This window comes from Carassius auratus, chromosome 22 (genome assembly GCF_003368295.1).
Source record: "Carassius auratus strain Wakin chromosome 22, ASM336829v1, whole genome shotgun sequence".
NCBI lineage: Eukaryota > Metazoa > Chordata > Actinopteri > Cypriniformes > Cyprinidae > Carassius > Carassius auratus.
In genome coordinates this window covers 28,417,499-28,489,587 of record NC_039264.1, presented here as the reverse complement: position 1 = coordinate 28,489,587, position 72,089 = coordinate 28,417,499, and the positions used below count along the sequence as shown (strand labels likewise).

The window sequence follows — 72,089 nt, the reverse complement described above, 5'->3', positions numbered from 1 at the left end:
ATCAGACTGGATCTCTGACCTTCATGAACATCACAACCACAGATGCTGGAGTTTATGAACTAAGGATCAGCAGTAAAAACAGTGGCGAGGTTGACACAACCTTCCATTTTGGCGTCCATGGTGAGTCATTATGTTTAAAAACCAGTCTTCATTTGTTTAGTCATTCATATTCATGTTTTCATATGGTTAATCAGGGCCTGTATTAATAAAAAATCTTAGTGCTAAGAGTTGCTCCTAGTAACAAAATTCTTAGAAATGTGTGTGGATCCTCTAAGAATGAAAGAAAACACGCTACACATTAGATCATACAGGGATCATGTTTGTGACAGATCTAACCAGAAACACCTCAACATCTCTGACACCACACAAAAATGTCATCGCACCAGAAATGGAAGTAAATCACAGCATTAACAACATTAACATATTTGGCAACTGGAAAAATACAACTTTGCAGCAGTGATGATTTGGGTCTGTCACCTTCTTTAAACAAAGTGATCACACACAAAATTGAGTCACTTTCAGAACCTTATTGTGTCACTGTTCATTTTCTATAAAATATGAGAAGTATGACAGCATATAAAAAAAAAGAATAATAAAAAAAAGAATATGTACATTTATAATATGTGTGTGAGTGAGAGAGAGTATGGTAAAACAGGAAAAATTACCCCAGTAATTTCAGTGAAGTGAAAACTTCTAATAGACCCTACTCTTAAAAGTGCTCTTTTATTATCTTCTTGGACAATCAGCCAATCACAGTCTTCAAAAGACCGTGTCATAGCCAGGAACAGGCTCGGCCCCGCCTCCTCACTAAGATAAAAGTCTTTTGTCTTTCCTCGCTCAGAGTTGCTCTCAGATCACTTTTGAATCACTTTTAAGCTAAGAAATGTTTAAATCAGGAGCTCTCTGAGAGGATTCTTAGAATATTTAAGAATACAGGCCCATGAATCCAAACTATAGGAGATTTGATGTAAAATGTGTTTAATAGCACAAAATGTGGATAAATGTTAATTTTCAGAAAGAAAGTCCTGAAAGCATGTTTTATCCCTGTTATGTTCCTATGTTATGTTCCTTCACCCCTGTAAAAAAAAAAAAAAAAAAAAAATTCCTTAAAGCAGCTTTTGGTTTGTTTCAGATGTTTCTGCCCTTAAACTAGATGAAATGAAAGAGGGAGGAAATGTCACTTTATATACTGATGTAATAAAAAACCCAAAAGATCTGATGACGTGGCATTTTAATGACATTCTCATCGCTGGAGATCAGAGTGAGATCTGTACAGATGTTGAGTGTAAAGAGAGATTCAGAGACAGACTGAAGCTGAACAATCAGACTGGATCTCTGACCATCATGAACACCACAAACACTGACTCTGGAGAATATCAACTACAGATCAACAGCAGCAGAGTCAGCATCAGCAGGAACTTCACTTTTCCTGTTGCTAGTGAGTATCCTTTATTTATTTTTTTAGTGCCTTTTCCCTTGAGCAATTTTTAAAAAAAAAATCTAAAATTGTCCTACCAAATGGTTTCATTGTTGATCATCTGTCATCTTCAAAATTTTACAATTTTGAAATCCATTGTTAATTATAAGGAAAAAAAAAACATTTTTGTTTATAGGTAAATCTTCCTGTGAAAGCCACATATTTAGCTGATGTTGTTTTGAAATCCATTTGGTTCTAATTAGGACAACTTATTACTGAAAGCACAATTTTCAGTTGATCTCTGATAATAATGACTGTCTGTCTTTGGCTGTTCGAAATCCAGGTCCAACTTCAACTGCTGGAGAAGGAACAAATGCCACTGGTGATGGCGGAGTTGTTATTGGTGCTGTTGTTGGTGTTATTCTTCTCATAGCTGCAGTAACAGGTGTGGTTTACTATCACCGCAAGAGAAGTAAAAAAACAAAACAAAAAGGCAAGTATTTCATACAGCTAATCTTACAGAATGTAAATATGAGATGTTTTGTTACAAAAATAATCAATACAAATTTGAAGTGTCTTTTTATTTCAAATTACTGAAGTAAGATTTTGTTTTATTGTTTAAGCAGACACCACAGTGAAGGACAATCGTGATGAGGTAAGGTACTAAGCACAACCAAAAAAAAAACTGATTTTACAACAGCTCTCATCTGTGAGATTATTCCATAATGTTTATCTGTTTAAGTTTTGTGTGTGAAAATATGTACTTGCATTCAGAATAATTGATATACATTCATAACATAATAATTAACTTACTTAAGAGAGAACCACACTTGTGTGGTTTAACATCAAAAATGAAGAACACAGATCTTTAAATTGAGCAAACATCAGATGTATGAAGAAATTTTTTTTGTGTTTGTGGACCTGGATCATCAATCCTGATCATTAGTTTCACCTTCTGTGGTTCTGTTTGCTTTCTTTCAGGAGAATGGTGAAGCAGAAAATCTTCTTCTAACTAAGGAAAAATCTAATGGGTCAGCTACTGATCAGACGGTGGCTAATGGGTCAGCTACTGATCAGACTGTGGCTAATGGGTTAGCTACTGATCAGACGGTGGCTAATGGGTTAGCTACTGATCAGACTGTGGCTAATGGGTTAGCTACTGATCAGACGGTGGCTAATGGGTCAGCTACTGATCAGACTGTGGCTAATGGGTCAGCTACTGATCAGACTGTGGCTAATGGGTCAGCTACTGATCAGACTGTGGCTAATGGGTCAGCTACTGATCAGACTGTGGCTAATGGGTCAGCTACTGATCAGACTGTGGCTAATGAGTCAGCTACTGATCAGACTGTGGCTAATGAGTCAGCTACTGATCAGACTGTGGCTAATGGGTCAGCTACTGATCAGACTGTGGCTAATGAGTCAGCTACTGATCAGACTGTGGCTAATGGGTCAGCTACTGATCAGACTGTGGCTAATGAGTCAGCTACTGATCAGACGGTGGCTAATGGGTCAGCTACTGATCAGACGGTGGCTAATGGGTCAGCTACTGATCAGACGGTGGCTAATGGGTCAGCTACTGATCAGACTGTGGCTAATGGGTCAGCTACTGATCAGACGGTGGCTAATGGGTCAGCTACTGATCAGACGGTGGCTAATGGGTCAGCTACTGATCAGACTGTGGCTAATGAGTCAGCTACTGATCAGACTGTGGTTATTGAGATATCACAGTAATCAGTAGTCTGCATCAACACCAGCAGCATGAAGTTTCTAGTCCAAACCATTTTTAAGCACAATATCCTTTTTCTTTGAAGTGAAGTCATAGAAATGACATTGTGAATGATTTTTTATTTTTATTTGTCCCATTCAGTACAGTAGAAGTTTAACAAACTGTGATGACGATCTTCTGACAACACAGGAAAAAAAAGGTTCACATGAATTCTGAAATTATCTGTGATGGGTCACTCGAGCTGTCACAAGAATAATTTTTGCCTTGAGAAAAAAAAACTTTTTGTTTCTGAATCCGACTGAGAAGATAGTCCATCTTTTGATCCTCTAGATCAGATCATTTCAGTTCTACACTACTCTGATCTGTCTTTTAGCAAGAACAAGCTCTTTTGGATTGTTTAACATGTTTACATGAAGGTTTCGCCATCCATTTGAGCCATCGATCCAGTTGCTAACAGATTGTTTGGGTGGATGTAAATGTTATCCTTGTTATCCTCAACTCTCAGGAACTAAACGTGTCAGAAGTGCACTGAAAGACACAGTGGACAGATCCAGCTACAAAATGCCAAATGTGTTTTTTATAATATAGTTTTTTTTTATAACATAGTTTTATAGTATATTTTGTGACTGTTACTTATCATCTGAATTGTATTTTAATCACAGTTCACAAATGTGTGTTCAGTGATAGAACTTCTACATTTGGTATTTATTTGTTGCTTTCGGATGCTTGTTTCTACCGCTGAATGTCTTAATTGTTGAAATGTGCAAAAGGGAATGTTGTTCTTTTTATTTTGTCGAAAAAACATTTTGCTGCCAAGTTCTTGCATTTCAGCTGAGGAGGGAGATGGAGAGCTGTGGGGCGAGTAAGGTGAATGGTCCCTTCTTCATAATATCTGTTTTCTTACATTTCTTGTGTTTTATTCTTTTTATGCATGTTGGGCTGTGCTGTATTTTAGTGTCATTTCATGTCACTTAACTGTGTTTTCCTGTTGTGTTTGTATTGCAGAATGTCATCACTGTGTGATGGAAATAATCACCTGGACTTTAAGAAAAGTATGTTTGACTCCAGTTTAATTTTTTTCTTTTCTAAACAGTTGAAGAGTGTTAATTGTGCTAATCTTTCTTTTTTTTTCCCCTCAGGTTAATCAACACTATCTTTATCCTTGCATCAGCCAAGGAAAGGGTGCCTTTTACTTAGTGGAAATTAACTTGAAGGAGTTCATGACGGATGGCAATAAAAACATATCTGACTAACTAATAACTGCTGAAATCTTTTAGAGTTTATCGAAATAACTGAGCTTAACTTAACTGAAACATTTGTATCTAAGTGCACACATGTATGTATTAATGAAGGCCTAATGTATTTTGTAACCATTCTCATATATATATATACATTTATAATTTCTGTCAATAGTCAAAGTAAATATTAGAGGTATTTAAATAATATTTTACAAACAAAACACTGCAAAAAAAAATGTGTCTGTCTACATAACACGCTACAGGCTCCAGCTTATTGCTGCAGTCTTGCCTTCTGTATACGTTGTCTGCCTCTTGCCTGTGTGGACAATGTCTTTAAATAAAGCCTTGCTGATGGATCTGCACGTCTCTCGTCTCGTTAGCTCCATTGTCTTACCAATGCCTGTGCATTTCTTTTTGGAATGTCAGATCAGTGTAAGTGATCTCTTTTTTCATACCTGTACAGTGTGTGTATTGAGTATGAAAAAAAGTAACACGTTTTTAGTTTTTTGTGGTCATTAAAGAGTTGTTAAAAATTTTACTTAGGGTCTATAGACGATTAACACTGTCCATCCTGCGGACGAACAAATCATTTTATTGTACTATTAATGTTATAATGCTACAAGTAATGCCTGAAGATGAATATGATTAACAATAACCTGTTATGACCTATTATGTTCATCTCACTTTAAGCTGATTTGCTACAGCACCAGGGGGACGATGATGCACTTTGTGCTACTTTTGCTAATAACAGAATAAATTGTGGGTGATACTATAGAGTGCACTTGATATTCCTATATATTTTGTAAAAATTTAAAACCGGAACAGTAAATGACAGGTACATGACAGAAGGGTGTGATTGATATTTAATGAGCGTTAGGTAAATTTCCATGTGATAAGATAAAGAAAGAACATTTTACTTGAGATTCTGGATGATATGCTGCTATTGGTTAAACACTCATTTAATTCAAATAACATTTTAGACATTACAGTAACAGCAAAATATTTGATACAGACAAGAGTGACATTGTGAAATATATGAATGTGAATAAAAGGGGTAAGTTATTTTACAGTATGAGCTCTAACAGCAAAGTGTATATATATATACACAGCATACCTTAACCTTTATTCCTTAAATCAGTGGAGATGATAGCTGATTAACAAATGTTTAGAAGCACCTGCCTAAAACAGGCATTTCCTGAAAAGTTATATCTCCATTCTGATTGGTTGATTGGAATGTTGTTCCAGGATCAACATGGATGATCCAGGAACATACTTGGTCAAATCATGCTCACTGTATTTGGTCATCGCTTTTTGGGGATATTTTCATACACAGCATCAGTCTTTGATTTCTGAAAAGAAACACAAAATCGATCAATTAGGAAAAATGCTGTAACAAAACTACTTTATAACTGACTTAAATAGGACTACTTATGAAACCCCTAGTAGAACACAATTTATCCATCAATTTAAACTTTATGCGGTGTTGGGGACGCTTCCGTCCACTAGGGGGTAAACTTGCGTCTTATTTTGGCCACAACTTTCTCTGTGTTTTATCAAATGGAAAGATTTTTGTTGACAAATCTTATTTTGACATATTTTAAGAAAACGCTTAAAAAAAAAAAAAAAAAAAAACTCAACAATGCACTGTGGGCAAATTCAGTACCCTTTCATTATGCTTGGGATGAAAACATCCTCTAAATTAAACTGCTGTAAAAATTTATCAGATATATATATATATATATATATATATATATATATATATATTTTACTTTTTTTTTTTTTTACTTTTTTTTTTACTTTTTTTTTTTACTTTTTTTTTTTTACTTTTTTTTTTACTTTTTTGCATTAATCTATTAATAAACAGCAGTCATAATCAAAACTACCAAATGTAAAAAAATAAATAAATAAAAAAAAATCCAAGAATGTCACTTTTTAATTACCAAGTTCATGCACCTCCACTCTCAGAACAACATGGAATAAACAATAAAAAAGATAAGTGTGTTTATGCACCTGCTGCCTTTTGATGGTGAGAAGTACAGACCAAACAAAGAAAAGTGGATTTAAACACTTGCATGCCATCCTGCTGGTCATTTGATGGTGAGAAGAGCAGCGAGCAACACAAGAAAGGGCTTGACTTGTTCCAAAGTTTTATAAATTATTATGCAGCCTGACCCCTCCAGCGAGCTGCAGGATGTATTGTCTTCTCCCTCTGACAACACAGACTTAGGAGAGTCAGACCTTGATTTTGTTGTGGCAAATTTATCCTCCAGCTCCCACTGAAGGCGAGGAAGATTCAGAGGATCCTGTATCTGACTGGATTGGGAGAAACAGCAAAGTGTGGTTTTCCACCAACGTGGAGACAACTCACTTCCTTCAGCCTGCCAGAGGCGTGACTCCAGGGACGACTCATTATGCCATTGCAAGGGTCCAGAAGTGTGTGTGTGTGTGTGTGTGTGTGTGTGTGTGTGTGTGTGTGTGTGTGTGTACGTACGTACATGTGAGAGGGAAAAAGAGACCTATGTGCACTTACCTTGAAGTATCTGAAAAAATCTAACTATACACCGCAGCTATCAGAACTTCATGGAGTAAAAAAAAAACAAAGTAAGTGTATTTATGCACCTGCTGCCTTTTGATAGTGAGAAGTACGGATGGCCTATGTGTGAAATTATTGTCTTTTCTTGATGGTAAAGCCAGTTTAAAACCTTAAAATCCTTTAGTGATAATTTTTCTGAAAAAAAAGTCTACTTTGCATCAGATTTATTAACATAATTTATTATGAAACAAACTGCAACAACAACATCAAATAAACTGCTAATCGCTGGAGGAGTCAGGCAGCATAATCATTTCTAAAACTTTGGTACAAGTCAAGACCTTTCTCATGTTGCTTGCTGCTCTTCTCACCATCAAATGACCAGCAGGATGGCATGCAAGTGTTTAAATCCACGTACCTTGTTTTTGCTTAGAATACACTGGGTAGCATATTCCAGCTTGACGTATGCTAGCAGGCTGGCTGCCCGTGGGAGGACTTACAAAAGGCAGTTATCCACCAAGGTGGTGATACCTTAGAACTCTGAGGTACCCAGCCCTCAGGGTGGCAGTTTCAACAACAGAGCTGGCAAGGGGCTTGCCAAGGGAAAGACACATGCTGCGGAGAGATTTACTGTGGGCATACACACATGGGATTGCCCAGAAAGGGGGAATCCGACACATGGAGGCACCTAGTCCCACACAGGGCTGACCAAAGGGCATGTACGCAAGTGCTGGACATCAACAGTGCTTGAGGAACTCACCTGAGGGGAATAGCGAACACATCCACTCCGCGGAATGGAATGGCACAGTAAGCAGATTGACACGAGCAGGGGGAAGCCAGGTCCGGCCGGGCCAAAAAGGCGCAACCATAAGGTCCTGCTACTTGTCCTCCCCGATCTTGCACAACGTCTGTGCAAGAAGGCTCACTGGGGGAAACGCATACTTGTGCAGGCCCAGCGGCCAGCTGTGTGCCAGTGTGTCCATGTCAAAAGTGCGTGCCCTGAACCGAGCTCTGCACAGACTATCGTCAAGATGCTAATGCCCAATCGCATTTTCTAATGCATTCGTCCGATGGATTGGTTTTCAGCGATCGACTTGAAGGACGTGTACTTTCATGTCTCCATTCTTCCTCAGCACAGACCGTTTCTTCAGTTTGCTTTCGAGGGGCAGGCATTTCAGTACAAGGTTCTCCCATTCAGGTTGGCCCTGTCTCCCCGCGTCTTTACGAAGGTCACCGAGGGAGCTCTGGCTCCTCTCAGGGAACAAGGTGTCCGTATCCTCAACTACCTCGATGACTGGCTGATCCTAGCTCACTCATGAGAGCGGTTGTGCAAGCACAGAGATCTGGTGTTCAGACACCTCGCCCGACTGGGTATTCAGGTCAACTGGGAAAAGAGCAAGTTCTCCCCTGTGCAGAGGATCTCTTTTCTCGTTATGGAAATAGACTCGGTCACCATGTTCGCATGGCTTACAAATGAGCGCACACAGTCACTGCTGAATTGTCTGAGACAATTCAAGGGCAAGAGAACGGTTCTACTGAAACTGTTTCAGAGGCTCCTGGGGCATATAGCATCTGCAGCGGCAGTCATACTGCTCGGATTACTCCATACGAAACTGCTTCAGCACTGGCTTCACCTCGTTCCTTTAGGGAATGAGGATTACATACGTAACCAAGAAGTTCCCTTTCAGTTGGGCACGTTTGACATTACGAATGGGGTCCCTTACAAAACACCACATGGCTGTCTTCCAGCGATCTGTGTGAGTGATAGCACCCTGTCGTGATGCCAGCAGGAGTGAGGGCCTATAGCTTACACAGAATACACTGGGTAGCATATTCCAGCTGGACGTATGCTAGCAGGCTGGCTGCCCGTGGGAGGACTTACAAAAGGCAGTTATCCACCAAGGTGGTGATACCTTAGAACTCTGAGGTACCCAGCCCTCAGGGTGGCAGTTTCAACAACAGAGCTGGCAAGGGGCTTGTCAAGGGAAAGACACATGCTGCGGAGAGGCACATGGAGGCACCTAGTCCCACACAGGGCTGACCAAAGGGCATGTACGCAAGTGCTGGACATCAACAGTGCTTGAGGAACTCACCTGAGGGGAATAGCGAACACATCCAGTCCGCGGAGTGGAATGGCACAGTAAGCAGATTGACACGAGCAGGGGGAAGCCAGGTCCGGCCGGGCCAAAAAGGCGCAACCATAAGGTCCTGCTACTTGTCCTCCCCGATCTTGCACAACGTCTGTGCAAGAAGGCTCACTGCGGGAAACGCATACTTGTGCAGGCCCAGCGGCCAGCTGTGTGCCAGTGCGTCCATGTCAAAAGTGCCCTCGGTCAGGGAGAAAAACAACTGGCAGTGGGATTTTTCTGGAGAGGCAAACAGGTCAACCTGAGCATCTCCGAAGTGATCCCAAATCAGCTGAACCGACTGAGGGTGGAGTCTCCATTCCCCAGGGCGAGACTGCTGCCTTGAGAGCTCATCAGCTGCACGATTGAGCCTGCCTGGAATGTGAACTGCACGAAGCGACCTCAGATGCTTCTGACTCCTCAAGAGGAGATTGGTGAGCGAGTTGCGACATGCCGCGGGAGCGTAGACCACCCTGATCGTTAATGTACACTATGGTCGCAGTGTTGTCCATCTGTTGACACAACAACATGTGTGGACACTGGTTCTAGGGGCACACCAGCCCGTAGAAATGAGGGGTCCACCCACGGGGTGAAGTTTTGGCGGCAGGCTGAGTTAAAATCTTGGATTTTTTTTTAAAATCAGGACTGAGGTTGATTAATAGATTTAACCCCCCACCCCCCTCCCTCCAAAAAAAAAAAGTGACAAAAAATATGTATATCTAATAAATTTTTACAGCAGTTTAATTTAGTGGATGTTTTCATCTCGATCATGAAAGGGTACTAAATTTAAACAATGCCATGGGTTAGGTTGATCTTGTATGTTAAGATTGTATTTTTAATGTCCAACAACATAAGCTAATATACTGTACACCAGCAAGAGGATATGATGTCAAAAAATCTTCATCACAAATTCGTAAGGTTTCTCACAACAGCGAAATCGCTTTGAATCATTGTTTTTCACACAAACACAACACCAAAGGTACTTGCTGCAGCTCATCTACAAACCAACCAATGCCTGCTAAATCTGCATTTTACCTCAGATGATCATGAACCGCAGAGCAACTGCAGCTTGTGTCAATGCACAGGTTACAGCTTTGTGTTCTTCTTTCCTTACTGTTCAAATCTAATGGTAGAAAACTGACTTTGTAAAGGATATTTCAGTGTGACAAATTAATATATCTGTAGGGCCTGTTTAGATATGTTTTTAAACAAACCATGATTTAAATTAGTAGGCCACAAACACATCAGGTGCTGGCTTTGTAACAGTTTTACATGTAGGTTACATGTTACCTAAATCATGATATGCGTAATTAAATATAATTTCCATTAGACAGCAGCAGGTCAAAAAAATATAAACTGGCTGTTCCTAAAGTAAAGATGCATAATGAAGCAACTTCACTGATTATAATGGAAAAACTTAGACTGAGGAACAAAGTACACAGGCTTAGTATACACAGCACAAAAAAAAAAAAAAAAAAAACCTTTCTTAAACTATTCTTTTGAAGTGATGTCTTCTGCAGGTAACGGTCGGCCGATAGTCCACCCACGTCTGCTCACTGACCGTCTGATGCTGCAAACTTCAATCAGCTTGGCTGCAACACGTCTTTTTGCAACACATAATGTTCTTACCGTTTTTCGCGTTGCTGGTTTACACAATGCTGAATCAGTTCTGTCTTCCTCTTGGGTCAGAGCTGCATTAACAATAATACAGACATGTTAAAATGACAGTAATTTTCTAAAGTATTTATAAAGATAAATATTCACGCAGCTTGTTCTCCAGACCTGTTTTTCTACATTTCCTGCAAATGCAGCAGATCATGACTGAAACAATCAACAGAGATCCAGCAGCAGAAGGAATCAGCACTGTGTAAAATAAAGGTAAGCCCTGATCTGTAATAGACAAATTGTATCAGTAAATCTGTCTGCTTGATTTACAAAAAAAAGAGTACCAAACAGCAGCACTATATAATTTAATTAATTTATGTTAATACCAACACCAGCATACCAGGACATGGCTGACAGAGTTCAGTAATGTTGAGATGTGTGGTCTGGTTTGTGATGGGATTGTTGATCACACAGCTGTAGCTGTTTTTCTCCTGATATTCCACCTCCAGAGGTAGAGAGAGACTGATGCTGAGATCAGACACACTGATGCTGGACAATAAACTGTTTCCTTTGTACCAGGAGAGAGTCACATGACCCACATTCACCACTGAACACACAAGTGAACAATGTGATGATGATGATGATGATGATGAACAATCTCTGGTAATGTCAGAAGTGGGTAGAGGACCTGGAAAATATTAATGAACAGAAATCTGGATAAACATCAGTCTTATTTTTGGTGTTTGTGTTGATAATCAGTGTTTTCTTCAACTTTAAAAATAAAATAATTAAACAATCTAGTATGCAAGTTTAACTGAATAAGTTGATATGTTTTAAGCTCATTCTTTGACATAATGTTGACTGGCAAAAATAAAATCCAAATCGCAATGGGAAGTTGTGGCCTAATGGTTAGAGATTTGGATTTGTAATCCAAATTTGCAAGTTCGTGTCTCGGGCCGGCAGGAACGTTGGGGGACTGAATGTACATTGCTCTCTCCACCCCTAATACAAGATGGAGGTGCCCTTAAGCAAGGCACCGAACCCCCAACTACTCCATGGGTGCCGCAGCATAAATAGCTGCCCACTGCTCTGGTGTGTGTTCACGGTGTGTGTGTGTGTTCACTGCTGTACTTGTGTGTGAACTTTGGATGGGTTAAATGCAGAGCGTGAATTCTGAGTATGGGTTGTAACTTTCACTTTCAAAAAAAATATGGTTTACAGTAAATCTGTAAATGTTAAAATACTCGTTGTTTTCACAGTATAAACCATAAAATTATTATTACTGTTATTATTATTGAAGCAAAAACTATATGTGTTTTTACAAAGTTTTCTTTTAAATCCTAAAACTGGTCACATTGACATCCATTATAAAGCTTCAGCATGACCTCAAAATGAGGGATGAATCTGAAATTATTTGTGGTAATCATCATAATGCAAGAAATGTAGATTGAGTTAAACTTCTAAATACATGAAGGATGAAACAAATGCGACCCTGAAGCCCAAAACCAGTCTTAAGTCGCTGGGGTATGTTTTTATAAATAGCCAATAAATAAATAAATAGATAAATAAATAAAATAAAATACATTGTATGAGTAAAAATTATCCATTTTTCTTTTATGCCAAAAATCATTAGGGCATTAAGCAAATATCATTTTCCATGAAGATATTTGATACATTTCCTACCGTAAATATAACAAAACTTTGGACAACTTCAAAAATGAGTTTTTTTTTTGTTTTGTTTTTTTGTTTTTTTTTGCACCCTCAGATTCCAGATTTTCAAATTGTATCTTGGCCAAATATTATCTGATTATAAATCTAAATTTAGAAATCTAAATTGACGCTTAAGACTGTTTTTTGTGGTCCAGGGCCACAAATGTTCTCTGCTCACCATAGACGGAAACATTGAATGTTTTTGATGACCGTTTCACTCCATTTATCTCTAGTTTATAAAGTCCAGCGTGTTGAGTTGTGATGTTTGTGATGGTCAGAGATCCAGTTTGATTGTCCAGCTTCAGTCTGTCTCTGAATCTCCCGTCATGAACATCATCAAATGTTGAGAAGATTTGGTTCTCAATGCTGATTTTAGCTATGAGAGACATTTCAGCTCCAAATATCCACAGTATGTCGTCATCATCATGTATTTTAGTAACAAAGGTTTGTAAAGTGACAGATTCTTCCTCCATCACTGACACTGACTCTATTTTATTTGTTTTAATGCCGAACACACCTGAAAAAGACATACAGAAACAGATTAAGACTTATGTTGGTTTAAACCCTTAAGTCAATGGCTATTTGCTTTTCATTTTTTTGACTATTTTTGAATTTATCTGTAATCATTTTTTGGAGATGAATATTTGTATTGTTAAAATTAATATTTAAAACATTAAAAAGGTGCCTGACATTTGAAAATCGTCTCACTTCCTGATCCTCGACTGGTTAAATTTATTCACATTAGAAATATATGTTACTTATACTTTTTCATTGACTTTTAACATTTCCATGCCTGTAAGTCACAATATTAATAATCTGACTGCAAAGCAGACCACACAATATTATCTCAGTTTTATTTGATCTATCTGAGATAGCAGCACGTGAAAACAAACGGTTCATTTTTTTTTCTAGAAAAATAAATAAATAAAATAGGTCATGCTTTTATAACTTACCAGTAAGACTGCACCAGCACAAACAGAACGAAATAAGCATAGAAAACATTTTCTTCAGTAGTTGACCTAAAAGAACTATCTGCTGAAAACAAGCACTGGTGTGAGTCCATCGCCAACAGAGTTTGACCCTCCTCCTTCACACAATCTAAACGGATGTTAAATAGTTGCATACAATTATTCTGATTTTAACAGTTTAAATAGAGGATGCATTATTTTTTATTGTCATTTAACTATGATAATCTAAATGACTTATGTATTAAATATTTATAAGAAGAAGATTGTGTTAATCTCTAAAAAATAAATGGTTACTTATTTTTTTCTTGTTTTGTAATTTAATTGAATTACCCATATATCAATTATTGTGTATGTAAAAAAATAAAAAAGTTTAAAAGTTTAAACCATCTCGCACCTCTTACTAAACGTATAAAGGTGTGTGCAATGTGCAATTTCTGAGTCAAACTGAAACCTGCTGTGGTCTGATTTCTATAGAAACGTGGTTTGATCTGACAAACAGCACTGACTGGTTTAATGTGTGTTTAGTTCATAGTTGAAGGGCTTCTTTCGGTCCTGGTGTTATTTATATGAGTATGCTAACTAAAGTTGAGATGATGATCCGATGTAATGCCAAGGAATCTGAAATGCTGTACACTTTCACCCATGTTTAAGGATAATGCTGAAAGGATGGATTGATGTTTTGGAGGAGTTAAAAATAGATCTTTAGTCAAATCAAGTCAAGTCGGCTTAAGTGTCAATTCTTCCACGTGTACAGCACATACATACAGAGAATTGAATTTGTGTTACTCTGAGACCCTTGGTGCATGCAGATAACACTAACAGTAGAACATTAAATACAGATAATACTATAGTAAAATATAAAGTACAACTATACAAATATACAAATAGGTCATGTAAAAAAGAAACATAAGTAAAGCAGCACATGACAGATAGAGTGCAAACCAGTGAAGTAAACAGTGCAGATATGATGAATGTAGTCCAAAAGAACTTATTCAGTCTGATTAAAGTGTAAAAATCTCTTCTTTATTTGTACTGACATAAAAAAGGGAAAAAGTGACATAAGAATTCGTGCTCTGCATTTAACCTATCCAAAGTGCACGTGCACACACACACGCATGCAGAGCAGTGGGCATCATTTATGCTGCAGCGCCCAGGGTTCAGTGCCTTACTCAAGGGCACCTCAGTCATTGTATTGCCGGCCCAAGACTCAAACCCACCACCTTAGGATTAGGAGTCATACTCTCTAACCACTGAGCCACAACATCCCCCCAGGTAGTTGAAAGGTAGTTGAATGAGGTCAGTTAACTACTGAATGAGGTAGTGAGCAGACCAATGCTATACAAAGTATCTGGTACAGGTCCCAGAGTGCTTGGGGAGCTGGTAGGGGGTGGGGGGTGAGGTTCTGAGTTCAGTGGTGCATGGAGAAAAATAGGGAAGGGGGGGTAAGGTCAGGAGGGAGCTGACCTTCCTGACAGCCTTGTGGATGAAGCTGTCCTTCAGTCTGCTGGTCCTGGGCTGGAGACTCCACAGTCTCCTCCCTGATAGCAGCAGGCTGAAAAAGCTGTGTGATGGGTGTGTGCGTTCACCTGTGATGCAGAGGGCTTTACGGGTGAGACGGGTTCGATAAATAGCCTGCAGGGAGAAAGAGAGACACCAGTAATCTTCTCAGCTGCACTCACTATGCGTTGCAGAGTCTTTCGGCAGGACGCGTTGCAGGCGCCATACCACACAGTGATGCAGCTCGACAGAATGCTCTCGATGTTGACTCTGTAGAAGGTGTACATGATGGGGGCCGGGTCTCTGGCTCTCCTCAGTTTGCGGAGGAAGTAGAGACGCTGTTGTGATTTCTTGGCTAGTGCTGCAGTGTTTTCACTTGATAGACTTGATGTGGTGCATGACTGGCCATTCAAAGCACTTCATGAGAATGGGAGTAAGTGCAACAGGACGGTATTTTTAAGGTGTCATTGAAGCAGGGCGGAAATTGTTTCTTCAGGATTGGAATGATGGTGGTAGCTTTGAAACATGTGGGAATAACAGCCTGACTAAGTGAGATGTTGAAAATGTCTGTGAAGACATCAGTGAGTTCTGCTGCACAGTCTCTCAGTACATGCCCAGGGATGTTGTCAGGACCCGGAGGGATTAGCATGACAGTGATGTGGTCTGAGGCTCCGAGGTGGGGGAGGGGAAGGGCTTTGTAGGCTCCTCTCTGTGTGGTGTAAACAAAATCCAAGTTTTTACCTTGTGTTGGAAATGTAATGAGTTAGTGTATTTTTTGGAACACATTCTTTACGTCTGCATGGTTGAAATCCCCAGCTATGATGAGAAATGCATCAGGGTGGGCTGTCTGCTGCTCACTTGTGTGCTGGTACAGTTCATTTAGTGCATCGTTCCTGTTGTTGTTGTTGGAGCTGGGAGGAATGTAAACAGCAATGAGCACTATGGCTGAATAGTTAGTCTTTGAAGACCATGTACTAAACTATGCTATGGAACGTTGATAGTCCAAAAAAAAGTATCATTGTCTTTATTATTAAGCATTGCAAGGATGGCTGTGTAATTTGCATATTTAAAATAATGAGTAGTGTCAAAGGGACTCTGGTGATAATTTGTATAGGGAATATAAAGAAATGGACTCTGTGCGCATCTTTGAGGAATGCAAGTTATGAGAAATGAATCTTCCACATTTACCACATGTGGTCTAAAAGAAAGAAAATTATAAATTCAGTGCATGGTCTTTTTCTGTCTCTAATGAACAGGGAACAGACTGTTCAACAGAGAGAGCTTGGCCTGTCTGTTTTCCCAGAAGAGTTCACTGAGTAGGAGTGCTGCTTTAAGAAAGCTGCTTGTATTTGTTCACTATTATGTGCTCAGGGCCTTAGTGTTTCTTCAAGAAAGCCTGTTTTACTGGCTCTAGTGAGTAAGGAAGACGCAGTAAGGAGGTGTTTTCCCAGATTGCATCACAATTATGACATTAAAGTACCCCTATTATGGATTTTTGAAAATGTTCTTTTATGCAGTGTGTAACAGCTCAAAGTGAATGAATAAATCCTGCAACGTTTTAAATCTGAAAGTGTATAAAGTTATTAAAATCATTAAAACAAGTCTTAAAATAATTCCTAAGCGGTTTCATCTTGACCTTAGTCTCTGCCTCATGCCCATGCATGATGAATATGAGACAACACTTCAGGAGTGTCGAAGACGTCATCAGATTGGTTGAATTCTACAAGTATCCCAGAGTGCAGTCTGGACGATGGGCCGGGGCGACACGTTGGGGCGGAGCGACACGTGTCGCCCCGCCCACCTCAGCGGTTATTGGTTTATGATTAAGATGAGCTTATTGGTGTACAGATGAGTGACGATTTTACAGCTTATTGGTATAGAGAATTGTGACGCTATTAGCAGGATTGGAATGCGGAAGTAGACACTAAGATGAATAAACTTTTAATATAAATTAAAAAGTGAATATACATGTTGTGTTTTTGCATTTATTGTTGCATTTCCATAACATCCCGTATAAATACAAAGAGTTTTGGATTACGACGAACAGAATAAAAATAAATGGTCTACTCCCTCAATGGCTGTAGTGTAGACGCTACCTCGGCATTACTCGCTGGTTTGAAAATGACACGGCAATATTATGCGAAGTATGGTTATGTAGATAGTCATGGAGTACCTTGATTTATATATTCAAATAATATATACATACATATATATATGTGTGTGTGTGTGTCGTGTGTGTAACAAATTGTCACTAGTCTCTGAACGTCACCAATAATATTCTGAACATTCCCTTGGCCCCTACGAAAATTTACTGCTACAGTATGCTTGGTAAAACTACAAACTATGGTTCTGCTACAGTAACTATAGTAAAACTATGGTGTTTTTATAATTACAGCTCACAGTAATTAATGTGCCAACAAATATTTTTACTACAATAAATCCATGGTTACTTTTTGCAAGGAAGGAACTATACAGGTTCTAAAGAACTTGCCCAAAAACACTTGTTACTTTCTGTTATTTGTTTTCTGAACTGCACTACTGAAAACCTCATTAATCCTCACAATCCTGTCACAACTAAATTAAGAATCCATTATGAGCAATGCATAGCAAATGATGTTATCATCAAATATGAGAAACCTTAAAGAATGATAGACTGATGTAAATGACTGAAACCTGTTGTCATGCACGTGTTTTCCATAGCTTTTTTATTAAAACATATACAGTGCAAAGTTTAACTTTAAATTACATCAATTAATAATCAAAACCAGTTATTTCCCTTCAATGAACTTAAAACACAAATGTGTTTCATGCTGCAAAAAAAAAAAAAAAAAAAAACAGTCCTTGGAACAAAATCCTGTGTAAACAAAAGCCCAGAAGATCACCACGCCGGTCTCTTCTCTGTACCCTGGTGGGTTAAACTTGAAAAGGGCTCTGCACTGCAAGCATTCCCTGATGCTGTACATCCGTCTGAACTCGTTCCGGTCAGGAGACAGGAGGACAATTCTTCCGGTTGGCCACAACTTATAGTGTAAAGACAAAATACATGAAAGATAATAATAATAATACAAAAAAAGTTTAACAGCCTTCTACTTCAAAATTCAATTGGAGAATGAGCATTAAACGGGGAAATCTTACTCTCTAGCCAGGCAAACTGTGCCGCTTTCCGAAAAACTTCGGAGCACAACCCTAAACCATCTGCAAACCAGAGAAAGTGTCAAATATGCAGAGTCACCCGCCGACAAAATAACTTCCCTGAGGATTTCCAGGGGAAGCTGTTGAATCAAAAACATACATGTTTATTTATATATGTATATAAAAGTTATTAAACATTATATAAACACTGAATACAGACAACCTTGCTTTAAACAAACTCTCATTAAAAACTCTATAGATTGTTGTCACAACTGCATACTCATTCTTTTATAATAACACTAATAAAATGTTAATATATACAGTACTGTGCAGAAGTATTAGTGTTAGTATTTTCACATTGAAAAAAAACTGTTTTAAGCCAATTATTTATATCTTTTGCTGTAGTGTGTCAGTAGGATATATTAGTTTACATTTCCACACATTCATTTTGCCATTAATTGTAATAATCCAGTGAGATATTTGTATATATTTGTATGCATGATCCACATGAAGATCTTTTACATTGAATATAAATATTTCTATCTTATATGGTGAACAAAATCCACATTAGATCGCAAACAGAAGTTATTTAAAAAACTTGCTGCTGTCTGAAAATGAATTAAGCTGAAATGTTTTTAAATGTCTTTGATGCTGATGTTAACTGATAGTTACATATTAAATAATCCACAGTATTGACCAATATAGTACTTGTACATAATACCAATTTCACATCTGAACAACTATGTAGCTGTAATAACTAAAATACCTCTGCATGTACACACATATGTAATTATTAGTTCTTAATGAATGTAATAACCTGCTTTGCTGGACTCTGCCTGAAGACATGGTGAATGGTGAAGTTCCTCCCCTCAGTGGTTGAGCTCTAAAAGAACAAATGTCAAGAGGTAGGTATATTGCTAGATATAGTACAGAGTAATGTTTCATGTAGCAACATTCAAACAGCTACATACATTTGCGGAGTAAAGCTGTCCAGGAGAACAGAACACCACCACCTCCTGATCATGTCATGCTGAATAATAATAATAATAATAATATACACACAAAAATCATGCATGTCTGTTCAAATAACTTGACAAATGTGATGCCATACCTCTGTAAAATCGAACCTATGAACTAAAGCCATGTACAGAGTGTACTGTTACAATCCACAAAGAACAATAAAATGAGCAATTTATAACAATTATTAACAATAATTATTCAAATTGAACGTACCATGGATAAATAAATGATCGAACATCGCATTTCATATTACAAGATATTTACACAACCACTTTTACTCACCTCAAGCAATCAACGGAATAGCGTTATTACTCTGTTGCTGTAGTTGCCACCGTTCTGTTTGTTTCAACGCAAATTGCCCCCTGCTGGCTCGGAGGAAAATGTCAAAGGCGGGGAAAACAAATATGGGCGGGGCGACACGTGTCGCTCCGCCTCGAAGTGTCGCCCCGCCACATCGTCCAGACTGCACTCTAGGGTTACTCGAATTCTACAGGAGGTGTGTGTCGCATTCTTTAACGTTCTGCCTGGAAACAAAATACTGTGGTGCTAAACCCCCCCATGAAAGAAAAACGCCACCGTGGTTACACCTGTGAAGACGAGGACTTATCAGGATCAACTAAATACTGGATATTCAAAAAAGTATGTGAAATATTTAAAGTTTGTGCCATAGAATCTTTAAAATACTTAAGAGAGTTTTACACACCGGTCTGTTATTGTGGTCCAAGCCTCGAAATGTGATGATGAACGAAACGATCTGTGATTGGTTGTTTGATATGTCAATCAAACTGCCTCATGGGCGGGGCTTGGCAAGTGAAAGCTGGCATAGATTCCAGACCTTCAGCCATAAATCTGAAGGTCTGGCTATGCAAGACTGTGTTGACCCTGTTGACCGCTTCCCCCTGCTCATATTGACCCCCCTCTCCCCCCAACTTGTTCTTTTCACGTTGGTCTAAGAAAATGCTAATTTATTCTTTACCACTAGGTGCCACTTTTAGAGTGGTAGAAACAGTTGTTTTGCCCGGTAACATTTACACTAAGCAGCACTGCACTCAAAAACACTGCTTTGTCAGGCATTGCAGGCATGATGAAATGAAAATGAGATCAACCACCACAGATTAGCATCAAACTAAAAAAAGGAGTTTGGAAAAATGTATAATTGAATTAATCATTTGAAAGTCGCTAAGCAATTAAAGTAAAAATGAATGCATATTATAAGACAATGACATTGCTTTTTGACCTTGCATGCATGTCATCTGTTACTTACTGGGGACTTCCAAAACCAAACCATGAACCTTTGTGTCTTTCCACATTGACAACATTCATATATAGGGTCACATGAGATGTTTCAGTCACAGATTTTTTTTTTTTTTAAAGGTTTTTAAATCATTTGAAACTCAATACTGATTTCTCAAACACTCAGAAACTGACGTCAACCACAAACTAACTAGTAAAACCACATTGTATGCACCTGTTTGTAGATCAACCACCTTTTTTTGTACAGTAGTAAAAAAGAATATTAATAGTATTAATTAGTATTTTGCAAATTTGTAGTGCACTAGAGATGCTGATTTTTAAAACGTGCTGTATTACAAAACATATATTTTTAAGGAACCATTTCACCAGTCCATCTCCCATCATCCCCATAATGACCCCAATTGCTAGAGTGCAGGCTCCAGCATGTTACAGTACTTTCACTTTGACTAGTGAAACAACTGCGTTTCTGTCTCCAGTGAAGCAGTTGAGCACAACACTTGTACAATTCAGAATCAGCATTCATTTGTTAGAAAAAAATGGTGAAGATGAAGCCTCTCTATATTTTTCTCATGGTGATCTTACTTGACTACGGTAAGACATTTGTTTATTATCTTTTGATCAACGATACAATCTAACGACGGACTTTGGGCAAATTTTGCTCCATGCACTTAACCTTCGACAGAAATTCACATGAAATTCTTTATTGTTGCTTTTTTAAGAAATTGATCATTGAAAATGAAATGTTTTTTTGTAAAAACAAGATAGAGAGAGAGAAACATAGCTGTGTATTAAGTGGCAATATTGATGGTGGAATAGTGATTGCAAAAGTATTTTATATGATGTTTTTAAAGGTTTACTGGTATCAAAACTTTATCCAAAAGTAACCTGCTGGCATCATGCCTTAGCCTACATAACTCTAATATATATATTGTTTATTTTAATGTATCTATAAATACCATTGCAAACATTAAAAAACATTAACCAAAAGTTTGCAGTGTTGTACTAATAAAAATGATGAGTTTTCTAAGAAAGTTGCCTATGGGCTCCTTCATTAAAACAGACAGGTTTGGGCTTGTCTTGTGTAGCCTGTTTTGTGTTTTGGGCCATATTCCATTTATGCTGCCTTCACGTCATAGGAATTACCGTAAAAACACAAGTTTCTTAGTAGGAAATTGCACAAGAACACGTTAAGTCGTAAGTAAGCTGGGACGAAAACAAATTCCTTGTATGTGTGAACATACCTGGCAATAAAGCTCATTCTGATTCTGATTCTGATTCTGATTCTGAAACTCAGAGATATTTTCGAGTGATAGTTTTGAGTAAACTTAAAATAGCACGGAAGTAGCACTCTAAATTTGCATTTGTTTTTTTATTCCCAACACCATCTACAGTACATACCTTTACCCGGAAGTTACCAGTTATATATTTACATATTCAAATAACAATAATTCATGTTGTATATACTGAACACAGTGAAAGTAGGGCCTACCGTTTAGGCCATTTGACCGAAATTTGGGACCCGTCAGCAAGCTGAATATGAATTTTTGTGCAGTTCAAGTTTATGTGGTGACTATAATAATGCTAATAGTGACTGTCTGTCATTACAGCTTCAGGATTCTCTCCAGGTGCTTTATCAGGATTATATGTTGGATTTATTGCTTTCTGTGTTGTTGTTGGTATGGGTTTTATCCTGATGACTGGAGGTGTGACTGCTTGTGTGATTTACTGCTGCCACAGAAGAATCAGACGAGAAGAACAGAATGGCAAGTATCACATTCAGCTGATTGAATAAAACAATATGAGATTTGTTACATAAGAGATGTAGAGACGTGCATATTTATTCTGTTAACCAATGTAATGTGTGTTTGTTGTTGTTGTTCAAACAGACTTCAGGATACAGTACACAAATCTGGTAACTAACTGTCACTATGAGCACTAAACCTGATTTAGATATGATCACATGTACACTGCAAAGTGTCTGTTTAATGATGCAAAAAAAAAAAAAAAAAAATGCTAGTAAAAAAAAAAAAAAAATGAATGGTTATAAATAAAAAACTAAAATTCCAAAGAAAATGTATCAATATATGAATACAAGTTTTTTTCTTCTTCTTTTTTTCAAGGAGATATAGAAGAAATGACGTATGGGATCTGCTAACCCAACATCTCCTATAGATATCACTCTGACATGTTTTATTATTTTGATTCTTTAAATGATGTGCAGATGAGAAACTAAAGAAGAGGATGAATGTCACATTGCTCACATGAAGATATTTTCATTACAACAACACCAGATTTCAGTATTTCCTATAAAAACTGATATAATAGAGCTGACCGTTGACACAAATGCCTTGCCAAGATGCAGGAGCTCTTCAGAGAACATGTGAATAAATATGCAAAAGAGTGTTTGAGGCAGCTTTCAATGAAATAACACACAGGAAATGATACAGCACACATGACTTGATCAATTTCACATTTTTATTTTTCCTCTATAATCTTCATATATTCGTTTTGAATATTTTATTGTGCGGTATACAATTTGAATACAGTATTGTGGACTTTTTTTTGTTTTGTCTTTAAAGTTCCTTAAAAACAATAAAAAGGAGGGGAACTTTCATCTGATCCAGTAAAAACGTGTCAATGGGAGTTTGTGCAGCAGTAATTCTTTTAAAGTTTAACAAAGCTAATATTAAATCAAGATTTTAGTGTCCTTTCTGTGTCTACATCTGAAGTGTGATTTTAACACTGTAATGCACCAAACCTTAATCATATTTTTGGAATAATCTTGATTATGACACTAGATGGAGCACTAGACTACATCATGCTTACTGCTTTATGCAGGTCCCATTCATGCAATACCAGGAAGTTTAGAATAAGCACATGCTGTGTGATGCAAAAAAAATGTACACAGTTGGTAAACTGCAACAGTTATTATAGACCTAGTGATTGCTATTAAAGTAAAACTAGTATGCTATCAGAGGCCACTGTCCTCAAAAAAAGGAAATTGGAACAATTCTGAAAAACAATTGATATTTGTATGGAACAAGGAAATGAGACTGAGGTGCTTTCACGCCATTCACTCCAAAAAAAAAAAAAAAAAAAAAAAAAAACTTTGTAAAGTGTTTGAGGACATGAATGTCACGTGTTGTCATTGTGAGGCCTGTTGCACGAATCGTTTCGGTTTTAACCCAGGTATGTTTGTGTTTAGTTTGGTTTTCAGTGAGTTTTGTCATCATGCTACACGCTAGATGATAGTAATTGACCAATATTTCATGTTGAAAGCTCTATAAACTCCCTAAAGATGAGACCATGTAACATTTAAGTTGAGTTTCTGTATGCTATTTGTGCACCGTTAAACTACAACAGAGAAAAGCAACATTTGAAACGCTATTTGAACAATGTATGTTCATGTGGTCGGAAAAAAATAAATAAATATAGACATCCAGCCAGAGAATAAATGTGAAAAAGAAAAGGTGTGATGCATGACACTAATAATTCAAGTAAATATTTAATCATCTTCTTGCGGGGACATTTTCATACACGGGCTGCTCCATTGGTTTCTGCAGGGAAACACAAACACAATCAGAATTCTGCAGATGTGACTATCTTCGGTTTCTCTACAAAGTTTAATCTGCTGTTTTGTTTAAAAAAACTTCTACTACAGAACAGACGTTAACACGTAGCAGCAAGAGGAAATGATATCAATCTCGTTTATCACATGACTTATTAACTGGTTAAAACATCGAACTGATTACAGATTATTTCTGATGGTTGGTCAGCCAATGCACTGAGAATGACAGTCTTTCTCAGGACCAAAGATAAATGTTTGTGACCAGTGACTGCTAAAGCGTCATTTCACCTCAGAGAATCATGAACCGCAGAGCAGATGCAGCTCGAGAGCAGACTTCAGCACAAGTCACATGGCTTACCAACTCTATGTTCAACTCTCTTTTCAATGCAAAACTAATCTTATAAAAGTGGCATTGTATGGGTTATTTGAGAATAAAAAGCCAGTTTATTCAGGGACCAAGCACTAAAGGTATGTAGGCACGTATTGTCGCCATTTTGTTTTCCTCTTCTTCCTCCGCTCATGAAGTCTTTGGCAGCCCATAGAAAATATTGTGGGAAAGTTCTGGGAAATTTGGCGCACAAATATAAGACTCATTATATTAGATATATTAATATAAGTCTCAACATTAATCAAATAAATTTGGAGTATTTGACTCAAACTCTCTAGCACCACCAACGTGCCGAAAATAGCACTCATGTGTTCCTTTTTCAAACTCTTCCTAGACCCTTTTGTCAGATTTCCACCTAAATATGCTCAGATCATATTCAGACTGGTATGCAAAAAAATATTTTTGATTGGCCAAACCATTTTTTGGTTACATCGCTGTAGCAAATTTGGCAAAGTTTGAGCTAACACAAACATGAGGCTATATCTCCGCATTGCATTAGCAGATTCCAACCAAAATTGGTGTGTGCTATTCCGAGCATGACCTAAAGGAACACGAACAGTTTCAGCAAAGTGCCACCAACTGATAAAGAGATACAAAGAAATTGACTTTTCACAGTCTTACCATTTTTCCTTTAGTTGGTTTAAACAATGCTGGTTCGGTTCTGTCTTCCACTTGTGTCTGGACTGTATTAACAGTTTAAATATTGTATCAAAATTTATGTTTTAGAAAAGATAAATATTTGTACAGACATATTGCTTGTTCTGCTGACCTGTTTTTCTATATTTCCAGCAGATGAAACACATCACGACTGCAGCTACAATCAACAGAGATCCAGCGGCCGTAGAAATCAGCGCTGTGTAAACTATAGGTAAACCCTGATCTGTAACGGACACAATTTACCATTAATGTGAGTGAATATGTTTATCTGATCTACAAGAAACACTGAAACATCAACAACGTATAACCAAGAGATCAGTTTAATCACAAAAATTTCAATACCAACAAACCTGCACATGTGTGACAGAGTTTGCTGATGTCCAGATGTGTGGTCTGGTTTGTGATGGGATTGTTGATCACACAGCTGTAGCTGTTTTTCTCCTGATATTCCACCTCCAGAGGTAGAGCGAGACTGATGCTGAGATCAGACACACTGATGCTCGACAATAAACTGTTTCCTTTGTACCAGGAGAGAGTCACATGACCCACATTCACCACTGAACACAACAGTGAACAATATGATGATCCTGATGATGATGAAGAACAGTCTCTGGTAATGTCAGGAATAAGCAGATGAGCTAGGAAACAAGAGAATTAACAGACATGTGAAAATTTTTTAATTTGTGGTGCTGTTAATTACCACAAAAAAAGTATTTTAAATTGTCTAGAAGAAAAGATACGGCGCCCCTAAAGGGTCATTGTGGTGGAAAAAATCAGAGTGAGTGAAAAAATTTGGGGTGGGTGGAAAAATATATTTTTTATTATTTTTTGCGATCTCTCACAAAACTTTTGCATTCTCTCGCAAATATATTTGCATTCTCTTACAAAACCAGTTGAGCTCGGTAAACACTTCCTGTTTACTTTACAGCTTGAAGTGGTTCATACAGCTCCATAATGTGGCACAGACTATGAATTTAGCCATCCGATGTTTTACATTAATCGTTTCAGTATGTCCCAAAGCTGTACCTTTATAAGCAAGCTACTTTGTCTAAGTTCAAAATAAAACTCTATGAACATCTCCATTGTGAACTTATGGAGCTGTATGAACCACTACAAGCTGTATAGTAAACAGGAAGTGTTCGTACAAGCTCAACTGGCTTTGTGAGGGAATGCAAATGTTTTGGGAGAGAATGCAAAAGTTTTGCGTGGGAATGAAAATATGTTTGCGAGAGAACACAAAAGTTTCGCGAGGGAATGAAATGGTCTTTACGAGAGAACGCAAGCTTTGTGAGGGATATTTTTTTCCTCCCACCCCAAATATTTTCACTCACTCTGATTTTTTTCCACCACAATGAAAATTAGGGGCTCCGTAAAAAGCAAAAATCTGGGTTATCCATTGAAATGCTGATAATGGAGGTTTTAACTGTTTTCAGTCCCCCACTCACTTTAAGTGAGTGCCTCACTGTAATGTCCATTAAAAAAGGGATGACTCGGAATTGTTTGTGTGTATGTGTTAATATGCTACAAATGCAGTCAAATAAGTTTTTAAGCTCTTTTAAGCTTGTATTCTTTTAATTGAACAAGAATATGTTAGTGTTTGAATAAATTATCTTACTCACCATAGACAGAAACATTGAATGTTTTTGATGACAGTTTAGGTCCACTTATCTTCACTTCATAGTCTCCAGCGTGTTGAGTTGTGATGTTTGTGATGGTCAGAGATCCAGTTTGATTGTCCAGCTTCAGTCTGTCTCTGAATCTCTCATCAGTACCATTATATGTGGAGAAGATTGCAGGATTTCTGTTGATTTCAGCTATCAGAACGTGTTCAGCTACAACATTCCACAGTATGTTATCGTCTTCATGTATTTCAGTAAGATCAGTGTTTAGAGTGACAGTATCTCCCTCCATCACTGACACTGTCTCACTAAACACACCTGAAGAACATGTTTAATCACAGATTACTGCTCTAATGCAGATACATTTATTTTTCTATTATTTTAAATTAATATAAATTAAATTAGCATGTTTCATATCTTGGTGTTTGGCTCATTAAAACAGGCTCGCTGAAAACAGTAGCAGAGGTGTTATTACTGTGATACAGGAAGAAATTAAATCAGGCCATAAAAATATATTTGTAACTTACCAATCAGACACCAACTGCACAAACTGAACAAACCAAGTGTGTGAAACATTTTCTTCAATTGTTCAGTGAAAATTCAGAAGTTATAATAAGAATATCTGCTGATAAATATCAGTCTGATGTGAATTTACCCACAACAGAATTTGGCCCTCCTAGTTCACACACACACACACACACACACACACACACACACACAAAGACTCTCTGATCTGTGGTGTGATAGTCTGTATGATCACATGTTAGTTTGGGGACCAATTCTCACCAAAAACTATTAACTATGACTTTTGTCTCAATAGTAACAGTAATAGTAGTTTGCAATGTTTTTGTTAAGTTTAGATATGAGATAAGATTAAGATTAGATATGAGATAATATGTGCTTTATAAGTACTAATAAACAATAATAATCACACACACTAATAAATCATGTGAATATTGGATTAGTCAACCTGTATTTCATGATCTTTGGATATTGACACCTTATGAATTTTAAAGTGTTTTATAAGCATTCAATTGTTGTAAAAGGCAAAGATCATCTCACATTGCCAATCTTACTGAGCTGTGACACATGCAGCTGAGTTTCTGAGTCAAACTGAAACATGCTGTGGTCAGTTTTCTTCAGAAATGATTTGATTTGATCTGTTAGGGGGGCAAAGTTCTTGTGCCACACAGTGGCTGTTCAGTTTCATCTGTGTATAGTTTGTTCGTGAAGGGCTTCTTCCTGTGCTGTGGTTATTAAGCTTATAGTCACAGTATACTGACTTTTCTCCTACACTGAACAATCACATGAGTATTATCACTATGTCGGAGACAGGCTAGGGTTTAAATCACTCTCAAATTAATTTGGTTTTGACACAATATTTACACTAACCAATCACAACACACACTGGTCCAGCTGACCAATCACAACACACACTGGTCCAGCTGACCAATCACAACACACAGTGACCAACCACAACACGCACTGACTCACCTAACCAATCACAACACACACTGATCCAGCTAACCAATCACAGCACACACTGGCCAAGCTAAGCAATCAGAACACACACTGGCCCACACTGTAAAACCCGACAAGTTAACTTAACTCAAACCGTTTGAGTAAACAGATTACCTTGATTTAAACCATGTAAGTTTTAAAACTTTGCATTCAAGTAATTAAGTGATTAACTAAGTGCTGATTGAGAATTAGTGATGAACAGCTGCTGTTAACAAACAGAATCACTGAAGAAAAGAGAAACACAAGAACTACTACAACTGACTTCAGACACAGACTTAGATGAAATCAACTGAAATAAAATACATGAAATCTCTCAAGATCTGATTAAACAACCCCACAAACAGCATCAGCAGCTGCACTTATGAATAACCAGACTGACTTTATTTCTGTCAGACGTCTACAGAAGATCTTATTGAGAATGAACTAAGGTTTAGATGTTGATTTATTGTTTCATTTGAAGTAACCATGTTAGAGATCAGTGTTTGCTTTAGTTGGGCTCTTGACCCTTGATTTCTCTCTTAGTCTTTTCTCTGGCTGTTATAACTGTGTGTTTTAAAGCATATTTGTTGTAACTCAAAAGCCCAGAAGAAATGCCATCAGGTGTTAACCTGTACCTAGGTGTAGGTTGTTATACTTCTGTAAGTCTATTCTCTGATGAAATAAGTGTTGTGTAATTTGATTGATTGTAGTAAAAGTGATTCTAAGAGGAAGTGGTTCTGTGATAATCAGTTAATATGAATGACTTTTCAAACAGTGTGCTCTTCTACGGTGTCAAACAGTCACACAAAGACATCAATAATCAGAATATGAACCTCAACAATGGTGACCATAAAAAAAAAAAAAAATGCTGCAGAGCATGATGGGAGCCATGGATGAGTTTTATACTACAATAGTACCCAGCATGCATTGCAGCATGTTTTTTTCATCACCATTGTTGAGGTTCATATTCTGATTATTAATCTCTGTGTTTGACCAACTACTAGTATAGAAGAAAAATGTATGTGTAGAACATGTTTAAAAATTCATTTTTATATTAACTGAATATCACAGAATCACTGGCTCTTCGTGTCATTTTTACTAGAATGACTTCTAGTAATTACAAAACACCTACTTCATCAGAGATTAGACTCTGTATGGATCAATAATTGTGAATAATAATGAATAACTATCATAACCTATATAAAGTATAAAAACCTACACCTAGATACAGGCTTACACCTGATGACATTTCTTCTGGGCTTTTGGTTTACAACAAATATGTTTTAGAAACACATGGTTATAACAGCCAGAGAAAAGACTAAGACAGAAATCAAGGGTCAAGAGCCCAACTAAAGCAAACACTGATCTCTAACATGGTTACTTCAAATGAAACAATAAATCAACATCTAAACCTTAGTTCATTCTCAATAAGATCTTCTGTAGACGTCTGACAGAAATAAAGTCAGTCTGGTTATTAATAAGTGGAGCTGGTGATGCTGTTTGTGGGTTGTTTAATCAGATCTTGAGAGATTTCATGTATTTTATTTCAGTTGATTTCATCTAAGGCTGTGTCTGAAGTCAGTTGTAGTAGTTCTTGTGTTTCTCTTTTCTTCAGTGATTCTGTTTGTTAACAGCAGCTGTTCATCACTAATTCACAATTATCACTCAGTTAATCACTTCATTACTTAATTGCAATGTATATATTCTTTCAGTGAACTTAACTGAATTAAGTTCGGAGTACTCGTAACTGTTAGTTTTTTCAGCTTGAATGGTTTAAGGCAATCGGTTTCCTCAAACAGTTTGAGTTAACATAACTTGTCAAGTTTGAGTAAGGCTGTGTCTGAAGTCAGCTGTAGTTCCTTTCTCTCTTTTCTTCAGTGATTCTGTTTGTTAACAGCAGGTGTTCATCACTAAAGCTCAATTATCACTCAATTAATCACTTAATCACTTAATTGCAATGTACTTCTTCTTTCAGTGAACTCAACTGAATTAAGTTCAGAGTACTTATAACTGTTAGTTTTTTCAACTTAAACGGTTTAAGGCAATCGGTTTCCTCAAATGGTTTGAGTTAACATAACTTAAGGATATCTGTTTACTCAAACCGTTTGAGTTAAGTTTACTTGTCGGGTGTTACAGTCAAGGCAATCGGTTTACTCAAACGATTTGAGTTAAGTTAACTTGTCAGGTTTTACAGTGCACCTAACCAATCCGAACATACTGACTCAGCTAACCAATCACAACACACACTGGCCCAGCTAACCAATCACAACACACACTGACCAACCACAACACACACTGGCCCAGCTAACCAATCACAACACAGACTGGCCCAGCTAACCAATCACAACACACACTGGCCCAGCAAACCAATCACAACACACACTGGCCCAGCTAACCAATCACAACACACACTGACCAACCACGACACACATTGGCCCACATAACCTATCACAACACACTCTGGCCCAGCTAACTAATCAGAACACACACTGGCCAATCTAACCAATCACACACTGGCCGAGCTAACCAATCAAAACACACACTGGCCCAGCTAACCAATCACAACACACACTGACCAACCACAACACAGACTGACCCACTTAACCTATCACAACACACACTGGCTCAACTAACCAATCACAACACACACTGGTCCAGCTAACCAATCACAACACAAATTGACCCAGCTAACCAATCACAACACACACTGGCCCAGCTAACCAATCACAACACACACTGACCAACCACAACACAGACTGACCCACCTAACCTATCACAACACACACTGGCTCAACTAACAAATCACAACACACACTGGTCCAGCTAACCAATCACAACACACACTGACCCAACTAACCAATCACAACACACACTGGCCCAGCTAACCAATCACAACACACACTGGCCTAGCTAACCAATCAAAACACACACTGGCCTAGCTAACCAATCAAAACACACACTGGCCCAGTTAACCAATCACAAAAGACACTGACCCAGCTAACCAATCACAACATACCGACCCAGCTAACCAATCCCACACTAGAAGAGCTAACCAATCACAGCACACATTGACCCAGCTAACCAATCACAACACACACTAGCCCAGCAAACCAGTCACACCACACACTGACCCAGCTAAGCAATCACACCACACACTGACCAACCACAACATACACTGGCCCACCTAACCTATCACAACACACACTGGCCCAGCTAACTAATTACAACACACACTGGCCCAGCTAACCTATCACAACACACACTGGCCCAGCTAACAAATCACAACACACTGGCCCAGCTAACCTATCACAACACACACTGGCCCAGCTAACAAATCACAGCACACACTGGCCCAGCTAACCAATCACAACACACACTGGCCCAGCTAACAAATCACAGCACACACTGGCCAAGCTAACCTATCACAACACACACTGGCCCAGCTAACAAATCACAGCACACACTAGCCCAGCTAACCTATCACAACACACACTGGCCCAGCTGACCAACCACAACACACACTGACCCACCTGACCAATCACAACACACACTGGCCTAGCTAACCAATCAAAACACACACTGGCCTAGCTAACCAATCAAAACACACACTGGCCCAGTTAACCAATCACAAAAGACACTGACCCAGCTAACCAATCACAACATACCGACCCAGCTAACCAATCCCACACTAGAAGAGCTAACCAATCACAGCACACATTGACCCAGCTAACCAATCACAACACACACTAGCCCAACTAACCAATCACAACACACACTGGCCCAGCTAACCAATCACAACACACACTGGCCTAGCTAACCAATCAAAACACACACTGGCCTAGCTAACCAATCAAAACACACACTGGCCCAGTTAACCAATCACAAAAGACACTGACCCAGCTAACCAATCACAACACACACTAGCCCAGCAAACCAGTCACACCACACACTGACCCAGCTAAGCAATCACACCACACACTGACCAACCACAACATACACTGGCCCACCTAACCTATCACAACACACACTGGCCCAGCTAACTAATTACAACACACACTGGCCCAGCTAACCTATCACAACACACACTGGCCCAGCTAACAAATCACAACACACTGGCCCAGCTAACCTATCACAACACACACTGGCCCAGCTAACAAATCACAGCACACACTGGCCCAGCTAACCAATCACAACACACACTGGCCCAGCTAACAAATCACAGCACACACTGGCCAAGCTAACCTATCACAACACACACTGGCCCAGCTAACAAATCACAGCACACACTAGCCCAGCTAACCTATCACAACACACACTGGCCCAGCTGACCAACCACAACACACACTGACCCACCTGACCAATCACAACACACACTGGCCCAGCTAACCAATCACAACACACACTGGCCCAGCTAACCAATCAAAGCACACACTGCAGGAGACGAATTTGAAAAAAAAAAAAAAAGTTTTTTTTTTTTTTTTTCACACAAAAAGTAGCCTATTTTCTTATCTTACTAAAATGTTTCTGGACCTAGTTAGTGTGAGGATCCTTTCTGTCTACGTGAGGTTCAGAGAGCTCTCAGAATTCATACAAAATATCTTAATTTGTGTTCCAAAAATGAACAGAGGTCATACAGGTTTAGAACGACACGAGGTTGAGTAATTGATGACAGAATTCTCATTTTTGGGTGAACTAACCATTTAAGTGCACACATACTCTAAAATCACATATGTGTGTACAAACAATTTATAAATGAGGCTCCATGTGTTTTGTGCTGCTCACACTATAAAACAATCACAGAATAAATAGCAAACCTGGGTTTGGGCCTCATTTCCTGCAGGTGAGCAGCTGTAACGGTTCTGAAATAAATATAACCACACCTTTTATACCTTCATAAAAAGAGCATGCAGTATCAAAATAATTTCACAAATAGTAATTCTACCATCATGTTGTTCTGCTGCAATGCTTGGCATTAGCAGTCCCAGGTGTATTTTACACCGGCTTCGATCGCGCCATCATGTGGCGAAAACAACAAATAGCACCTATCAGTCTTCTGTGATGAACATTTTTATTTAGTTTGTAATATTTAGCTACTTAAAATATAGAAGAAACATTCATTAGAATACAGTTTTCATATTGAAGGGCTTGCTCCATTGTTTTGACACAACATTTGTTATTTGCCTTCGAGCTAACTTTAACGAGTAACCTTACTTTCGCTTTCACTTGACAAGGTGTGTTCTCACACACTGCACAGACAGTGCATTCTGAGGATGTTTTTATAGGGGTGGCCAGGAAGGGGCCAGCAACCAGTCAGGGGTGGCACAGAAATCTACATAATCTCAATAGAAAAATGTGTTTGACTTTAATGTAGAGGACAGTTTTAGTGCCTAAAACACAAGTGAGTATAATTGATTTCTAAGTATTGTAACTGTAATTGAGATTTTTGTGTATTAGATCAAATAATACTAAGTGAATGTTTTTTTTTTTTTTTTTTTTGTATTATTCCTCACCTCCAGGTATTATAGTTTTACTAAAGTGGCTCACTATAGCTTTATTGCTCAATCAGCTTGAAACTCCCAAATTCTTGTTCTCCAACATTGCATACTCGAGGATGAGACATGCGGATAGTGATTAAAATATGTGAAAAACGCCGGAAGTCAACAGTAGACATAAATGCCAGAATGTAAAAATTATTATTATTTTTTTTTTTAGTAAAAGTCTACTGAGCTCACATTAATTTTTTTTTTTTGCATTAAATTGCAAATAAAACTATACATATCTGCTTCTGCCTTATATTTTTCTCTTAAATTGCAGAATATATTAACAAGCATTTGAGAGACGTTCTTGTGTTCTAACCCTATGCCTATACATGCACAGTTTACTGTTGAAGAATGCGCCGTGGGCACAGTGGGAAAGTGTGGCTCCGCCCCCGTCTGAGAAACGGAACACCTGAGAATCTACGCACTGCACTCGGTCGGATCTCGATGTTGGTCTGCGTCTGTCACCGCAGTGTGAATTGACCTTATAATGACAGAACACTCTGTATTTAGACAGAATCCGCATTAATTCAAAATGAAGGTCTTTATTTTGTGCATCATATTGTGTGCATTATCCGTGTCTGGTAAGACATCTATTTATAAAACTCTCTTTGATAGCAACCTACAAAAAGAAAGCGATGGAGATGTTAGTCACTTAACACTGGACAGAAATGTATTCTTTTTAACTGTTTTAAATAGTTGCTGGTTTAGTTTTACATGTTGATATGTTTTGTGCGGAGATAAAAATTATGGTTGGTAAAAGTAAACAAATTAATATAGTTGTAATTAACAAACGTAAAAAATATAGCATATTACAATCACGAATGAATACACACATATAAAAAATTAGTATATGAATTAAGACGTGGTTTGTATACAGCTGTATTACTGTGAGATCATCATCTGTGAGACTCGTGGATGTTTGTGTGATGAGTGAATGTTTAAATCATTAATTAATTATTCTGTTTTATTTTTCATGTGTCATATACTGCATTAGAAACAGTTCTCTACTAACAGTCTGTTATTTCTTCTTCAGTTTTGTCCGATGTTGGTGAAGATGTAGTGTCAGTGTCAGTGATGGAGGGTGATTCAGTCTGTCTATACACTGGACTTATTAATTCCCAGCAAGAAAGAATAAAATGGTATTTCATTGACACTCGCATCGCTCAAATCACTGGAGATCAGATTAAGATCTGTACAGATGATGAGTGTCCTGAGAGATTCAGAGACAGACTGAAGCTGGACAATCAGACTGGATCTCTGACCATCATGAACACCAGAAACACAGACTCTGGAGTTTATAAACTAGAGATCATCAGCCGAAACACTGAAATAATATTCAATGTTACTGTTCTAGGTGAGTCATTTAGTGAATGTTGTGTTTGAATCTCTTCATTAGTAATTATTGCAGTAACATTCATGGCTACTTTACCAGCACCTGTAAATGAATTCAGTTCAGTTTAAAACTATATAATTAGTCTTGACAGACAGGGTCTCATGTTGGTTTGTATTACAGCCGTTTCTGCTGAACTTGATAAAATGAAGAAAACGGGAGAATCTTTCAGATTAGATCCTGGTGAAATAATAAAGCCATATACTGTGATGAAGTGGTATTTTAACAACATCCACATCACTGAAATCACTGGAGATCAGAGTAAGATCTGTTCAGATGATGAGTGTAAAGAGAGATTCAGAGACAGACTGGAGGTGGATCATCAGACTGGATCTCTGACCATCATGAACACCAGAACCACAGACTCTGGAGAATATAAACTACAGATCAACAGCAGCAGATTCAGCATCATTAGGAGCTTCAATGTTACTGTCTCTGGTGAGTGATATTTAGTCAATCAGTGTGTTTTCACAGTTCAGTAGTTCACAGTTCAGTATTTTGTAGTTGCTTTTACCAACTATTACGGTAAAATTTAGATAATATTTATCACCTTCATGCAGTATAAGTAAATGAAAATTTTTTACACATTCTCCATGATACTAAGGTAACACTTTTTATCTTTTTTGTTTTGGTCATACTTTTATTTCCAGGAATTTGTAGCTCATATTACTGCATTTTTTTTGTATGCCTCAAACACGCTGATCAAGCCCTGCAGATAATGGATTTTTTTTTTACAAATGGTTACAGCCATTTCCTCTGTGCTTTCTACTCACATAGCACATATTTCTAAAAATTCACTCTTGTTTGATATGTTTTGAACGAACCACAAAATGTTGCACAGGGATGTTCATGTTTGATATCTTACATAACATAATATTTTACAATTTACCATCTCAATTGGAAATAGATTATTGTTAAATAATTGACCACCTCAGAAATGGGGTGTACTGTTGAAATGAGCAGGTCCATAAATGTATGAAAAACCAAAGTCAGTGACTAAAAGACATTAATACCACATAATAAGTGCTAGATTCTGAATATAAACATAAATTAAGTGTGTAGAGTGACAGTATCTCCCTCCATCACGGACACATCATCTGTTTGATCACCCAGAGAAGAAACAGACTGCTAATCATATGCACTTCTGGGATAATGGAGGGAAATAATCTAAAACAGTAAAGTGCTGTGAAAGTGTGAGACATTAGCAGATTACCAAAGAAGCATTTTAATGCATTCCATTCATGCAGATACGAGAAAAGTATGACTGGTAAGTGTATCAGATTCAAACATGTTACAACCTATCGCAACAATCAACATCTCTGGAATGCATGTGGTCTTCGCTATCAGTCATGTCAGGACCTCAGATTCAGGGCTTTATAAACAAGAGATCAACATCAGACAACACTGCGTTCCAAGGATGTTCAGCGTTGCAATTGGTGAGTTGATTTTGTTTTTTCTACAGTGACATTCTATAAGAAAAAAATAAATAAAAAAAGAGATGGAAAGGATATTTATACCAGTGCTTTTGCATTCCAACACAAATGGATGATCACAAAACACTAACACTTAAAGCTGCAGTAGGTAACTTTTGTAAAAAAATATATTTTTTACATATTTGTTAAACCTGTCATTACGTCCTGACAGTAGAATATGAGACAGATAATCTGTGAAAAAATCAAGCTCCTCTGGATCCTCCCGGTGCTCCTATTGCCATTTGCAGAAACTCCATCGCTCCCGGTAAAAAAAATAACCAATCAGAGCTGCGGTCCGTAACTTTGTTTGTGTTCAAAAAGAATGAATCATGAATCCATTTTCCAAATCGTGTTTTTAGCTTGTCCTGAATCACTAGGGTGCACCTATAATAAGTGTTTATATTCTGACTATTTTAGATTCGGGGGGTACTGCGGCGGAGTAACCCAGTACCTTTGTGATTCTTCATAGACATAAACAGAGAGAAGCAGATCCGGCTACAATGTTCTTCCGCAAGACGCAAGCAGTTATGTTTATTAAACGCTAGAGCGTCAAAAGTTCCCTACTGCAGCTTTAATAAACACACGCACACACACGAAGATCCCCAGCAGCTGTTGATCTGTGTTTAAGGTGTTCTTGTTGCTCAACGAGTTGAAATAAAGATTAATTCATTGAAGGAGGGAGACTCTGTCACTTTATATCCTGGCGTAATAAAAAACCTAAATGATTCAATGACGTGGCATTTTAATGACATTCTCTTCAGTGAAAATCAATGAAGACCTTAGCTTTATCTGTACCCATAAAGCCTGTTCATATGTTGATGAGAGATTCAGAGACAGAATGAAGCTGGACAATCAAACTTAACATTTTTTTTTAAATGTATTTAGTTTATGCGAAGGTAATATCATGACCTTTACATCCATCATCAACAATTACAGTTATTATTTATATGAAAGTGTTGTGTTCTGTTTTGACTTGCAAACCCACCAGATGGCACCATTTATCAGTTGAATCTATATCACAAGGTGTAAATATCAGTCAAAGCTATCAGCTGCTCTCCAGTAATAATGATGTCTGTATTTCTCATTACAGGTTCAGGTCGGTCGTCAGGTCCTATAACAGGAGTACAGTGCATGTTACTGCTGTTCTCCTTCGTGTGGCTGCAGTTGTTGATGTGATTTCTATATAGGTGCACATACTACTCACAGAACAGATCACTACACGCAAATGCTGACATACTGTAAATACAATGAACACGCAGGCCAAGCATGTAATGATACCTTGTACGAACAAATCACACATGTTTATACAATGTGTAATCTAATGAATGGATATTTATAACATATCGTATAAGCTTATATGACTGATGTACCTGTTTCATTTTAGATTTTTCCTCTTTTTGACCAATGGCAAGCTCAGGCATGTGGTAGTATAGGAACAAATGGACTACACCTTCATATGCAGAGATCAATTTTTGCCAAAGAGTGCTTGGACTTTACTGTATGCAGTAGCGGAGACACAACTGGCATCATTGTGGAGGAAAATCTGGTGACATGAATTATGCCTGGGACATTAGACATGACATGCACATGAAATCATAAGAAAAGCCATTTGGAAGAGAACACAAACTATTTTTGTATAATTGTAATGATAATAAATATATAATAACACCTGTTGGATTTGTGCTGGTCAGACAAAGTCTGAGCATTGAAACATATATGCAACTATATTACTCAAACTCTGCTCCTTTTTATTATTGTCATTGCATCGTCTCCTGCTTCTGTTCCTCTCTGGGCTTGCTCAGTCAACTTCTTGCCTGACAATCTTTTTGTGTACCAGATAAGACTTGCTGTTAACAGGAATTGTGTATTAGACGACTTTGCTGACTTGTTGTTGTTGTTTTTTTTTACCAAACAAAGCATACAGTAAGCCTTCTGGACTGGGACAAACATGTCTGTGATCGGCTACATTGCTCAACGCTACATGAACACATTGTAAATAGAGATCTTTGATGCTCTTCACAGAGCACCGACACAAACAAGGTAGCAGATTAATCTGGTACTCTCTGTATTACCTAATCTCTTTTGCATAATGGTAAACCCCAAACAACCCAACATAACAGCAATAAACACTAACAGATCTCCCCTAATATTAATCATGTGCAAAAATGCATTCAACGTTTACTCTGCAGAATCTGAAGCAAAGCATGCTGTAAACTAGTAGGCTAATCTTCTGTAACTCATTCTTTTTGAGTTAATATGATCAGTTATTGAAAAGGTGTGGTACATGCTGGACACTTAAATCATTTAAAGGGGTCCCTGGAGGCTACATGAGCTTTTACAAGTTGTTTGAACTGAAATGTGTGTTGGGAGTGTGCGTACACAACCACCCTAAAACATCACAAAAACAGGCCCTGCCCACGATAGTTTGATTGACAACAGTGTTTCAGCACAGACTGGACTGGCGTCTTACCTTACACCCACTGTTAGTGAGCTGTTATCAGTCCACCATTGTTTCACCGCTGGAGCAGATGTAGACAAGAATGCCTCCTAAGTGATTGAGGTGTTTTGTTGTTGAATTGTTGAACATAGCAGTCATCTGTCACTGTGGGACAGCGGACCCAGAGGTGAATGACCGGAAAACAAGCAATTTATTAGAGCCGTAGAAAACTTAGAGAACAAAGCCAGACTGCCGAGCACCGGCTCCTGAGAGTTAATGCAGCTGTCAGAACAGAAATGGCCCACAAAGGGAGCTTACGGCAGAAAGGCAAAAGGAAATAGCAGCGAGAATTAGAGTAGAGAAAGAACAGGTGTGTAGATGATCAATGCGAGCTCTGATGGCAATAGCAAACAGCTGAGCCTAAGTGGTAGTAATGACAGGAGAGACGGAAAGCGGAGGGGGGAAACTCTCTGGGGTCCGATGTGATAAGAATGGGCGCAGAGGTGAAAAATCTCTTAAGGTAATCGAACGCCCCTTGGGCAGACTCTGACCAGTCAAAACGTGACTTAGTAGAGGTAACAGGGTGCGAACCCCAAAAAAACATTGGAGCGCGGTATGAATCTCAGGGACCGGCCATTCAATGACGGCACAAACCTTAGCCGGATCCATACTGATTGCTTCAGCACAAACAACTGAGCCCAAAAAGTGACTGACCTGATGTGAAATGCGCATTTCTCAGCCTTTAAAAAAGATTGATTTAACATGTCCACCAAAATGTCGTTAACGAGGGCTTGAAACATGGCCGGGGCATTGACCAGCCCAAACTGTAAAACCCGATATTCAAAGTGCCCTAAGGGCATTTTGAACGTAGTCTTCCATTCGTTGCCCTCTTTAATGCACACAAGGTGATAAGCATTACGGAAGTCTAATTACGTGAAAACATTCTTTTTGACGAAGAAGAACCCTGCGCCAGCTGGAGAGGAGGACAGGACAAAGGTGCCCAAGGGGAGGGAAAGATACTTCTCAAGAGCATCGCATTTGGGAACGGAAAATGAGTATAATCGCCTGCGAGGGGGGATGGTACCAGGAAGAAGCTCGATGCTGCAGTCATAAGGTCGATGAGGAGGGTGTAACGATCGATACACAGGAGACGAGAGATCCAAGAGCATTGTGTGTTTATTGGGTAATCCAAAACTCATACTCCAATAGCAAGGTCAAAATCCAGGTAAGCAGTCAGAACATGAAACAAACAAGAAACAAGAAACTAGAACCACAAGGGAATGTGAGGAAACTGGGTGACGGAAAATAAGGACTCCATGACACAGAGAGAAAACAGACAGGTTTAAATAGACAGGATAATGCAGATGAAAGTGAAGACAGCTGAGCGCAATTAACTGGTGTGCAATTTGGGACAAGGGACAAGGCTTAGTGGGAAATGTAGTGACTGCGATGAGGTGCCTATGGGGAAGTGAGACCACTACTGAACCCAGGGAAACACAGACCAGACACCGTGACAGAGGGAGAGAAGCCACCAGGGAACGACTGAACACAGCCTGCAAATCGTGGTACTCCTCTGGAACCCCTGACAAGTCACCAGACTTCTCCTGAAACAGAGATACAGAAGAGACAACAGCAGAGACCAGAAACTTAACATGACAAAATAAATTCCAAGACAAAATGGTTCCCTCAACCCAATTAATCGGAGCATTATGCTGCACAAACCAAGGATGGCCTAAAACAACTGGCATTACAGGAGAGTATAAAACTAGAAGAGAAATAGTATATAAATGATTGCCAGAGGTCAGAGACTCGCCAGAATGGTGGCTCAATGAACTCTTGACAGAACACTGCCATCTAGAGCCATAATAGTGTAGGAGCCCTTGAGTTCAATTAACAGAATGTTCCTCTCCAGCACCCAAGTCTCGTCAATAAGATTTTCTTCAGCACCATAGTCAATGAGAGCTGTACAAGAATCAGATGAACCAGGCCAGCGAAGTACCACAGGGAATCCAGAGGGGGTGAGGGATGTAGCGCTCGCCAGTTTTCCCCGACCTACTGAAGAGCACTGTCTGTTAGAAGGACAAATGGTGACAAGGTGGCCAGAACGACCACAGTACATACAGAGCTACAGGATGCGCCACGTTCTGCAGGAGAGATCCGTATCCTGCTCACCTGCATAGATTCAGGAAATGGAGCAGCTTCATAGGAGACAGGAGGTGGATTCAGGACTGCAGGTGGCTCAGGATTTGTGCAGTGTGCAGTCACGAGCATAAAACTCATCCTTGAGATCTGCATTTAACCCCTCCAGGAAACGTGCAACTAGTGCAGGCTCGTTCCAATCAGTGGCAGCTAACATGCGGAACCCAATGGTGTAGTCGGGCACAGAAAGCTTCCCTTGACACAGCAAGGAACTAGAACCACAAGGGAATGTGAGGTAGAGGTCTTCACAGTGCACCCGAGACCCGTCGACCCCGGACTTAAACCTGTGACCCGTACGGGTTCGGGTCTATATTTTAAATCATCAGCCAGGTCTGGGTCGGGTCCGAATCTATTACCTCGGGTCCTGAGTCTGTTTAACATTGTGTGTAATACCCGTGCGATCGGAGTCATCGGACCCGGAGAACATCCGGCCGTGATCAAAGACTGCTTGTGTTTTTGTAACTTGCAAGTTGTAAAATTAGGAAAAGAGTGAGCCAAAAAAAGTGATCTCTCTCTCTCTCTCTCTCTCTCTCTCTCTCTCTCTCTCTCGCTCGCAGTTAATACAAGTGCACGCACGGTAATGCTTGCAGACTTGACACACTCATGTTTAATATATTTCAAATCAGCAACACAATCTGAGGTGAACTGTCACATGAATGTTTTGTATGACGCTCAAATTGCGTTAAAGCATTTTAGGTTGATACAGCTAGCACACATGTGCAGTCTCGAGCGCATTTCATGTTTCTATGGCAAGCAGTGAGGGACACTTCGACCGCCAAACCGCGTTTTACATTTTCTCCCATCTTTATAATATTATAAATGAAACGTTTAATTTTTAAGTTTTAGTGGTTCAGATTCAGACTCGATGCAGAGCAGAGAGCAAAGAGATCAGATGATAGCAAATAAATAACGTCAGCGGCCATGGCATTTCACGAGCGATTGTTATTATAGTTCAAAAGGCAAACAGTGTAAGTTATTATACGAATTAACTCGAGTCAGAATGTACATGTGCACAGTAGCATTTGTTATCCTTCACCGTGACATCAAGTGGACTTTTGAAGCTGAAATAATGAGTGGATTCAGCTTGGACTTGGAACAACGAGAGGAATAACATGAATAACTTTCTTGTCGGAGGATTGTAATGCATCACAGGCAGTCAGGTACAAGGAAGAGAGACTACGGCTCTTTAAATTAGGTAAGACAAAAAGCTGTATTCTTCGCAACAGGTTTATTGACTTGTAATAGCAATTTAAGGTGGAATATGTGAACGTCGGGTCCAGTCGGGTCTGTGTCTTCCCGGCGGGTTCGGGTCCAGATTTCAAATAATATACGGGTCCGGGTCGGGTCCGGGTAGGCATTTCTCGGATCTACACGGGTCCGGGTCCAGCTTTTGAAATAATAGACGGGTCCGGGTCGGTTCGGTGTAGTACATTACGGGTCTCTGTCGGGTTCGGGCACAAATTTTTGGACCCGCGAAGACCTCTTATGTGAGGAAACTGGGTGACAGAAAATAAAGACTCCATGACACAGAGAGAAAACTTGAACCAGGATCGTGAGTGGACACCACCCCCTCCGGGGAATCGTGAGCGGCCACCGCCGCCACCGGAGCTTTCTGGACGGACACCGCCGCCTCAGGGGAATCCATGGACCTATTTTTTATGGCTGAATTCTGTCACGACACAGCGAAGAGGATGCCGTGGAAGGAACAGGGTCTGGGTCCAAATGCAGGAAATCACTTTTAATAAACTGAAACAAAAAAAGCCAACGAGTTGGACAAGTTACCTGTAAATTTCAGGTTCGAGTCTTGGTGCTGGCAGGAGTTTTAGGTGAGGGGGAGCGAATTGAGCAGCGCCCTCTTCCACCCTCAATACCCATGGCTGATGTGCTCCAGGTGTGTGTTCACTTCTCACTGCTGTGTGTGCACTTGGATGTGTTAAATGCAGAGCACCAATAACGAGTATGGGTTACTCTACTTGGCAAATGTCAAGACTTTCACAGTGACTGAGTTTGTGAATGCATAGCTGATAAAATAAGATATTAGTATGACATTTTTATGTCATCTAAATGTAACTGAGTTTATTATTTTTCAAACAGGCAATGGGAGGTAGCACAAAATCCAATATCATCACTCCAAGCAGTTCCTCTGTGAAAACATCATTTTAATAGTTTTCTGCTTGAGGCAATAGAGAGTGATGATTTGCTTGTACTTTATTACATTTGCTAAAACATACATTTTATTGTGGGTGTAAAGAAAGAGAGCGAGAGCAAAAGACAGAAAGAGAGAAAGATTGAAATCAAACAAAACAAACAAACAAAAAACAAGTGTGAGAGAGCAGTATTATACATAGACAATGAGCGGGTGAAGGGTAGGATCTATATTTAATAATGAACGCTAGATACATTTTCAGATGATGAGAACACAGAACGTTTTATTTAAGTTTCTGGATGCTGTTTGCACATCATTAAATTACACTAATACAGAGCAACATCACTTTAACCAATTATATTAACAATATGTGCATACGGGTTAGAAAAAAAAATATATATAGACATCCTGTAAGAAAATATTTGAAGAAATCCAAAGTTGTGATGCACAGACTTGCATGACCTCTATAATTTCCAGTAGATACAGAAGGCAACTTTTATCATAATTTTTTGGGGATGTTTTCATATACCGGCCCCTCCTTTGATTTCTGCAAAGGAAACACAAACTCAGTCAGGAATCTGCTGATGTGACAGCAATTAAAAAAACTTCTATTACTGAACAGAGCGGCAAAAGGAAATGATATCAGTCTCATTCATCACATGACTTTTTAAGCAGTTAAATAAACAAAAAGGTAAATTTTATCTCTGAAGGTTGGTCATGGTAACCGCTGTACTGTTTACACAAAAGCAACACCAAAGATACTTGTTCTTGCTGCACGTCTACAAATCAACCAAATGGCTGCTAAAGCTGCATTTCCCCTCACATAATCATGAACCACAGAGCAGCTGCAGCTCAAGACCAGACTTCAGCACAGGTCACATGGTGAACAGAGCTTTGTGTCATACTTTCGTTTCACTGACAAACTAATTGTATAAAGCTCTGGTTTGGATATTTTAGATTAACAAAGGTTTTTTTTTTTTCTTTTTTTTTTTTTTTTTATTCATGAAGTCTATGGCAGCCCATAGAACAGCTTATGGGGAAAGTTATGAAATTTGGCACACAGATAGAGGGCAGTCTCAACATTAACCACAGAAAATTTAGAGTCTCTAACTCAAACTCTACAGTGCCACCAACAGGCCAAATTTGCTCCAAATAAGCATGGTTTCTGCAAATCAAGATTTTCCGCATTTTAGAATCTTCAGAAAAATCTTTTTTTTTTTTTTTTTTTTTTTTTGATAGATCAAACTGTTCTCATAAAGCATACTTACGATTTTTACAAAGTTTATGCAAATACGGATGTGAGACTAAATCTCTGCAATGTATTAGTGGATTCGTGGAATCAAGCATGACCTGACAGTACATGAGCAGTTAGAGCACAGTGCCACCTACTGTTCAAAAAAAAAAGATATTTTATGATTACTTTTTTTCGTGTTGTTGGATTAAACAATGCTGATTCAGTTCTTTCTTCCTCGTGTTTCCGGACTGCATTAACTATAATGAACGTGTTAAAACAAAATTTACAATATTATATAAAAATTTCAGTTTTAAAAAATATAAATATTTGTATAAATTATTTGCATGTTCTGCTGACCTGTTTTTCTACATTTCCTGCAGATGCAGCACATCATGACCGCAGCTAAAATCAACAGAGATCCAGCAGCCGCAGAAATCAGCACTGTGTAAAATAAAGATACACCCTGATCTGTAATGAGCGAAATGAGCCATTAGAGTGATTGAATCTATTTGCCCGACCAGATACACTATGAAACAAAAGCACTGTATAACTTGATAGATCATCTTAACCACCAACAAAATTAACACTAGCATACCTGCACATGGCTGACAGACCTGAGTGATGTTGAGATGTGTGGTCTGGTTTGTGATGGGATTGTTGATCACACAGCTGTAGCTGTTTTTCTCCTGATATTCCACCTCTAGAGGTAGAGAGAGACTGATGCTGAGATCAGACACATTGATGCTGGACAATAAACTGTTTCCTTTGTACCAGGAGAGAGTCACATGACCCACATTCACCACTGAACACACCAGTGAACAATTCTGCTGTGATGAGGATGACGATGATGATGATGATGATGATGATGATGATGATGATGATGATGAACAATCTCTGGTAATGTCAGGAGTGGGCAGAGGAGCTGGGAAACAAGGTAACGAACAGAAATATGAATAAATGTAAACAACAGTGTTATATTCAGTTTAGTGTGTTGAAGGTCGGTGAGAGCATGTCATCTAAAACTGTGAAATGATTAAACATTTCAATATGTAGTTAAAGGAATATTCATACTTCTGTAGACATTAAGCTCAGTGTTTGTGTTAATCAATTTTAAACCACCAACACAGTTGAAGCTGAACCCCAAATATCACTTTAATAAAACAAGAACTTGATCGCTTGAACAAATGATTTCTACTCACCATAAACTGAAACGCTGAATGTTTTTGATGACAGTTTAGCTCCACTTATCTTTACTTCATAGTCTCCAGCGTGTTGAGTTGTGATGTCTGTGATGGTCAGAGATCCAGTCTCATAGTCCAGCTTCAGTCTGTCTCTGAATCTCTCATCAGGACCGTTATATGTGTAGAAGATTGCAGGATCTCTGTTGATTTCAGCTATCCGAGTGTGTTCAGCTACAACATTCCACATTATGTCATCGTCTTTATGTATTTCAGCAAAGTCAGTGTTCAGAGTGACAGAATCTCCCTCCATCACTGACACTGTCTCACTAAATACACCTGAAGAACATGTTTAATCACAGATTAAGGCTCCAGATGGTTTATAAAGCGTGAAATCAGATGTTGTCTGTAACCATTAAACATGAACTGAAGAATACAATCAGAGATGCCAAAGATATGTGATACATATATACATGAACAGACAATGTGAACCAGTCATTTGGTCTTTAGTGCATTTTATCTGCTTGCAGAGTAATATAAATATGTGCATTTGCACATGCACTTAGTCAATTGACATTTTCAATAGTTTCATATTTTTGTATTTATCTCATTAAAACAGGCTCACTGAAAACAGCAGCAGAAGCGTTATTACTGTAAAACAAGTGCAAGAAACTAGGCCATAAAAATGTGTTTGCAACTTACCGATCAGATGCCAACTGCACAAATAGAACAAACTAAGTGTCCGAAGCATTGTCTTCAGTTGTTCAGTGAAAAGTGATGTAATAATACGACTACTGTAACTGCTGATAAAAATCAATCTGATGTGAATCCTCCCTCGACAGAGTTTGGCCCTCCTAGTTCACACACACACATGCACACTGTGAATGTGTGTTTTGATTATAAATATAACATAGAAATGTTCTTCTGGATCTTACTAAGGCTTTAACTGTATTTGATAGTAGTAAAATGAAAAACATTTTGATATGATTTCAGTGAATGGCAGTTTTCTGACTGTGTTAGATACATTAAAGTAGATAGTGTAACTAGCTACATTGTGTTATACAACTTGACTTTAGGATGTTTTAAGTCTTATGGATATTAAAATGTTTTATGATCATTCAGTTGTTGCAAATGATGAAGATCTTCTGATATTATCTCAGGTCTTAACTGAGGTATGGCACGAGCAGCTCAACATCTGAGTCAAACTGAAAGCTGCTGCAGTCGGTTTTCATCAGAAATCTGATTTTGATCTGTTACAGTAGGTGGACAAATATATTGTGCTTCAGCGACTGTTTTGTTTCATCTTTGTTTATTTTGTTGGTGAAGGGCTTCTTCCTGTGCTGCGGTTATGAACCTCACAGACACAGTCTGACTTCCCTCTTACACAGAATAGATTTATAATCAAATTAAATGAATCGATGAAAACCTGTCTGAACTGGGTTCTTACTAATCATTCAGTACTTTCATTTACCTAAAGGTTACAAGTGAAAACTGTATAGTTTATTGTGTGCACATATTGTCTTGAGCATTTCAACACTGACTTAATTGATACAATTGCCGAAATTGTTCCTATAAATGTCAATAAGAAGAAACAAAATGATAGTGATGGTAAAATCATGCCATCATGTGGTGAAAACGTTTTTCTGTTTTTTTAATTTGTAATTTTGTTTTGTTTTTGTCACATTTTATTTGAATTAAAATAAATAAATGCCTTCAAAGTAATTAATAGGCTACAGAAATGCCAATGAAGCATCAATCACAGAAAAGAAAACAATAATAAAGTTTTCTTGACTGAGAGGCTTTCTAATTTTTCAAAAGGTTAGTGTATTTTATTTTCTGTTCCCATATGTTAAATAAAAAACGTTTGACAAAACAAGTTACATTGAAGGACTCTGCCTCATTTGCGTTGTATTTATTTTCGGACAACTTTCGTTAGCCTTAGGCTACTTTCACACATCGTCACACATCGTCACACATCGTCACACATCCCACGCTACACAGACACGTTCGTCTGGTTTTTTTTTTTTTTTTTTTTTTTTTTTTTTTTTTTTATTATGTTACCGGGACAGAATTTACTTTCTTCACTCAGGGTGGACTGCCAGTGAGGTGTGACTTAATAAAAATACTTTTTATTTCGATAGAATCTGCATTAATTCAAAATGAAGGTCTTTATTTTGTGCATCATATTGTGTACATTCTTCGTGCCAGGTAAGACATATGCTTTATAGTAGCATATATTTGTGTGTGTGTGTGTGTGTGTGTGTGTGTGTGTGTGTGTGTGTGTGTGTGTGTGTGTGTGTGTGTGTGTGTGTGTGAAAAAATATAGCCTATATAAAAAAAGAAAGAAAGAAAAAGTGATGTTATGCCGTTTGATTTTTGTATCGGATTTAGTCACTGTACACTAGACAGACATGCAATATTTTTTTCTGTTTTAATTAGCTATGCGTGTATGATTATACATTGTTATATTTTTAGACATATATATGTATCATATAAAACTAGTGCCGTTTTAAATTGAATGTTTGAGGAAACATGCATGTATTATATTTTGAGACATATTTCTTCTTACAATCTGTTATTTCTTCTTCAGTTGCATCTGTTGGTCCAGATGTAGTGTCAGTGTCAGTGATGGAGGGGAGATGCAGTCACTCTATACACTGGACTTAACAAATCCCAACAAGAAAGAATGAGATGGTATTTTCATGTCGATCGTATAGCAGAAATCACTGGAGATCAGAGTAAGATCTGTACAGATGAACAGTGTAAAGAGAGATTCAGAGACAGACTGAAGCTGGACCATCAGACTGGATCTCTGACCATCATGAACACCACACTCACAGACTCTGGACTTTATAAACTACTAATCAACAGTCATAACAGTGAAATAATCTTTGGTGTTTCTGTCAGTGGTAAGTCATTAAATTAATGAATAAAAGTCAGGGTTATTTGTGTTTGAATAACATATAGATATTTATTGTGGTGATATTCAGTATCCAGTATTCAGGTCTGAGTCATTAAACTGTTCAGTTTGATTTGAAAAGAAATCATATCCTTTGGTAAGCTGTTAGTTTTGAAAGATGTTGGTTTGTATTTCAGCCATTCCTGCTACTCTGCTAGACAAAATGAAGAAAAACGTGAGAGAATCTGTCAGTTTAGATCCTGGTGTAATAAACCACCCAAATGATTTGATGATGTGGTATTTCAACGACTCTCACATCGCTGAAATCACTGGAGATCAGAGTAAGATCTGTACAGATGGTCAGTGTAAAGAGAGATTCAGAGACAGACTGAAATTTGTGCATGGATCTTTGACCATCACAAACTGTATAAGCACAGACTCTGGACTTTATAAACTACAGATCAACAGCGGCAGATTCAGCATCATTAGGAGCTTCAGTGTTACTGTCACTGGTGAGTGTCACTTAGTCATTCAGTGCATCTTCTATTGCAGATAAAAAAATAAAAAAAAAATTATATATATATATATATATCCATTAATACACATGAAAAGTAAATGTATTTACTTAACAATATTTACTCTTTCTCCATTCTTTCTTACTGAGTTTATATTATTATTTTTTTTTTTTGTATGCCTCAAACTGGCTGAACAAGCCCAGCAGCTAATGGGTGTGAAAGTTCCACACATTTTTGGCAAAAGGGCACTTCCACCCTTTTCCTCTGTATTTTAGTCATGCAGCAACGATTTAAAAAATGTAATTGTGGTTTGATGTAGCTTGAACCAGCCACAAGAGTTCAATTTTGTAATAAATTAATTTAAAAGAACTGGCCACTTCAGTAATGGGCTGTAAAGCTGACATGAGCAGGTCCAAAAATATATGCAATGCACATTCAACAATGAGAAATAGAAACAATCGAACTTACAGGGTTAGTTCATTAAATACTCACCCTCATGTCCTTCCAAACCTGTAAGACCTTTTTTCATCTTAGAACACAAATTAAGATATTTTTGATGGAATCTGATCTTTATTCACGGTTTGACATGCAAAATGACATACCTGAAAAAAATGGTGATGAGGGTGAATTTCCGTCCCAGTAGATAATACTTCAGCTCCAGGACTGCCCACTTGACGGCCAGCGCCTCCTTCTCCACCGCCGCGTACTGTTGTTCCACCTACTGATGTAGACCACCGGGTGTTCCTCACCATCTTGCATTTGGGATAGCACGGCTCCCATGCTATCCCGAGATGGGCCTCGGGGCCGAGAGAATGGCTGCCACTTTTCCCTCCTGCGGACAGATCAGACACTGGCCCACGCAACGGAGCATCCGCCTCAATGTCTGATTGAACCTTTCGACCAGCCCATCGGTCTGAGGTTGGTAGACGGTGGTATGAAGCTGCTGTACCTTGAGGAGGCGGCACAGGTCAGCCATCGTCCGGGACATGAAGGGAGTGCCCTGGTCGGTCAATATCTCTCGGGGGATGCCGACCCGGCTACACAGCAGGAAGACCTCCTGGGCGATGGCCTTGGAGGTAGCCTTGCGCAGTGGAATGGCTTCGGGGTACCGGGTCACATAGTCCACGATGACTCATATATGTTCGTGCTCCTGGGCGGACTTTGGCAGCGGCCCTACTAAATCCATTCCTATTCGCTCTAAGGGCACCTCGATGAGGGGGAGGGGTTTGTGGCGACGTCCGTTGGCAGTCCGGACAAGCCTGACAGAATCGTTTGATCTCCACCTCCATGCCAGGCCAGTGGAATCTGTCTCGGATCCGTTGGGTAGTATTCTGCGCCCCCAGGTGGCCAGCCATCGGATGGGAATGAGCGAGCTCAATGACAGTACAGCAGGCCATTTTGGACCACGAAGCGAGGGGTCGGGTGCGGTGGTGGTTGGACCTCTTTTCCCTCAACCACCCTTACTTGCTTCCAGCAGTACTTCAGCCGATCATCCCCGAGCTGCTCCTCCACAAATTTTCCTCCACCCCTAACCTGCTGGAAGACGTCATAAAAAAGGTTAGAACTTTGGGGGGGGACTCACCATCTAGGGCGCTGTCCGATGCTAGGAGGGCAGGGCACCGTCGGGGAGCTCGGCGGAGGTCTTTTTTCCTTGTGCGGTTCCCGGCAGGGCTGGCAGGCTGGGTTACTCGGGTGAGTAGTTGGTCAAATCCTGGCCAGTCTCTCCCCAGCAGCACGGGTACATGCAAGTCCCTGACCACACCCACTTCCAGGGGCCCGGTGCCAGTTTTCGTGGATATGGTTACCACAAGGGTAGGTACACTTTGGGTGTCACCGTGGACACATGTGATGGATATGTGGGCTTTGGTTCCCACCCGAGGGGGAAATATGGAGGACTGGACCAGGCTTAATGCGCTCCCGGAGTCCAACAGAGCTGTAAACGGGCGGCCATTGATGAAAACTTCACTCTGGGGTGCCCTTCACGGTGGTTCCAGATGGACTGCACAGCCTGCCAGCCAGAAGCGATTGGGTGAGGGTGGTGGCTCAGTTGGCATTGGTTCGTCTTGTACGCCGGGAACCACTGACCTGCTGGCTGTGCGCTGGGTGCCCTCTGGTGTGCGTCGCTCCTGGTACACCCTCCGGGCAAATGGCGGTGCTCGCTCCCCAGCCTCTCGACGTAATGTCGCTTCCGCTAGTTCGACTGCCTCGACGAGATCTCCTACGGTCTGCGGGTTCCTCATTCCGGCTGCCTGCCGAAGGGGCCGTGGCAGGGCATGCAGATACCGGTCCACAACAACGCGTTCCGCCACTTGGGCAGCGCTGGGATCCAACTGTTGTATTCCCATGTTCGGAACAATTGGGCCACGGCGATGGGAGACAGACCTACACCGGCCAGGATTTCCTTCTGTAGCTCGACGTATGATTCTTTTTGGCTCGCTGACATGATTGGAATGACAATGAAGCTCAACTTGAGCTGCGTCACACGGGTACCCTGTTTACGTTCAGATCGAATCACAACAACATAGTAAACAGATCCAGCATGTCACAGCTGACACAGAACAGCATACGCTGTTTACATCCAGCAGATCCTCTCCAAAAATGGTGCTAGGGTGATGAGGAGGAGACAAATTGTTGAACAAACATTTATTTATTTATTTATTTAGATTATTTTTTTGCGCACAAAAAGTATTATTGTTTATTTGTATAATTGCAGTTGAACCACTGATGTTACATGAATTATTTTACAGATCTCCTTGCTACGTTGCTGTCTATGGAGTGGATCAGACAGCTCTGAGATTCCATCAAAAATATATTAATTTGTGTTCCGAAGATGAACGAAGGTCTTACGAATTTGAAACATGTATTTAATGACATGTATTTAATGACATGTATTAAATTAAATGTATTTAATATATTAAAATATGAATTATTGGGTAAACTATCCCCTTAAAAATACAAAAGCAATTGAGGTGATTAGTGACAAATCAGCTAAGCAAAATGGCAAATCAAACAAAACTGAGTACAACTGTGACAATTTTTACAGCAGTACTCAAAAAAATAGCTTTTAATGAACTGCTTGTTTCTTTTTCAGATGCACTTGGTCTGGCAGTGATGGAGGGAGATTCAGTCGCTCTACACACTGGTGTTAAAATGACCCAACAAGACAGAATTAGATGGTATTTTAATACCATTCGCATAGCAGAAATAATTTATACACAAAGTAAGATCTGTATAGATGTTGAGTGTAAAGAGATATTCGGAGAAAGACTGAAGCTGGACAGTCACACGGCTGATCTCACCATCACAAACTTCAGAACCACAGACTCTGGAGAATATAAACTACTGATGATCAGCCGCAACAGTGACAGGATCTTCAATGTTGCTGTCAGTGGTGAGTCAGACTTAACTTATATACTGTGTTTGCTCAGACTGACAAATCATAAGTTTATAAACACACTCGAAACAGTTGACCAATCACAACACACTGGTCCTGCCAGGCAAATCAGAGCACACTGCGCTTTTCAAAAGGCGGGGCTTCATATAGAGACATAGAGTGTGTAACAAATCCAAAAATGTGGAATATAAGCTTTTGAACATTTGGTCATAAAAACAAAATCAAGAAAAGGCATAATAGGTATTTCATTAAAAAATCCTTGGTCAACAAGGTTTAATACACATGCAAAAAAAAAAGAAAGAAAAAACGAATTGCTTATTTATGTATCAGGAAATCAAAACAGTGACATTGCACTGTGTCAGTCATTGAAATGGAATGATAATTTAGCAGATGTACTTGCTGTCCCTGCTGTCATTCTAGAATGCATCTGCCATATAGGAAAGCATCTCAAACAGCACAAGTATTTGATTAAGGTGTGCCTTGTTGGTTTCTTACTTCAGTACCCTGCCAAAACAGATCTCATCCATTGCTCTTGGATGAAGACTTTGTAGTTTATAATGAGAGTGTTTGTGAATTAGTGAATATACATTGAACAAAACTCTTATGTGCAGATCTTTTCAGACTTAAAGTCAAGAAAAAGTATGCATAATCACTTTCTTGCCCAGTGTACTGTAGTTTTGTTTGTTTGTGTGTTTTTGTCTACAAAAAGCTCCTTCAGCAGCTGTTGGTTTGTGTTTCAGATGTTCCCGCTGCTGAACGAGATGCAATGAAGAGAAAGTCAGTGAAGGGGGGAGAATCTGTTACTTTAGTTCCTAATGTAAAAAATACAAATAATCTGATTATATGGTACTTTAACAACTTTCACATCGCTGAAATCACTGGAGATCGCAGTAAGATCTGTACAGATGTTCAGTGTAAAGAGAGATTCAGAGACAGACTGAAGCTGGATCATCAGACTGGATCTCTGACCATCATGAACATCAGAACCACAGACTCTGGAGAATTTAAACTACAGATCAGCAGCAGCAGATTCAGCATCATTAGGAGCTTCAGTGTTACTGTCTCTGGTGAGTGTAATTCATTCCTTCAGTGCCTTAGAAAACAGTTTGAAATATTTGAATCCTACTGCAAACGTTTTCACCGTTGATCATCTCCATCATCTCCACATGCAAATCAAAGCAACAGATATTTGTTCACGTTGAGTCAAACTATGGATTTTACCATTTTTTTCCATTGTTAGATTTCTGTGAGAAATGCCTAATTTTCATATGTAAGCCACCGTTGCTAATAATAATCAACAAATAAATAAATTTACATCAGGCTACATTCATCAACATCACACAACCTTCTGCTGAAAGTAGAAAGCTGTAGATGTCAATCAAATGTACTGGTAAAGTTGATTATCAGTTGATTTCTAGTAATGCCGACTGTGTGTCTTTCGCTATCCTAGGTACAGGTCCACCTTCGGGTGATGTAGTAGGAAAATATGCTGCTGTTATTGGTGGTGCTGCTTTTCTGTTGGTCACGGCTGCAGCAACTGCTTTTGTGATTTACAAACGTGCAAAAAATGAATGGCAAGTATTACATAGAACTGACTGTACAAAATTGAGATTGATTGTGCAAAAGCAGAATCTTTTAAATGTTATACATTTTTATCCAAATTGACCAAATTAAGAGTTTGGGTAACACGTTATTTTATGATTACATTGATTAGTTGTTTATTAGATTGAATATTACTCGAATATTAGTCATGTATTCGTGATAATTAAGCACATATTAATGCCTTATTGTACTGTACATGACCTCATACTACATCCCTAATAAACCTACCCGATATATAAACTTAACAACTACCTTACTCACTGTTAATTAGAGGAAAATTAAGAATTTATTGAGAGAGAAGTCATAGTTATTAGTAATAAGCAATTAATAGATTAAAATTAAGTGTTACCAGAGTTTATTATTGTTTTGTCATTGCTTTACTAAAAGGGAACATTCTCGAAGCTTTAGCTGAATTTTCTTCCAGTAACATTGATAGAGTGTTTGTTTAAAGTTATCAAATTACTAACTTAAGGCAAATCAAATCCAGCAAGGGTTGATCATATTAAGTCTCCTTGAAACGCTTAATCTCAGAGAGTGAAATTTTAGTATCTGTACTATAAGACATGGATATAAGTATCCAAACAATGCCAAATAAGTATTTTGGTAACATATTGTTTTACATTATATTCTATGACTGTTACTGTCTGCTGTGCAAGTCATATGAATTACACTGTAAAAAATAAGTGTAATTTTAACTGTAAAATTTTGTAAAAACGCTACGGAAAAAAACTGATAATAGGTTAACAGTAAGTTCCCGTACTATATACAGGGAAAAACTGTAAAAGATCTAACAAAGCATTTAATGTAAATTTACAGTAAAATTCTGTTAATTATACAGCTTTTAGAAGTAAAAAAAGAACAAATCAATGTATAATTTACAGTCTAAAACTGTAAACTGATATTCCCAGAATTCCCTGCGTGACACTCCACGTTTGAAAGTATTTTGTTTAAATAATCATGTTTTTAAATAGTTCTTGTTATCAGTTATGTACATTTGAGCTTTATGTTACATCTTCTGTTGCTTAATGAAAGTTTTTTGCATTATTTAAGTATCACGTGTGTTACCATGATGGTGTTTTGTGTTTCCATAAATGTGCACCTTCTATATGTTAATATATACTTCTGCTTGTGGTGAAGCTACTTGTGATGAGCTTTGATACTTCATGTGGCTTTCTCTTATACAGTACCATCTTTATTATTATGGTGGTTGTCAGTATTTTCAAGGTACAAAACAGATTTAATTTTGTGTGTTGTTGAATTTACTGGTTTATATTCACATTTTCTTGTTTGTAAATTACAGCTTTATATTGTAAAATTAACAGTTTTTGACGTAAATGTGTTTACAGTTTTCTGTATTTTTACAAAATTATTCTGGCAACCACAGCTGCCAAAAAGTTTTTGTAAAAACAACAAGAAATTTTTTACAGTGTATGTTTTAGTCACATTTAAAAAATGTGTGTTTATTGTTTTAACAGAAGATGAGAAAAAACCGGATGACAAGGTGAGATACTGTGAGCATGGAATCTAAATTTCCTATAAATTCAGATCTGTGAGGTCTTCAATATGTGTGCATCTGTTTGCTTTATCTCTGTCTCACATTCAGAAATCATCACACAGAAACACTGAGAGCACATGTGCTTTTATCTATTTATTTTATTTTTATTTATTTTTTTACTTTAGGAAGATCAGAAATCTTAACATGAAGAAGACATCGGAGAAGAAAATCTGTCTCATCTGACTGATGTTCAATCTGTGGCTAAAAGACCAGCATGATATTTGTTATTTTCATAGTTTCACTGAAAGAGTACACAAAAAGAAAAAATTGGAAGATGTTGATCTCAAGTTCTCATCACAAATGGAGAAACAGTGTGCCACTACCAAACGTTTAAACAAAGCAAGCCATTGCCAGAGTGCTTGAGGTTTGTCCAGTAGGGGTTTCTAGAGCTGCTGAAGGGATCCAGACATGAACAGTGCAGGACTATCTCTTTATTGCTGGTCCTGAACTTTAGCCAGTCGTTCCCCTGGAATTATAAGGTTCTTTCTGCTTTCCGAGTAGTTTCGAGATATAAAGCGTCAAAGTTTTTGCATTCCGTTCGACTTTGTAGATACTGTAGAACCTTACTGTTTTTTAAATAAAAATCCCATAATGTATGCAACATAAAAAAATTAATCACATAATGTCAATAAGTTGCCACAGAATAACAATATGGGAATAACTCAATTTTGACAAAAATATCAGATAGAACCTTATAATTCCAAGGGGACGCGATGTTCTGGCAAGACAGTCAGTGAATATATAATTAAATAAATAAAGCCAAATAGGTGTAATGTGTTGTTTTTCTTTGTACTTTGTTATAAGAATTGTTATGTGTGTTATGTGTAGAAGTGTAAAGTGTAACATTCTGCCTCTTTACTGCCAAGCTGCATTTTCATGCGAGGAAGATTTTAAAGCATGTTGAGCTGTGCTGTATTTTAGTGCAATATCATTTAATTTAATTTTTGTGTTTTCGTGAAATGTTGTATTGCAGGATGGCATCACTGTGTAATGAAAATGATTGTCTGCACATGAAGAGAAAAAGTTTGATTGATTCAATTGTTTTGTCTGAACAGTGGAAATGTGCTAATCTTTCTTTATCAGATCTGTTTTAGGGATAAGATTTAGAAATATCTTTTTTTTTTTTTTTACATGAAATATTCAACCTTTATAAATGCCACTTTCTTATAATGAAGGGAAATAAAATAAAAGAATAATCTGCATTTTAATGTGATAGATGCCATTAACTTATTTCACTTTATTCATTTTGTCATGATTTTAGAGTTTGTAATTTAGAAATAACTGAGCTCAACTAAAAACGAATCGTTTTAAAAGCTCTTTAACCACATGCTAGTCACACAACTGATCTCTGAAACACACTCACAAATTAAAACAGCCAAAATTCACCCAAAAATGTCAACTGTGTCATCATTTACTCAATCTCAAGTTGTCTGAATGAGTTTCTGTTGAACATAAACGCTACTTTGATGAACGTGGGTAACAAACCGTTTATGGTCTCTGAATAAATAACTTAGGTGTACTTATGTGTACTGTGCTAGACTAAAGCCCTCTGAAAATTGCCAAAGTGCCTTCTGTGTGAACACAAACATGTCCCAGGATTGATTCCGGGATCAATCCCGGGTTGAGGACCTAGTAACATTGCCAGTTTCAGTCCCAGAACATCGTGATGTCAGGTGTCTTTATGGAATCTTTACAGGATGTGTGTAAACACAAAATCATTGGCAGTTTAAATAAACTACAGTCAAAAGATCCAGGGACACATTATCAGTGTATTTTCCGAAATTTCTGTGTGGAAGAGGCTTTATAGATGAACAACAATGTCCCTATAGCTGATCAGCTGCCATGTTTCTAAAGCACTGAAAACACCTGCTTTGCTTCTTCTTCTTTTTCCCATTTCCTGGCGGCCTAGCATTTTCTACTCGTACATTACACATCACATTGATATTACGTGTCATTACGGGACCTTTACAGGTTGTGTTTGAATGCACGCACACATTTCAAGAAATCACAGGCAGTGTGAATAAACCAAAATCATTCCTTGAACAATTGCCGGGACACATTACCCATATATTATCCGTAATCTCAGCATGAAAGGGGCTAAACTGAGCACTTGTATACTGTTGTTCTCTTATTTGTAGAATAGGATGCGTGCACCTCAGAGATTTTTAATGGTGTAACTTTTGTGTTGTGTTTTTTAGAGAGAATGAGTAAAACAATAAAAATTGCTAATCCTAAAAAAAACTTTTTTCTCTGTGACTTCAAATTTACCAATATGCATGCGTGACCAGGGCCGTGCACAGACCTTTTGAGGGGCATGTGCTGAAACTGAAAAAGGGCACCCCCCTCCCTTTTTTATATCAAGATTATTTAGTAAGCCTGCATAAAAGGAAGAAATGGTCACATCTTCATGACAAATTCAATAACACAAAATAATAGTTTTAAAAGCTTTAGATTTATTCACGATTAATAACAACCATAATAATAATATTAGATAATTAGATAATATAGATAAACAGGGTTTTAAGGGCTTCTTTAACCCTAATTACAACATCAACCTTCTGTGAGCCATGTATCTGGCAAAAATTTGACACTGTGGTGGACCAGGGATGTTGGTCTCTTGAAGGTCTCTTATTCACTACACTTTCCCTAAAATAAGCCAGCAATAAAAAAAATAAATAAAAATAGTGTGAAAAGTACAGTTGCAGTGAAAAGCATTTCTGAAGGATCACGTGACACTGAAGAGTACTGAACTGGAGTAAAGATGCTGAAAATTCAGCTTTGATCACAAAAATAAAATCACATTTTAAAATATTCAAATAGAAAACAGTTATTTAAAATTGTAAAAATATTACACAATATTACTGATTTTGCTGTATTTTGGATCAAATAAATGAACCCTTGGAATGAATCATGAATTACATTCTGCATGATAAAATATAACGATTTCACAGTGATCTGTAATTTTTTTTTGTTACTAACTTTTACATTTTATACATGTGAGGACGAGCGGAGAGTATACCATCACGTGATTAGCCTAAATGTTAATAAATTAAGTGTATCAGCAATCATAAATCATAGAAGAAATTTCTTAGAAATATAGTTATGTAGGTGACGAGGATCACTCGTCGCTTTGTGTAAGTTCCAGTACGAAACACCGGGGGGCGCACCTGTTATGATTTTCCGATGGTAAAAAAATTATATGTTGTTGTATTGCTTATCAATATATTGTTTTTGGCCAGCAAATGTAATTTTTTTTTTTTTTTTTTTTTTTTTTTTGTCCATCATTAAAACGGCGACGGCGCCTGCCCCTGCCGGCATCACATTACATTTTCATCTAACGTTACAGGTTACAAACTAGTTTTTGTAGCTATATAGACGGATCGCTCAGTTTTTCCTGTGGTAAAATGCATTTGGCCAAAATAGCATTTTATAAAAGATGAAATGCAACTGTATGCACAGGCTATTTAAGTGTTGGCTATGACTAGATGGCAAATGCTAGCCCTCTCTCTCAGGTGACGTCCCACATGTCTCAGTCAGTCAGTCAGACATCAAATAAATAAAATATGAGCCTTTATAGATATAGTGTTTAGTAGTACTTATTCAAACAACAAGATATTTATTTACCCTTCGCAAAACTTTGTTCAGTTCAGCTGTTGTCTACTGTGCGGCTGCTGTGGAACTTCAGTTGATTTAATGAATATAGAGGGGGCTACGAAAGCTCGTTTTAAGAACTTTCATTTGCTAAATATTTGTAAAACAGACAGACAGACGTAAAGGGTGACCAGTAGCATTGATAAAAATAAAAATAAAACACCACCAAAAAAAAGGGCACTTCGGAGTGTAAGGGCAAAAAGGGCATGTGCTCTGCACAGGTTGAGCCCTACCTGTGCACGTGCCTGTGCGTGACTATTCATTACAGCTGTCACAGGTGCTCAGGTTTGCTATAATAATAATACCTTCACAGAACATGATAGTAGTCAGCTATCAATGCCAAAGCAGAGGTCAGTGTGGTGTAGGTACAGCAGTATCTCTTCAACGGTCATTACAGGAAACCTGCAATAAAAACAAAATCCATCATACATTACCAATATAACAGGGCTGTACAATCCTGTTCCTGGAGATCTACGTACCTGCAGAATTCAGATCTGACCCTGATCTGCTCCCTGAAAGTACATTTATAACACAGTAAAACTGTATTTTCATAGAGAATTATTTAATCAAGTCACTATATTGCTTTCTAAATGATCCAATTAATAAAAAATAAAATTAGCATTGCATCGGTTCATTTACAGTCATTTGTATCATAAATACATACCGAGTTCCAAAGTGCTCTTCAATAAACATGCAAAAAGATGTCCAAACTGTGCTAAGTAAATTACAGTTGGTGCAAAATTTTAAGAAATGTATAAGAAAACAATTAATTTTAATTTTTTTCAGCCGCATTGTGTCAGTGTAGCAGAGATTTCCTGATGTTTAAAAATGAATGTTATTTATATGAAAAGTGTGCTGTTTCAAGTGTTGTGATGCTGTTTTAACTTTCAAACCCACCAGATGGAGCCATTTATCAGTTAACTCTATTTACAAGGATTAAATATCAGTGAAAGCTATTGTTTAAGGTGCAGAAAATTGCCACTATTTGCATTATAAATAGCAGAAAATCCTGCGATTTTTAACAGTGTGAATAGAATAGCTATACGCTTGCACGTGCAATGACACTTCTATGATTTTGACCAAAGCATCCTTACAGATAAAAGCCATTAACACAAAGCACACATTTATTTATTTATTCATTTATCTATATATCTGTTTAGCCGTTGTGCATGACAGGTAGGTCTCCTGTTAGACCTCTGACCTATGAGTACTTTTTTTTTTTTAAATCAGTGTTGATGGATTCATTTTATTTCATTTTAAAGCTGTTCTGTGTAGGAAGGAACTGAGACTATGAGGTTCACAACAGCAGGGCAGGAAGAAACCCTTAACCCACAAACTAAACACACCTCAAAGAAAACAAAGAAAGAAAAAAGCTGCTTTCCTGCAAAAGCTGTTTTTTTTTTTTGTTTTTTTTTTGTCCACCCAACAGTTCACACCATGTCTCTGAATACGAAGAACTGACCGCAGTTTCAGTTTGACTCAGATGTTGAACTGCTCATGTCACACTTCAGTAATAGATTGCAGGCAGCTTTTAAAATTCACAACAACTTGTAGATTACAAAACCATTTTAAAATCTATAAAATGTGTTTTAGCATTAAATCCAGTGGTACACCATTTTACTATTTAACACAGTCAGACATAACTTTCAAAAACTATTATTGTTAAATTATAACAGTGTATTCCATTTGATAAAAATAGTTTCCCACCATCAGCAACATTTAAAGTTTTAATAAAAGCCAGAAGATCATTATATAAATATAATAATTTCTATAATAATGTATGTTATTCTGATGCATGTGTGTGTGCGCATGTTAAGGGGGGAGGTTCACACTAGCTTGCGTGTTTTTTTTTTAGCAGATAGTCTTTTAGATCAGACACAAAACCACTGAAGAAAATGCTCCACATGATCTTTTTGAGCTGGTGGATGACTGGTAAGTTCTACAAGACTTAATATACTTTTATACTTTATGGAGCTCATTTGATGTATGGTTCAAAATATCCCATGCATAAATTAATAACTCAACTTAAAATTTGAAGGCGCAATAAAAACAGGTTTTGAAAGTGAACACATTTATTTTGCTCGACAGCAGGTACATTAAAACACATTGCTCATACATCTGTTGAATCTAGATGTCAATGTGCTGCTGTTCTGGATGTTCTTCAGTTCACATATTAAATTGACAAGCTACATTTACAAACAAATTACAAACTGACTGCAGGCTTTGTAAGCCAATAAATACATAAATTGGGACAAAATCTCTTCATGTTCATAAGGTGTGTTTAGTGAGACGGTGTCAGTGATGGAGGGAGATTCTGTCATTCTGAACATAGATGTTACTCAAATACGTGAAGATGATGACATACTGTGGAGATTTGGAGCTGTAAACTCTCGGATAGCTGAAATCAGGAGAGATCCTGGAATCTTCAAAACATATGATGTTCCTGATGAGAGATTCAGAGACAGACTGAAAATGGACAGACAGACTGGATCTCTGACCATCACAAACATCACATATGAACAAGCTGGAGATTACACACTAGAGATAAAAGGAGCTAAACGGACATCAAAAATATTCAGTGTTTATGTCTATGGTGAGTAAAAAGCTATTTTTTATGTAAATTTATGCAGCAAAAATGTGTATTAATTCTAATTTTTATGTTTGATATGACAGACAGCATTAGCTTTTTTGGTTTTTGTTTTCTTCATTTTTATTATTATTATTATTATTATATATATATATATATATATATATATATATTTTTTTTTTTTTTTTTTTTTTTTTTTTTAGCTAATCTGCCGGTTCCTGTCATCAGTAGCAACTCTATAACAAACTGTTCATCATCATCTTCATCACAGCAGAATTGTTCATTGTTGTGTTCAGTGGTGAATGTGGGTCATGTGACTCTCTCCTGGTACAAAGGAAACAGTTTATTGTCCAGCATCAGTGTGTCTGATCTCAGCATCAGTCTCTCTCTACCTCTGGAGGTGGAATATCAGGAGAAAAACAGCTACAGCTGTGTGATCAACAATCCCATCACAAACCAGACCACACATCTGGACATAAGCAGACTCTGTCACACATGTTCAGGTATGCTGTTAACATTGATTAACTGAGCTGCTCTATCAAGTTATATAGAGCTGATGTTTCATAGTGTTTGTTGTGGATCAGACAGACTAAATCTTGTTCATTACAGATCAGGGTCGACATATATTCTACATAGTGTTGATTTCTGCTGCTGCTGGATCTCTGTTGATTGTAACTGTAGTCATGATCTTTTGGATCTGCAGGAAATGCACAAAAACTGACCAAGAAGGCAAGTCTTATCTTATTTCAAAAACATAACTTTATTTATTGTTGATTAATGTTAAAATAAAGTGTAGTTTATTGGGTTAGGCCATGTCTGTACTTTAATCATATCAGAACATATGCATAATGCATAAATAACTCTCATCTCTATCGCACAAAGACAGATTCTGCATTTGTCAAATTGCATCAAAACACATTTGAAAACCCAGAAATGCAAATTGGCATTATTCTATAATACAAACAAAAAAGATTATCCACACTTCATGAACATATTCTTGCACTCTTCTGCTGGTGTTCAGATGATTTCTATCAATGGCCCTTTTGGATATGTTTTCCTTGTTGAGCTTTGAAGAAAAAACATTTCACCATAAAAAGAATGCAAATTAATTCTTTTTTTGTTCGACATCTCACCTGGGTTTCGTTTACAAATGATTTGCATGGAATTAATTTCTTAATGTTTATAAGCACATAAGTGTGTGTGTGTGTGAGAGAGAAACAGTTATAAGTGTTACATTAAATTGATGCATGTAAAAAAAAAAAGCTACTTTAAGATTCTGTTATTTTAATCCATCTGTCATTACTGTTTAAACAGTTGAGACTCGTGAAGAGGAGATCACTTACGCTGAGCCAAAGTTCTACAAAAGAAAAGCACAGAAAGCAGTAAGATAATTTTTTTCCTATTATATGTTGTGTCTCTGTATCATTTCAACAGGGAGTTAAATATGCATGTGCTTGTGTTTTATAAGAATTGATCGCATACATCACACACTGTTACACACACACAAACATTGATAAAAGTCATAATACCATCAATCAGAGAGATAGTGACTCATATCCCATAATGCCCATGTCTATTAAAGGCCATTGGGCATTATCTCCTATAGTGCTCAACACGATGCTTCTTGGCATATATTTCCTGTGTCAGCTTTTAAAATGCTTTAGATGAGTAGCAATTATTATTAGTGTAACAATATAACTAGAAATGTTCCGATACCCTTTTTCTCTTGTCGATACCGATTCCGATACCTGGGCTCAGGGTATAGGCCGATACCGAGTACTGATCCGATAACTGGGTATGTATCTGTATATACAGCTGTATATACTACTAGCCCTGTGTAAATTGCTAGAATTATGTTATGGTGTGCTTCAGACTGATCCCTTAATAAAACATGAACAAATACATGGTTAGCTACTACATTCATTACAGTGTTTTTATTATCTGACATGAATTTGACAGTATTATTTATTTTCTTAAGCAAAAAAGAACTTCAAATGCAGCCAAAAATCTAACACCGCAAACTAAAAAAAATATTTTAGTTTTACAATATAACTGTTTAAAAAAATGCAACAAATAAGTCTAGGAATATAAAAAAAATATACATAATTCAGATAATATCTTTACAACAAAACAAGTAAAAAACAAGCAACCATCTAGGCATAATTATTATTATTAATAGAGACATATTATTATTACTACATAGAGACATAGCTAAATCTACTGTAGGCTACAGTAGCTTAATATATTGTCAATTTACTAATTTTAAACCAAACATTTCATTTGATGGGTTGCCACGAAGATCTTTGAGTGCCTGTGTTTATGATTCAGTATGATAAATTCTCCTGAAGTGACGGTTTATTTGTTCGTGTCCTCATATAGTGACACACTGCAGAGACTACAAAACAGCGAGCTCCCGCGCATCTGCGCCCGTCACCCACAGAGATGTAGAATATGCAGGAGTAATATTTAAATAGTATTTTGCAGTTTAATATTCACAGACACTATTATATATTAGGCTACAGTCTGGAGCCCTGTGCTTTGACTAACACGGAAGCGACTGAACGCAGCTGCGGGTACCGAATATACTCGGGAGTCTGTAACTAACGGTACTACAGAGACATACTGCTAACCACTGATCTATAATATAGAAGCTGTCTGTTGGCATTTTAGAACGATTTTCTATGAGCGATCCAGTCATATATACATCAGTGCTGCTAACGCGTTTTCATTTCTTCTTCGCTGCTCTTAACAGGGGTTGCTTGTGGCAACAAGGCACAACTTCCTGTGTTTGCAATGCATTCTGAGCAGCGAAAAAGAACAGTGCAGCGGTTAGGCAAAGCTAGCAGTCATAACTAGGTCTTGTTTAAGAGAATGGTATCGGATCGGTATATGGGTTCATGCATTCGCCGATGCCGATGCCAGAATTTGTTGTGGTATCAGAGATATTTCCGATACTAGTATCGGATTCGGAACAATTTTAAATAAAACAACCTTCATAATCACGGGAAGAATGAGGCGGGAACTGGCGGAGATTTAAATAAAACTGTCACAGTGTCTGGTTTGTGTTCCCTGGGTATCCACCAGATGTCCTCCTTCCCCACGGTGTCTGTCACTTAATGAACCACATTCCTCACGTTCTCATTTCACTCAGCTGTCACTGGTCATTAATCATTGCACTCAGTCAATTCCCCATTAGCGTTTGTCTCTCCCTGTGTATTTATACCCAGTCTGTCTTAGTATGTGTCACGGAGTCCTTGTTTATTCATATCCGTCTCTTGTCGTACTCTAGCCTTGTGTCCTTGTTTGTTTATGTTTGGATTTGTTTGGTATCGACCCCTGCCTGGACTGTTTATTCTTTTGGATTGCCCTTAATAAAAAGACGTACTCGCATTTGGATATCTCACTGTATCTCCTTGTATCCCGGTCGTGACAAAACGACTCCGTCATCTCTGAGACCCAGCGGTATGTCTGTTCATGTTTCTTCCCCAGCCACCGAGCGGGAGAGAAGCAATCGGTTTGAGGGAACCCGCATGGTCGTGTTTCGCAGGACCAGGGGAGGTCGCAGAGGAGAGAGTGGGCGAGAGGAAGCTCAGCATCGCTCTCCACCATGGCCCCCCTTCGACTCAGGGCTCGTGTGGGATGGACCAGAGCTGCCGTCTCACCATGGCGGGCAGAGAAAGCCAGCACCACTGCCCATGATGGCCGCAGGTCCAGCGCCACTGCACAAGATGGCCGCCAGCCCAGCGCCACAAGGCAAGATGGAAGCCAGCCCCGCACCACAGCACAAGATGGCCGCCAGCTCAGTGTCACAATGCAAGATGGACGTCAGCCCAGTGCCGCAGCATAGGATGGCCGCTAGCCCAGCGCCACAGGACAAGATGGCTGCTGACCCAGCGCCAATGCCCAAGTTGGCCACCAGTCCAGAGCCATGGCCCAAGATGGCCGCCCGTCCAGAGTCATGGCCCAAGATGGCTGCTTGCCCAGCGCCTCTGCACAGTATAACCGCCACAGCTGACCTTCCAGAGTTGAGTCAGGTTTCCGTGAACACTCCAGAGTCGAGTCAGGTTCCCGTTGACCCTCCAGAGTTAAGTCAGTGTCCGGTTGTCCCTCCAGAGTTGAGTCAGTGTCCGGTTGTCCCTCCATAGTCGAGTCAGGTTCCAGTTGACCCTCCAGAGTCGAGTCAGGCTCCAGTAGACCCCCTCCAGAGTCGAGTCAGGTTCAGGTTGACCCTCCAGAGTCGAGTCAGGTTCAGGTTGACCCTCCAGAGTCAAGTCAGGTTCCGGTTGACCCTCCAGAGTCAAGTCAGGTTCCGGTTGACCCTCCAGAGTCAAGTCAGGTTCCGGTTGACCTGCCAGAGTCGAGGCAGGTGCCCGTTGACTTTCCAGAGTCGAGTCAGGTTTCAGTTGACTCTCCAGTGTTGAGTCAGGTGCTCATGGACCCTCCAGAGTCAGGGTTAGTCACCATTGACCTTCCAGAGTCAGGGCTAGTTACCGTTGACCTTCCAGAGTCAGGGCTAGTCACCGTTGACCCTCCAGAGTCAGGACTAGTCACCGTTGACCTTCCTGAGTCAAGTCAAGTCACTGGTGATCTTCAAGGACAAAGTCAAGTCACCGGTGATCTTCAGGGACAGAGTCAAGTCACCGGTGATCTTCAGGGACAGAGTCAAGTCACCGTGATCTTTAGGGACAGAGTCAAGTCACCGGTGATCTTCAGGGACAGAGTCAAGTCACCGGTGATCTTCAGGGACAGAGTCAAGTCACCGTGATCTTCAGGGACAGAGTCAAGTCATCGGTGATCTTCAAGGACAGAGTCAAGTCACCGGTGATCTTCAAGAACAAAGGCAAGTCACCATTGATCTTCATGAACAAATACAAGTCACCAATGATCTCCATGAACAAATGCAAGTCACTAATGATCTTAATGAGCAGAGTCAGGCCACCAATGATCTTCAGGAGCAGAGTCAAGTCAGCATTGTTCCTCTGGAATCCAGTCTAAACACCATTGGATTACCAGAGCCTTTCCATGTCTCTGCTGAACTACTGGAGCCTCTTCTCAGCTGGATTACCAGAGTCTCTTCACGCCTCTGTGGAACTTCCAGAGCCTAGTCACGTCTCGGCTGATCTACCAGAGTCTTTCCTCGCCTCTGCGGAACTTCCAGAGCGCCCGACTGATCCTGTCATGGCCACTGAGGCTACCCTTAACTTGTTCACGTTCTTTGTTTCAGACTTGACCAACCAGACTGGCTCTCCTGCCAGTCCGATCCCACTGTGGTGGGCTTCGGTTGCAACCACATGGTTGTGGTGGTCTTCTGCTCCGCCCTGGGGGGCTTCCTTCCTGACCACACGGTTGTGGTGGTCTTCTGCTCCGCCCTGGGGTCCTGCCCGGTCGGAGTCATCCTGGGTTTCTGAACGCCCGATCCACCCTGATCTCATGTTTTGTTGTTGTTGTTTTTTGTTTGTTTCTTTGTGTTCACTTCCTGTCCCTGTTCCTCTCTGTTAGCCTGGCCCTCCGTCCCTCCCCCTGTACCTCCTCCGGTCCACCTTCCTCCTGGTCTCCCTGTTTTGTGTTTGTACTTCTGGTGTCTGTTCCCCATTGGTGTCTGTTATCCATTGGTGTCGTGGCCTGACGGTTAGCGACTCGGACTTGCAATCGAAAGGTTGTGAGTTCGAGCCTCGGGCCGGCAGGAATTGTAGGTGGGGGGAGTGCATGTACAGTTGCCATGACTTAGGTGCCCTTGAGCAAGGCATTGAACCCCCAACTGCTCCCCGGGCGCCACAGCATAAATGGCTGCCCACTGCTCTGGGTGTGTGTTCACAGTGTGTGTGTGTGTGTTCACTACTCTGTGTGTGTGCACTTCGGATGGGTTAAATGCAGAGCACAAATTCTGATTATGGGTCACCAGACTTGGCTGAATGTCAATTTCACTTCATTTACATGTTCCTCTGATCTCTGGATTCCCTATTTTTTTTTTTTCTGGCCCTCCGTGACAAAAACTTTAATAACCAAATAAACACAAAACACCGCAACAGCCCCTCATGGATGAATGTGGTGCACAAACAAAAAACAAACACAAAATAAACCCAGGCCAGGTCCTTTCTCGTTCTTCACTGTCGTAATTCCTCCTTTATCCTTCTGAATCTCCTCCGTGGGACTCGAGACCGGTGAGTGGAGCAGGTGTCGCTCATTTCCAATCACTCCACCAGCCTCGCTCCGTCCCCATGGCTCTCCGCCCTGTCCCACTCGTCACAATAAGTTTTGAACTCACTGACTTAGGGAACCTCTAGGATACTCTACATTCCAGGCCAGTTTTGTGGACACCTACTGTGTAACTTCATACACACTGTATAACAGTCATACACAAGAGTTATTGGTAGCTGTGGTTGCCAGAATAATTTTGTGAAAAATACAGACAAACTATAAACACATTTACTGTCTAAAACGGTTAATTTTACAGTATCAAGCTGTAATTTACAAACAAGAAAATTTAAAGGTAAACCAGTAAATTCAACAACACAAACTGTTAAAATCTGTTTTGTAACTTTAACATACTGACATCCACCATAATAATGCAGGCGGTAAAAGAGAAATCCACATGAAGAATCAAAACTCATCACATGTAGCTTCGCCACAAGTAGAATTATATATTAATATATAGAAGGTGCACAGAGTCATTCATGCAAACACAAAACTCCATCATGGTAACACACGATACATAAATAATGCAATAAAATGCAATACAACAACAGAAGATGTAACATAAAGCCTAAATGTACATAACTGATAACAAAAACTATATATATATATATATATATATATATATATATATATATATATATATATATATATATATATATATATATATATAAATTATTTAATTGATTATTTAAACAAAAAACTTTCAATTGTGGAGTATCACGCAGGGAATTCTGGGAAAATCGGTTTACAGTTTTTCACTGTAAATTATACATTGTTTTGTCCTTTTTTTTACTTCTAAAAGCTGTAAAATTAAGAGCATTTTACTGTAAAATTACATGAAATGTCTGGTTAGGTCTTTTCCAGTTTTCCCAATATAGTACGGAAACTTTTCATAGAATTTGTACAACATTTTACAGTAAAAATTACACTTATTTTTTACAGTGTACTGTACAAAATTATCAAATTTCAGTTGAATAAAATAGCATAAAGGACCATCAGCACTGTTACACGTATGATGAATAAACAAACATGAAGAAGAAGAAAAATCAAGCTTATAGGCAGTCTTTAATTATCCAAACAGGGAATATCCAAGAGAGAAGTATAACACTGCAATATGCTGTATGAAACCCATCAAACAAGAACTGAAACAGTGGTACTTAAATACATGATCGAATGCGGTGAAAACGAGATGATTGATACTGCACTGAATTAGTTCAGTTTGTGTTATGAAATAATTTAATGTACAGTAAAGCATATGTTCATTGTGATACAACAAAATTTCAATATGTAAAACAGTACCATTGCTATAGATTACGTTTAGAATGAATGCTGGTTCTCTTATTTAAATAATGTTTTTATTTATTGTTTTTTTTTTATGTATCATGTTTTTTTTTTCAGAAAGTTAAAGAGGAAGATAATGAAGTGTATTCGCTAGTCGTCATTTGAAGATGATCTTCAATCTATATACAAGATCCAGCTGTGTGATCTTACATCAGGACTTGAATTTTGGTCCATTGAATTTTGACTCATTGAAATGTATTTATTCTTATGAGTTCCAAGAGCGTTGACAACAAGTAAAAATGTGTCTAATGTCATGAGATGATGAAGATGGATACTCGGTCAAATGGACAGAGGGGAACATCCCAACCCTATCCCCACCCACCCCGCATGTGAACACGAACAGACAAAGTGAGACCACCACCCCAAACTTAGTGACATAGAACTCTTGTATTTAAAATACTAAATATGAGTAGGCTAACTATATTTCGTTATAATTACATTTTAAACAAGGGGTAATCAGATTAATCAGTATTTTAGATTACCAAAGTAATTACCTTTAATTTTAATGTAATTTCTTAATTTAATATTTAAGTAAACAGTTTGGGGATTTTAACCAATAAGGCAACTTCTCCATTGAAAAATAAAAAAATATAAAACTATAGCTTCATGTGCTTTACAGATGAACTTGAAGTCTTAATTCATTCGAAATGTTCAAGAAAATTCAATTCAATTTAGTAACGGTAACGCGAGTTCATGATCCGATTCGTGAACCGATGATTCTTTTGAGCCAGTCTTCTAGAATTACATTTAAATTAAATTAACTTACATTGAATTCAGGCAAACAATTCTTCCTAATATGTGTTCCCTGGGATTTAAACCCCCAACCTTGCGCTTACTAACGTAATGCTCTACCATTTGAGCTTCAGGTACACTAATAATATGAATATACTTTTAAAAGAATAATTTATTTTGTTTATCGTCACCAGTGTGGAAACCATTGGTCCACAAACTGGATAGATCTGAGGTGTGTTTCCCAAAGGCACCGTTAGCGAACTGTGGTTTTTAAATAGGCTATACTATAACTACACTGCAACCGTGGGAAACGAGCCTTGTCAATTTTGACAATTTTTTCTTAACGATTCTTTTGTTCCGATTGCATCTCCATAGAGAGGATTTTCATCACTTAAAGTTTGGTCCATTCACTGTGCATGAAACAGCACAGAATCAAAAAATTTTTTGTTGTTGTTCATAGAATTTCTGTGGAAAATGTTAATGGGAAATGTTACGTCCCTGAACATATACTGTTACGGTGTGTCCCGATCAGAACACCAGCATCACAGGGCAAAACAAAACCCATTACAAATGAGGCATTTGTAGCATCCAGTGGGGACATAATTACTGATTATAATAACTTAAACTTAAAACTTAAAAGTCTTTTTATGCGTTGCGCTGTGTATCATGCTGCGTAAACATAAAACCATGTCTGCATTTGTGAACGGAGAAACGACAAACAACAAGCACTACTCTACACTTTTCAAAACTCGCATTTGAATAATCAGTGACAGATCCTTTATGTATGTAAAACTACTTACATCCTGTGAGTCAGAAGCACCAGACTGTCCTTGCAAAGAGTGAGGAATGACCAGCAATTTGAGTGAGGAACCCCCGGGGGCTATAACGAGGAACGGCCAGCGTATTAGACAAAAGAGCAGCCGGGGGATGAGGCAACTACATGTTTTGACCCCGGGCCAGACTCCACTTCATCCACGGCGAGCACAGATGTTGATGTATTTCCTCAGCAACCAGCACAGGTCCGCTCTAGGCATACCGAAGTGGATATCATGCTCTTTTGGAAGGCCAAACATAGTAGTTTCAATTTCACAATGAAACACACAACTTTTCCATTAAATGGCGGAGGCAGAAACAGCAAGAATCAAAGTTATGTCTTCTTTCTTTGCATGAACATTTGGGAGGTGTTATGCAAATATTCCCACACAGTGACGTAGATATTTGGGAATGAGTCTTGGACAAGTCTTAATGTTTATAAAGAATATCTCTTTGGATTTGAGACTTTAGTCTTTGCAACTTTACAGATCTTTTTTTTATGCACCAAGACCTTTTAACACTCCAAAGAGAAAGGGAAAATTTAGATTGCATCATATGACCCATTTAAGGATTTCAAAGTATTCTAAAGTATTTAGATTAAGTTACTCAACCTGAGTACTGTAATGAAATACATTAATGATTACTTTTTTAAAGGTTGTATTTTCTAATCTGTAGTACAATAATGCATCATCACTGCAGCACTCTATAGCAAACTTCTGTAAGTATCTTTCTAAAACCTTATAAACAATTTATACAAATCTTATAACTTAAAGGGAGAATAATGCACAGTGTCACCATGTTTGTACAGCATTATTGGATGTAATACTGCTTTAAATAACATATATTGTAAATATTTGACATACCTGTAATTGGCATACTTGACATACTTTTTATTAATAAAATGTATATATCTTACAAATGAAAAATACATATAAACATAACTCTTTCCTCATTGGCACTGATGTGAGAGCACAAACATTTATGTACATATATAAATATATATTTAAAAAAATAGTTAATAACAAACTCTCTATAGTGTATAAACAAAGCCTGAGCATTTGAATGCTTTGAAGGCCCCTGGCATAAGTGCAGATAAAACACAAATATTGCCTTGTAAGTCAAAATAAAAAGTGTCATTTATTTACACATGTACAAAGATGTGGTTCGATCTGCTGGGTAGAAAATCAGCTTGAGCAGGATGTTTGTGGTCGATGTCAGTTTGCAAACATGTGTCACACACACACATACACA

The 72,089-nt window shown here is 38.4% G+C and overlaps 2 protein-coding genes and 1 long non-coding RNA gene across 3 annotated transcripts in view; 2 read left to right on the top strand and 1 right to left on the bottom strand.

Moving 5' to 3' along the window:
* LOC113040260 (Duffy receptor gamma form-like) overlaps positions 1-4,740 on the top strand; it is a 7,312-nt gene extending 2,572 nt beyond the window's left edge. The window contains exons 3-9 of the mRNA XM_026198603.1: positions 1-120; positions 1,133-1,438; positions 1,761-1,910; positions 2,044-2,072; positions 2,399-4,013; positions 4,152-4,198; positions 4,286-4,740. The exon at positions 1-120 is cut by the window's left edge and continues 219 nt beyond it. Coding sequence (XP_026054388.1) covers positions 1-120; positions 1,133-1,438; positions 1,761-1,910; positions 2,044-2,072; positions 2,399-3,151 — 1,358 coding nt within the window. The 3' untranslated portion in view covers positions 3,152-4,013; positions 4,152-4,198; positions 4,286-4,740. The remainder of the gene's footprint in view (positions 121-1,132; positions 1,439-1,760; positions 1,911-2,043; positions 2,073-2,398; positions 4,014-4,151; positions 4,199-4,285) is intronic.
* An 18,232-nt stretch (positions 4,741-22,972) lies between these two features.
* On the bottom strand, positions 22,973-25,007 carry LOC113040259 (uncharacterized). The gene is made up of 3 exons (XR_003275166.1): positions 24,952-25,007; positions 24,804-24,865; positions 22,973-23,783 (listed from the first exon to the last, which is right to left on the bottom strand). It is a non-coding gene; the product is annotated as an uncharacterized LOC113040259 (long non-coding RNA).
* Positions 25,008-47,644: 22,637 nt separating this feature from the next.
* LOC113040559 (uncharacterized) lies at positions 47,645-54,092 on the top strand. The gene is made up of 7 exons (XM_026198864.1): positions 47,645-47,762; positions 48,145-48,463; positions 48,651-48,965; positions 52,060-52,359; positions 53,103-53,429; positions 53,813-53,959; positions 54,088-54,092. Exons 2-7 carry the CDS (start codon positions 48,241-48,243, stop codon positions 54,090-54,092), a joined length of 1,317 nt encoding a protein of 438 aa, XP_026054649.1. The 5' UTR covers positions 47,645-47,762; positions 48,145-48,240.
* The last annotated feature ends 17,997 nt before the right edge of the window (positions 54,093-72,089 follow it).

Excerpts from the sequence above, each read along its gene's own strand:
- LOC113040559 (XM_026198864.1), top strand. The coding sequence starts at position 48,241 with ATGAGATGGTATTTTCATGTCGATCGTATAGCAGAAATCACTGGAGAT. Across the intron at positions 48,464-48,650 it reads CTTTGGTGTTTCTGTCAGTG|CCATTCCTGCTACTCTGCTA; the intron begins GTAAGTCATTAA and ends TTTGTATTTCAG. Across the intron at positions 52,360-53,102 it reads CTTCAATGTTGCTGTCAGTG|ATGTTCCCGCTGCTGAACGA; the intron begins GTGAGTCAGACT and ends TTTGTGTTTCAG.